Source organism: Anguilla anguilla, chromosome 8 (genome assembly GCF_013347855.1).
Source record: "Anguilla anguilla isolate fAngAng1 chromosome 8, fAngAng1.pri, whole genome shotgun sequence".
NCBI classification, from domain to species: Eukaryota; Metazoa; Chordata; class Actinopteri; order Anguilliformes; family Anguillidae; genus Anguilla; species Anguilla anguilla.
The window spans coordinates 56,079,907-56,144,162 of record NC_049208.1 but is presented as its reverse complement, the minus strand read 5'-3'; the positions used below and the strand labels follow the sequence as shown (position 1 = coordinate 56,144,162).

General features: G+C 42.2%; 3 protein-coding genes and 2 long non-coding RNA genes across 18 annotated transcripts in view; 4 read left to right on the top strand and 1 right to left on the bottom strand.

Moving 5' to 3' along the window:
- The first annotated feature begins 3,718 nt into the window (after window positions 1-3,718).
- LOC118233142 lies at window positions 3,719-5,607 on the top strand. The gene is made up of 2 exons (XR_004766456.1): window positions 3,719-4,040; window positions 5,062-5,607. It is a non-coding gene; the product is annotated as an uncharacterized LOC118233142 (long non-coding RNA).
- A 15,673-nt stretch (window positions 5,608-21,280) lies between these two features.
- On the top strand, window positions 21,281-27,210 carry LOC118232906. Of its 5 annotated transcripts, XR_004766427.1 has the most exons (7): window positions 21,281-21,790; window positions 22,588-22,635; window positions 23,595-23,710; window positions 24,063-25,215; window positions 25,349-25,440; window positions 26,479-26,712; window positions 27,015-27,210. It is a non-coding gene; the product is annotated as an uncharacterized LOC118232906 (long non-coding RNA). The 5 variants fall into 5 exon arrangements; XR_004766425.1 differs by having other exon boundaries at window positions 24,063-25,430; XR_004766426.1 differs by having other exon boundaries at window positions 24,063-25,440; window positions 26,489-26,712.
- A 239-nt stretch (window positions 27,211-27,449) lies between these two features.
- On the top strand, window positions 27,450-33,554 carry LOC118232904 (otogelin-like protein). 7 transcript variants are annotated; one of them, XM_035428146.1, is made up of 7 exons: window positions 27,943-28,336; window positions 28,476-28,555; window positions 29,225-29,267; window positions 30,719-30,767; window positions 31,186-31,264; window positions 31,659-31,751; window positions 32,012-33,554. In XM_035428146.1, exons 1-7 carry the CDS (start codon window positions 28,284-28,286, stop codon window positions 32,059-32,061), a joined length of 447 nt encoding a protein of 148 aa, XP_035284037.1. In that variant the 5' UTR covers window positions 27,943-28,283; the 3' UTR covers window positions 32,062-33,554. The 7 variants fall into 7 exon arrangements, 3 of the variants coding, with proteins under 3 accessions (XP_035284037.1, XP_035284036.1, XP_035284035.1); XM_035428145.1 differs by having other exon boundaries at window positions 30,719-30,802; XM_035428144.1 differs by having other exon boundaries at window positions 30,719-30,820.
- Window positions 33,555-41,555: 8,001 nt separating this feature from the next.
- On the top strand, window positions 41,556-50,836 carry LOC118234643. The gene is made up of 5 exons (XM_035431329.1): window positions 41,556-41,711; window positions 43,832-46,551; window positions 47,283-47,428; window positions 49,481-49,599; window positions 50,394-50,836. The coding sequence occupies exons 1-5, from the start codon at window positions 41,593-41,595 to the stop codon at window positions 50,521-50,523; spliced, it is 3,234 nt and encodes a 1,077-aa protein (XP_035287220.1). The 5' UTR covers window positions 41,556-41,592; the 3' UTR covers window positions 50,524-50,836.
- A 5,591-nt stretch (window positions 50,837-56,427) lies between these two features.
- The window catches only part of asns (asparagine synthetase), a 17,928-nt gene continuing 10,099 nt past the window's right edge, over window positions 56,428-64,256 (bottom strand). For all 4 annotated transcript variants that reach the window (XM_035430147.1, XM_035430146.1, XM_035430145.1 and 1 more), the window contains 3 exons: window positions 64,129-64,210; window positions 62,283-62,438; window positions 56,428-59,440 (listed from right to left, as the gene is read on the bottom strand). In XM_035430147.1, coding sequence (XP_035286038.1) covers window positions 59,231-59,440; window positions 62,283-62,438; window positions 64,129-64,210 — 448 coding nt within the window. In that variant the 3' untranslated portion in view covers window positions 56,428-59,230. The remainder of the gene's footprint in view (window positions 59,441-62,282; window positions 62,439-64,128; window positions 64,211-64,256) is intronic.

The following is a 64,256-nucleotide window of genomic DNA, read 5'->3' as shown; positions in this document are numbered from 1 at the left end:
CTAACCCTAACCCTAACCCTAACCCTAACCCTAACCCTAACCCTAACCCTAACCCTAACCCTAACCCTAACCCTAACCCTAACCCTAACCCTAACCCTAACCCTAACCCTAACCCTAACCCTAACCCTAACCCTAACCCTAACCCTAACCCTAACCCTAACCCTAACCCTAACCCTAACCCTAACCCTAACCCTAACCCTAACCCTAACCCTAACCCTAACCCTAACCCTAACCCTAACCCTAACCCTAACCCTAACCCTAACCCTAACCCTAACCCTAACCCTAACCCTAACCCTAACCCTAACCCTAACCCTAACCCTAACCCTAACCCTAACCCTAACCCTAACCCTAACCCTAACCCTAACCCTAACCCTAACCCTAACCCTAACCCTAACCCTAACCCTAACCCTAACCCTAACCCTAACCCTAACCCTAACCCTAACCCTAACCCTAACCCTAACCCTAACCCTAAACCCTAACCCTAACCCTAACCCTAACCCTAACCCTAACCCTAACCCTAACCCTAACCCTAACCCTAACCCTAACCCTAACCCTAACCCTAACCCTAACCCTAACCCTGAACCCCTAACCCTAACCCTAACCCGAACCCTACCCTAACCCTAACCCTAACCCTAACCCTAACCCTAACCCTAACCCTAACCCTAACCCTAACCCTAACCCTAACCCTAACCCTAACCCTAACCCTAACCCTAACCCTAACCCTAACCCTAACCCTAACCCTAACCCTAACCCTAACCCTAACCCTAACCCTAACCCTAACCCTAACCCTAACCCTAACCCTAACCCTAACCCTAACCCTAACCCTAACCCTAACCCTAACCCTAACCCTAACCCTAACCCTAACCCTAACCCTAACCCTAACCCTAACCCTAACCCTAACCCTAACCCTAACCCTAACCCTAACCCTAACCCTAACCCTAACCCTAACCCTAACCCTAACCCTAACCCTAACCCTAACCCTAACCCTAACCCTAACCCTAACCCTAACCCTAACCCTAACCCTAACCCTAACCCTAACCCTAACCCTAACCCTAACCCTAACCCTAACCCTAACCCTAACCCTAACCCTAACCCTAACCCTAACCCTAACCCTAACCCTAACCCTAACCCTAACCCTAACCCTAACCCTAACCCTAACCCTAACCCTAACCCTAACCCTACCCTAACCCTAACCCTACCCTAACCCTAACCCTAACCCTAACCCTAACCCTAACCCTAACCCTAACCCTAACCCTAACCCTAACCCTAACCCTAACCCTAACCCTAACCCTAACCCTAACCCTAACCCTAACCCTAACCCTAACCCTAACCCTAACCCTAACCCTAACCCTACCCTAACCCTAACCCTAACCCTAACCCTAACCCTAACCCTAACCCTAACCCTAACCCTAACCCTAACCCTAACCCTAACCCTAACCCTAACCCTAACCCTAACCCTAACCCTAACCCTAACCCTAACCCTAACCCTAACCCTAACCCTAACCCTAACCCTAACCCTAACCCTAACCCTAACCCTAACCCTAACCCTAACCCTAACCCTAACCCTAACCCTAACCCTAACCCTAACCCTAACCCTAACCCTAACCCTAACCCTAACCCTAACCCTAACCCTAACCCTAACCCTAACCCTAACCCTAACCCTAACCCTAACCCTAACCCTAACCCTAACCCTAACCCTAACCCTAACCCTAATCCTAACCCTAACCCTAACCCTAACCCTAACCCTAACCCTAACCCTAACCCTAACCCTAACCCTAACCCTAACCCTAACCCTAACCCTAACCCTAACCCTAACCCTAACCCTAACCCTAACCCTAACCCTAACCCTAACCCTAGCTCCAACCCTAACCCTAACCCTAACCCTAGCTCCAACCCTAACCCTAACCCTAACCCTAACCCTAACCCTAACCCTAACCCTAACCCTAACCCGAACCCTAACCCTAACCCTAGCTCCAACCCTAACCCTAACCCTAACCCTAACCCTAACCCGGACCTTAACCCTAACCCGGACCCTAACCCTAACCCTAACCCGACCCTAACCCTAACCCTAACCCTAACCCTAACCATAACCCTAACCCTAACCCTAACCCTAACCCTAACCCTAACCCTAACCCTAGCTCCAACCCTAACCCTAACCCTAACCCTAACCCTAGCTCCAACCCTAACCCTAACCCTAACCCTAACCCTAACCCTAACCCTAACCCGAACCCTAACCCTAACCCTAACCCTAGCTCCAACCCTAACCCTAACCCTAACCCTAACCCTAGCTCCAACCCTAACCCTAACCCTAACCCTAACCCAGCATACCTGCAGTTCATAAAACATTCCACATGGTGGCAGCAGAGGACCACTTACAAATGCATTGTTCCCATGCGATGACCGTTTGGCCGTGTAGAGTGTAATAAACCAGCATACCTGCAGTTCATAAAACATTCCACATGGTGGCAGCAGAGGACCACTTACAAATGCATTGTTCCCATGCGATGACCGTTTGGCCGTGTAGAGTGTAATAAACCAGCATACCTGCAGTTCATAAAACATTCCACAGGGTGGCAGCAGACGACCACTTATAAATTAATTGTTCCCATGTGATGACCGTTTGGCTGTGTAGAGTGTGATAAGCCAGCGTACCTGCAGTTCATAAAACATTCCACAGGGTGGCAGCAGACGACCACTTATAAATTAATCGTTCCCATATGAAGAACGTACGGCCATATAGAGCACGGCATGAAATGACACGTCTTTTCTATTGTAAGGAATCCATATTAACACAGCGATCGTCAGCCAAATGGCTGATATAACTATATCGATGGATCGCTACAACTTGTTCCCATTTGTATTGAAAGATAGAAATCTACATTAACAACGTGCTCCACAAACGTTCGACATAGGCTATAGCTAGCGTCGCAGCTAAGCGAAGTGCAATATTTGTAGTTAGCATAGCCGCACAGTCACAAATAATATTGTGGCGATCCTGACAAAGACTAAGCAAGCTAGCTAGCTAGCTAGCTAGCTGGGCTGCAAAGCAATGTGGGGGGGGGGTTGCATGAAATGTATATTATTGTTGTAAATAGCCAGCGTCGCAGCTAAGCGAAGTGCAATATTTGGGGTTAACATAGCCTCACAGTCATAAATAATATTGTGGCGATCCTGACAAAGACTAAGCAAGCTAGCTAGCTAGCTGGGCTGCAAAGCAATGTGGGGGGGGGGGGGGGGGTTTGCATGAAATGTATATTATTGTTGTAAATAGCCAGCGTCGTAACTAAGCGAAGTGCAATATTTGTAGTTGGGTCATTCTACAGAAACGGTGGCATTCCTGTGTCTCACCTTTAGAGCAAGCAAAATACTTTATATTTATCAAAAATATATATTACATGTGATCATTAAGTCCATTTAGACTGTTCTTATAATAGTAAAACATATTTGAGTCATGTAATGAGCAATTCTTGTTTTTTAATCATTTATATAAAATAGCAAGTGCAAGTGTAACCCAGGGTTCCAAGACACATACTGAATAGATAGTGAAACAAAGAAAAATAGTAAATAACTAGTAGCAAGTAAATAAGTAAATTATAATTCAAAATGGAGACAAAAGAAAAAGACTTTTAATAAGGAAAAATACACTTTCTTTATGTGCAGAAAGATAAGTTGATAGAAGGATTAGACAACCAATGCGGATAATGATACTTGTTGTACATTTGTTGATTGGTCATGTCAGATGACAAGCCCGCCCTAACTTCCTCTGGTCAAGATGGCTTGAGCGACAGCAGACATGCGAAAATTTCTCTGAACAGATTAAGCTAATTCGAAGTGAATTACAAGTGAATTTAGGATACAATTGCAGATATTTTATTGAGGAGTGACAGTCACTTGAAAAGAAACAGATTTATAAAGAAATAACGAAGATTTGCAACGTTCTTCTATCGCCCTGTGTGACGACCGCGTGAAAGAAAATTTTCTGCATTCGCCATTAAGATCGTTGAAAACCGAACTTTGTACAACTTTGAACATATTCCTTGGTGAGTCCGCATTCTAAGACTATCTATCTTATTTCACTGCCGTAGTATCAGTTAGCTTGGGTGTCTTCAGAAACGAAAATGTTAAACGTAGTCGTAATAAAAAAAGATCCGAAAATGAAGGTTGCTAAGTAGCTAGCTTCATGTGATTTAAAGCTCTGGTAGTAGCAGCTAGCTAACTTGGCTAGCTATAGCAACTCGCGGCTAAACCGGCAAATGTGTATAATTGATGTGTGGGGTGTAGGCCGGGCTAACAGCAGGGCTGTTTCCTGCTTTGTGACTGTGGTGGTAGACGAACCAGGCAGTTCGCCACATAGCAAGCTGAAAATATATTGAAGCGGGGACAATGTGATGTAACGTTAGCTAGAAGAAGGGCATTTGAAAATTTTCCGGTTGTGTTCTGAAAGTGTATCTCCTGTGTAATCGCATATCGCAGCCACATCGGCGTACTGTTTGTTAAATGTTATTTAAAACCAGGGGTCCTCAATCTTTTCCAGAAAGGGCCGGTGTGCGTGCAGGCTTTCATTCCAACCAAGCAGTAACACACCTGATTCCACTAATCAACCACAAGAATCTCTGCTAAGAATTTTGATTAGTGGAATCAGGTGTGTAACCGCTTGGTTGGAATGAAAGCCTGCATCCACACTGGCCCTTTCTGGATAAGATTGAGGACCCCTGTTTAAAACGAATGTGTGTTGTGGTACCTTTTATTAGAAAGCTAACGTAACTAGCTAGCTAGCTAGTGCTGCGAGGAAACGTCAGTGGGTGAGTTTGGAAGCACTGCAAGATATGAGTAGTGAATTGAGTGAGCTAATGGTGGCTAATTCTACTTCCAGTTAATCAGAATCTAGATATGCTGACAGAATGAGAACAGATTGACAATTGATATAAGCTTTATCCAAGTTTATTTCACAGAGTAAATGGAAGGTTACAAGTGTTATACAATTTAGATGTTCACAGTGTATACTATGTCTTAATCTGAATGTACAGACTACTGATGAGTCTTTTGGCTTTGTGTTGCAAGGCCGGGTTTTTTTGTTGTTGGATTTGAACTGCTGTGCTGGATCCTGGATTCGTCCGCCCTGCTTGCCTTCCCTGGAGAGCTACAGCGGCGCGCGGACTGGCGAGCCACCCATGTGATCGACCTGAAATCTTAAAGAGAAGGAAAGAGTTCAGTTGTGCTTTCTAAGATGGTGGTAGGACAAGAGTTTGAATTCTACAAACTGGAACTCAGCAACAAGTGGTCCAACAACCACACGGACTAAACTGATTTGCACAGATAGTGTTTTAGAAAAGTGTTTTGGTGTTATAGTGTGATAAGTTTCCTTTGCATAGGTACTTTCAGTAGTACTACATAAGGGTCTTGGTTTCAAAATAAAAGTCCTAAAATCTAATTAGTGACAAATCATACTAGAACCAAATAACTAATAATAGGGATTAACTGAAACACATCAAAAAATTACTAAAAGTATGGTTAAGGTATAAAGATAGGAAAAATAGTCAAATTAGTGGAACCAGAGAAAATATAAATACAGACACAAAGTAAAAGGGCTTGGGACCAACTTGTATTTTTTTCCTTTCCCCATTTTGTAGATATGTGTACTGTTGTTGTTTAATGCTTTCTACTTTGTAATAAAAACAAAGGGTACAGAGAACCAAAAAGGGAAAATTTTAATTTAAAAGAAAAAAAATCATTCTCTTACCTTTGAAATATAGATCCTGCTTTCGTGTGCTTCATTCTTGATGTGCAAACCGCCTCTCTCTCGCGAGTCGAATCTGTTGTCTTCTGATCTGGTCCATACTTACCTGATTTTATCCATTCTAGTAACGGTGTTAATATTGAAGCACTTGTTACAGAGGAGAACCCCCTTACACAAGAAATTTGCTTGTCACTCAGACCATGTATCGAAGTTTAGTGCCATATTTTGAGTTAAAATTTTTTATTTTTCTCCAATTTAAATGTTATAAAGTAAACACAAATGTCACATTCATGGAATGGAGAACTTAAAAAGCTGAAATACAAATGAAATATTATAAATAATATAACGGTAATAGTGGTCACCCCATATCATGTCATTGGTGTTGCTGCCTCACAAAACTTTTATTTTGAAAAAAATGAAATGACTTTTATAAGTAATTTTTGGTTCAAGAGGTCATTGGAAGAAGTGTGATCAACATATGCACATGGTGAGTCTGCTGTCTCTCTTCATTTGTTATAAATTTAATGATTTATGTGTTAATTCTACATGAGGCTTTTAAATATGTCATTGGTGTTAGTCATTTCATAGGAAGGGGAATTAGAAATAGATAATAGAAATGGATTAAATTATATATTTGAATGATTTTAATATGATTGAAGACATGTGGTTTGAGGTACTGCGGTGTCCATTTTGTAAAAAACCATTTGTTTGACAAATTGTCATTGGTGTTACCGTCATTGGTGTTACTACTCCTGGTAACACCAATGACAATCAGTAACACCAATGACATTCTTGTGTAAATGAGCTTTTATAAAAGCTTCAACATAAGTATTTAAAGCAAAATAGCACATTGTTTCTTTTTCATAACTTCCTATTATTATTATTTTTGTCAGGTATGGCGAAATTGAGTGCAGCTGAGAAGCAGAGGTTTTATAGACAGCGCAGGGATGCTGACCCTACACGTAGAGCAGAGTATTTAGTGAAAAGGCAACAGGGTTATGCTAATGATATAGCAACAGGAAAAAGACAGAACATAAATGATCTCAGTGAAAGGGCAAAGAGAGGTCAGCGCAAGGCATGGCGAGTCAACCAGGTGTTGGAAAACATGGGAGCCACAGTTTACCCTTCTGAGGTGTCTCACATTGTAGTGGGCCAGTTACAGATAACATTGATTGTTTACCACCACACTCATTTAAATTAACCTTCTAATCACACCCTTTGTGCTACATCCTCTACCCCCTTGCCCAGTCAAATTGTCTCACTTTGATATGCAGTACCATTGTGTGATATCCTCTACCCCCTACTTCAGTCCAACTCCCCCACACCTTGTTTCTTCCCCCCCAATGTCTGATTACCTCCCCCCCCCCCCCTTTCCCTGTGATGTGTTTAAGATAACCATTTGGCCCTTTGTTTCCTTGAAGGAACAGGGTATAAGTATTCACTGTCTCCGTCATTTGTCGGTTCTGTGTTTATCTGTACTTGGGTAACAGACCCACTAGTTCCTTTGCTACATTAAACAACCTATTTTGAAACGAAGACGTGCCTGCATTTATTTTTCTACTTACAAAAGTACGACGGAACAAATCGAACTCTTAAAAATTCCACATTATTGGCGAGCCAGCCCAAATCTGTCGTTCTTGTTGCGTTTTTCAAAAAAAAAAAAAACTGGGGAGGCTTACATTCGCGTGTGACACTGGCCTACAGAAGAGACTTTCTTTTTTATGTTGACGCCGAATTCAAGGAAGGAGAAGGGCTGTTTTGGAAGCCATTTGCCAACGCTGAAGGAAAAACGGACTTGAAGGCACGGAACGGACCACGTACATTTGTGAGTATGAAATATTTATGTATGTAATATTGTAGAGGAATAGTTACGAAAATTGTGTAATGTTTTAAAATACAAGTGGCCAGAATTGATTGTACATGTGTACAGTGTTCTAGGTAGGGGCTTGTATAAAGTTACACAGACCTTGGACAATTTCAAGTACCAAAAGTTTGTTTGTCCATTGTACAGGAGTTTAGGAATGGCAGTGAATGGGTGGAAATCGTGGGCCGCTAGGTGGTTGGCCAAACATTGTAAGGAGGATTCTTATAACGTACCACAGGAAGTGGATGTTGTTGAATATCTTCAGACTGCTTGTGAAGAGCGCAATGAAAATGAGAAAAATGAGAAAACAAGACAGGCTAACTGTGTGATGGCTATGGCCCAAACAATTAAGTTTTTGACCGATACAGTTGTAGAGGTTCCTACATTGCGAGGTGAAGTTGAAAGTTTGAATAAAGCACTGGCGGTAAATTCAAGGAAGTTGGAAGCATCTGTTGCAGAACGTATATTACATGCCACAACACACTTAGAATTTAGAAAAGAAATTTGCCAGTTGAGGGAGAAATTGAGTACCACAACTGCAGAATTGGTTAAAACGCAGGGACAGTTACGCGATGCTCAGGTGGCATATAAAGAGTTATGGAATGTGTCTGGGGAGAATAAGGATAATGCGATTGTACAGAAGTTCAGGTCGCTGAAAGAAAAAATGGCAAAGCAAAAACTTGCAAATACCATAATGAAACGGCGAGTGGCAGTGATTTTAAGGACATTAGAGGAGCAGAGTGAGTCAGTATACAGTTCTGATGATGACGAATGGGAAGTCAGGCAGACAAACTGCCAAACAGCTCCTTTGTTAGATGTGGATGATGAAAGAAGTGATAATGAAATTTTAGATGAGGAGCCGGGGTTTCATAGGTCTACTGGGGGGACAGAATGTAATGCATCTATGACCAATTCACTTCTTTCTAATTGCCGAAGGCTGGTTTCTAGAAGTTCTACATCACAAAAAGCAACTAAATCAGTCGGGACAAAAAACACTAAAATCGCACCAATAATAACACGCAGAGTTCGTACAAGCGCAACACAAAATCCTGTCAATGGGGCTATCACATATGAATATGCAGATCAACAGGTGGATCGCAATCTTACACTTTCAGAGTTGATTACACTGCAACAACAACTTCCCACGTGGGACAGAGTTAGTGACCCGACCGCAGTTGTTGAAAAGGTGCAAACGCTGCAGCGAATACACTCGCTAACTGACAAGGACTGTTGTAAATTAGTGCAATCTGTGCTCCCTACATCGGTTACTATTCCGTTAGAATTAATTCAGGGTCAGGGAAACCCTGTTGTTTTCCCCAGTCATGACGCGAGGTTAAGGATAATGAGCGAGGCTGTGGGTTATCGCGTTATAGCTGACATGAATAAAATTCTTGAGTTTGTACCTAAGAAAGGGCAGCATCCCACTGATTTTCTTAGAACATTTGTGATTGTGTACAATCGAAACATAGGTGGAGGGAACAGAGCACTACTAACAGGTGACGATCCAATGTTTTGGAGTTTGGTAATCAATAAATATAAAGATCTTGTCTCGCCTACTTGCCAACATTTATTGTTACAGTTGAATAGAGAACTGGGTGCACAGCCAGTCAGACAGCACATAGGCAGGGATATCCAAGACTGTTTAACTGTGTGGAATGAGTCGCAACTCAGTTCACTGAGCCCTAAACAGAGCTCTAGAAAAAGGGTTGCTGTGCTAGCATCTAATAAGGGCCAGGCCAAATTTCATTGTTTTAACTGTGGGAAGCCAGGTCACATTCAGAATGAGTGTAGAAGCCCCCGTGTGTGTGCCAATTGCAAGCGTGTTGGCCATTCCAAGCGACACTGCTGGTCAAAAGGAGGAGGGATGGAAGGAAAAGGGCCAAAACAGCTGCGTGCACAGCAGCCTCAGACAGAACAGCCCCAGATTGAAGGCACTCTTACATACACAGACCTATTGTCTATGATTAAGGCACATTCTGAGCAGAGCAGCCAGAAAGGCTCTGAGAATCCCTTTCACAGTCCAACCCCACATACAGTGACTTTCTAAATCAGGTGATGCTTAAAATTTTTTTAAAAGGGGGAGGCTGGGAAGCAAACTGGGAAGGTCCATACGAAGTTATGGACAAACTTGGTGAAACCAATTTGAAATTGGCAATAAAAAAGCGGGGTAGGCCAATACAGTATTTCTGGTATCATGGGGACCAATGCAAATTATATAACAAAGCTGAACTTGATACCAATGTCAATGTTTAAATGATTAAAACTGCATAAGAATATACACTCACACTTGGTCTTTCTCTCCCCTACAGAATTAATCGAGATCAGGACGAGGCTCCTGGTATTCAGGAACAGGTTGGAGGTCAGCACTAAGTGGGACATTCCGGTCATATTCATAAACAACACCCAATGTGTCAGGGACAATACACGCAGTTGACGTTGGATTCACCTAATGGACATCAGACAGGTGGAAAGATGGTGAAGCGTTCACAACAGAAGACACATGGAAAGTATCAAGTGAATCTTCATTTAGAACACATGATTGAGGGTGGAAGACAGCTTCCAAGAATATAAGAATTCATTGTGACAGTAAAAACACGTAATTGGACACATTATTAACGCAATAACTAGTTGGGATGAGGGACAGGATAACCTGGGGAGATGGGCCGTGGAGCATGAATGTACATATTACCCTGGTCTAACAATGATACATCTAAATTTATACGGTTAAAAATAAATAAATAAATAAAATAAATAATAATAATAATAATACATATATGTTGAGGATAGACAATGCCAACCTCTAAAGGAATGGGAAGACTCAAGCAGTTGGACTGAAGCAAATGTCCTCCACTGCACCCTATTCCTAGAGAAGGCATCATTCTTGGACCAGAAGAAAAGAAAAAAAAAGAGTTTTATAATATGATGTAAATACGGTATTCATGCATGCTGTTTATGATTGAGCTAACATCATTGTCATGTTTGATCAGTATTGTTTAAGGTTTGAACTGGTAAGGGAATGGCTGAATCAAACAATCTTACAGATTACCACATTCATACATGTTATGCATGAAAGTCATGCAATAAATTGTATCTATTAACTCTAATAAACTGTCCCCAGAGAGGAATGTGCACCCTTTAGAGGAAGTGGAGAGGGTGGTGGACCAGTGTCACTGGTGTATTCTGAGTCACCCCACAGGACTTCCATATGGTAATATAAGGTGTTAATCACCCCCCTGGTTTCTGGTTTACACCAGCATACACTGTTCAGATGGGGAACATTCATTTACCTACTACTGATGCCAGTGAGTCCAACAGCTTGGCCACGTGGGATGATGCCTACCTGGTTCCTTAGTCAAATGTGTTTGCAGGTATTCATGCTCAGGTGAAGAAAGCTCTAATGGAGAGTGATTCAACACTACTCAAAACAAAAATGGAGGTGAGCTTGGCCCAGGCAGAGGCCACGGTCCTGAAGCGACAAGGATGCTCTGATGAGAACACATTTTTGGAACCGGATATTCCTGGCTATTGTAGGTCTAATAGTAATTCGTATCCTCAATGGTCAAACACAGTGTTATTGCTGGCGCAAACAAAAAAAAACAGTTGGAGAAAGTCATTGATAGAAATGAAACTGTGGGATGGCTCAGAAATAACCCCTGAATAATTTGTGTGCTTTTGTTTTAATTTTTATGTTTTATTTTTGCTTCATATTCTTTTCTATACATATACCTTTGATTATAGAAGACTTTCTTATAAAAAATAAAAAAAAGTAGGGAATGTTGGAAAACATGGGAGCCACAGTTCTACCCTTCTGAGGTGTCTCACATTGTAGTGGGACAGCTGCAGATAGGATTGATTGTTTACCACCACACTCATTTAAATTGACCTTTTATCACACCCTTTGTGCTACATCCTCTCCCTTTGGTATGCAGTATCCTCTACCCCCTACTTCAGTCCAACTTCCCCACACCTTGTCTCTTCCCCCCCCCCCCCCAATGTCTGATTACCTCGCCCCCCCCTTCCCCATTCACACCCTTTGTGCTACATCCTCTCCCTTTGGTATGCAGTATCCTCTACCCCCTACTTCAGTCCAACTTCCCCACACCTTGTTTCTTCCCCCCCCCCAATGTCTGATTACCTCGCCCCCCCCCCCCCCCCCCCTTCCCCATGATGTGTTTAAAGATAACCATTTGGCCCTTTGTTTCCTTGAAGGAACAGGGTATAAGTATTCACTGTCTCCGTCATTTGTCGGTTCTGTGTTTATCTGTACTTGGGTAACAGACCCACTAGTTCCTTCGCTACATTAAACAACCTATTTTGAAACGAAGACGTGCCTGCATTTATTTTTCTACTTACAAAAGTACGGCGGAATAAATTGAACTCTTAAAAATTCCACACCAGGCAAGACACAGGCAACACATGAGAGCAGGAGAGACAGTCTTGACCCCCCCATCATCTCCAGGGAGTTAACCCAGCATCTCAAGGTAGAACTGAAGATATTGGGTCTCATTCACTATTATTGTAAAGTGGTTTGCATGTGCAGGTCATTTTCAATTAGCATAATACACGCTCCAGAAAAGCCCATATAAGGGCTTCTTGCTTAACCAAGATTCAAAATCAAAAGATAAACCAAAATAAACAATTGAATATCTTTGCATATACACCGTTAGTGAATGAAACCCATTATGTATATAGGAAATTACAAGCGTATTCAAACAAATCTGGAATTCAGATATCAGGACTAAAATATGTCACAGTACAAGGATTTATTTAAGCATAGTATGCATACTACACAGTGTAGCTTTGAATAAAAAAAAATAAGCTGCAAGCTGCAATAATGTGGCCAAGCAGCTTATTATCATTATTATTATTATTATTATTATTATTATTATTATTATAATAAAGCTACACTGTGTAGTTTGGGGATTAACTGCCATGATTATGAACTTTGTATATCTATATTAAAGATATTGCTTTAGTAAATACAGTGCTCCCTGACTACATTACATTACATTACAGGCATTTGGCAGACGCTCTTATCCAGAGCGACGTACAACAAAGTGTATGACCATAACCAGGAACAAGTATGACGAAACCCCTAGAGAGAAGTACCGGTCCAAGTACAGGGAACAACCGCATAGTTCAACTTGGACCCTGATGGTTAAATTGATTAACACTAACAACGAGAACGGCAACAACGCAATCTATGGAAAAATAAAAATAAATAAAAATACAAGTAGTCGTTAAGACGGGCGCATCAACTAAGTCACCTATGAAACAGCTGCCTAGTTACAACCCTAAGTATAGTCATTTACAGGGGGGAAGGGAGGGATGGGGAGAGGTGCAGCCTGAAGAGGTGGGTCTTCAGTCGTCGTTTGAAATGGGTCACAGTCTCAGCTGTTCTGACCTCCACAGGGAGGTCATTCCACCATCGTGGGGCCAGAACAGACAGGAGACATGTTCTGGAAGTGCAGGTGCGAAGAGGGGGAGGTGCTAGGCGTCCTGAGGTAGCAGAACGGAGGGATCTGGCTGGCATGTAGGGTTTGAATATCTTCTATAGGTATGCTGGGGCTGATCCCTTGACTGCCTGGTATGCTAGGACCAATGTTTTCAATTTGATGCCAGCTATAACAGGCAGCCAGTGGAGGGTAGTGAGCAGGGGAGTTACGTGGGAGTGTCTGGGGAGGTTGAAGGCCAGACAAGCCGCAGCATTCTGAATGAGCTGCAGGGGTCTGGTGGCAGATGCCGGTAGTCCAGCCAGAAGAGAGTTGCAGTAGTCCAGGCGGGATAGAACCATTGCTTGGACCAGGAGCTGGGTTGAGTAGGTGGTGAGAAAGGGGCGGATTCTGCGGATGTTGTATAGGAAAAATCTGCATGCCCGGGTTACTGCTGCAATGTTCTTGGAGAGGGACAGCCTGTTGTCCATCATCACTCCGAGATTCTTGGCGCAGGGTGATGATGTCACTACGGTGTCCCCTAAGGAAATGGAAAAGTCGAGGAGGGGAGAGGTTGGAGCAGGAATAAAGATTAGCTCCGTCTTTCCCGGGTTGAGCTTCAGGTGGTGATTGTCCATCCAGCTCTGTATGTCCCTCAGGCAAGCGGAGATGCAGGCAGGGACCTGTGTGTCCCATGAGGAGAAGGAGAGAAAGAGTTGCGTGTCGTCGGCATAGGAATGATAGGACAAGCATGGGCAGATATTACAGGGCCAAGGGATCTGGTGTACATGGAGAAGAGAAGGGGACCAAGGACTGAGCCCTGGGGAACTCCGGTGGTGAGGGGACGGGGTGGTGATACCTTACCCGCCCAGGCAACCTGGAAGGAGCGGTCAGAGAGGTAGGACTCAATCCAGTCAAGGACTGTGCCGCGGATCCCTGTTGCTGCCAGGGAGGACAGGAGGGTAGAGTGGTCCACAGTGTCAAATGCAGCGGAGAGGTCTAGAAGAATCAGGACAGAAGAGAGCGAGGCTGCTCGTGCAGCATGGAGTGACTCACTGACCGAGAGGAGTGCAGTCTCGGTCGAGTGGCCAGGCCTGAAGCCAGACTGCTGGGGATCAAGCAGGTTGTTCTCAGAGAAGAAAGCAGAGAGCTGGTTAGATGCAGCACGTTCAAGTGTTTTGGATAGGAAAGGGAGGAGAGATACCGGCCGGTAGTTCTGAATGACTGAAGGATCTAGTGTGGGTTTCTTCAGCAGCGGGGTGATGTGGGCCTTCTTGAAGGATGAGGGGAAACATCCAGAAGATAGGGATGAGTTCACAAGGGAGGCCACAAAAGGGAGGATGTCTGGTGTGATTGCTTGAAGGAGAGATGAGGGGATAGGGTCGAGGGCGCAGGTGGTAGGGCGGTGGGTGAGCAGAAGCTGGGAGACTTCAGCGTCTGAGAGGAGAGAAAATGTGGAGAAACGGGGCGGAGGACGCAGAGGGGGTGAGGGGGCAGAGGACGCAGAGGGGGCAAAGGAGCTGCGGATGTCTGCAATCTTTTCCTCAAAGAATGCTGCAAAGTCATCTGCAGTGAAGGAAGACTGGGGTGGAGGAGGTGGCACGCTGAGGAGAGAAGAGAAAATAGACTTCTCTTCTTTTGTCACTGCCGCTAAGGCAAAATTCTACCAAACCAAAATTCATAACTCCATTTCTAACCCTCGTCAACTCTTCTCTGTCAGGAGAGACTGATAGGCTCAGAGGTCAGATGGGTCCCTGGATTTGTCCCACTTCCTCTCAGCAGCACGGAGGCTGGCCCTGGAGGTGCGTAGGATGTCAGACATCCATGGACTGGGAGGGGATGAACGTGCTGGCCTAGGGACGAAGGGGCATAGGGAGTCGAGTGTTGAGGAGAGAGATGACGTCAGGGTGGAGGATGCAGAGTTAGTGGGGAGCTTGGAAAATGATTGAAGAGGGGGGAGGGAAGCAGTCACTGGGAGCAAGAGAAGAGGCTGATAGGGAGCGGAGGTTACGGCGGACAGTGACAGTGGGGATGGGAGGGGGAGAGGGAGGGTGTGGGGAGAGGGGGAGGGAGAAGGAGATGAAATGATGGTCAGACGTATGCAGGGGGGTAACCGTAAGATTGGAGCTGGAGCAGGTCCTCAGGAAGATCAGGTCTAGGAGGTTGCCTGCCTTGTGGGTTGGAGGAGAGTGTTGTAGGGAGAGGTCAAAGGAGTGAAGTAGTGCTAGGAAGGCAGCAGACTGGGAGGCTTCTAGGTGGATGACTATACCAAGTCATTGGTGTTATAATGTGTCACTGGTGTTACTGCATGTTTGTTTGCTGATTTGATATTAAAGGGGCCGTTTTTGACTTCATAATAATTTTGTGTTTGTTGATTGTTGCTTTATTTATGAGTTGGCATTTTAAGGATAGTATCAGTCAATTTTCAGACTGTCCTTCGGTTATTGTTGATATTATAGCAAAAACCTGATGGCGTAAATGAAAACATGTCACACAATACAACTTTACACATACCTGATTGAAATAAATAAATAAATAATAAAACATTTTTCTTTAAATTATTATCAACCTACTATGTCTTTGAGTATATGTGCAGATTGAATAGAGAAATACTATTCTGATAAGCTTTTAATGTTGTTTTTCGTATGAGTAATACCAATGACAAAAAGATGGCACAAGCATTCTTTGAGTGAATGTATAAAAATAATTAAAATACATTAAGCTTTCATTTTTGTGGATTGTTAAAGGCAAGAGGTTAATTAATATTGTACAATAAGTTTTGATTAAGTAAAGTTAAATGCATTTCAAGACATGTTGCAATTCCAAATGCCACCGTTTCTGTAGAATGACCCAGTTAGCATAGCCTCACAGTCACAAATAATATTGTGGCGATCCTGACAAAGACTAAGCTAGCTAGCTAGCTAGCTAGCGGGGCTGCAAAGCAATGTGGGGGGGGGGTTTGCATGAAATGTATATTATTGTTGTAAATAGCCAAACTGTTTGCATGTAGGCCTACATAGCACTGCTTAACTGTAAATAGCCTGTGGGATTTTGTACAGTAGTCTTGTGAATAATCATGTTCAAACGCACTTATGTATACCCTTATGTATAAACTGCTAAACAGCACACATTCATCAGGCAATACACATTCACACAACGACAGTCATAATCCACAACCGTTTCTTACGGGGACACATTTCTCACTTCCATAATAAAACTCTTTGCAAAAACACATGATATCTCATAAAAAACACGTTCTCAACATTCAAAAATGCCAAGTTACTCAAAACTACTGATATCACAATGACACCATGTTACAGTACTACAAACAATATAGGCTACCTTGCCTCACACAAATGACATAACATGTATTTCAAAGTATTTACATTTTTTCCTAGTCAATTGGCCCTGTGTTTTGTAATCTTACCGTTTCACAATGTCATGCAAACTTTGTAAACCCTAACCCAGCGCACCTGCAGTTCATGAAACATTCCACAGGGTGGCAGCAGAGGACCACTTACAAATGCATTGTTCCCATGCGATGACCGTTTGGCCGTCTAGAGTGCAATAAGCCAGTTTACCTGCAGTTCATAAAACATTCCACAGGGTGGCAGCAGACGACCACTTATAAATTTATCGTTCCCATATGAAGAACGTACGGCCATGTAGAGCATGGCATGAAATGACACGTCTTTTCTATTGTAAGGAATCCATATTAACACAGCGATCGTCAGCCAAATGGCTGATATAACTACATCGATGGATCGCTACAACTTGTTCCCACTTGCATTGAAAGATAGAAATCTACATTAACAACGTGCTCCACAAACGTTCCACATAGCCATAGCTAGCGTCGCAGCTAAGCGAAGTGCAATATTTGTAGTTAGCATAGCCTCACAGTCACAAATAATATTGTGGCGATCCTGACAAAGACTAAGCAAGCTAGCTAGCTAGCTAGCTAGCGGGGCTGCAAAGCAATGTGGGGGGGGTTGCATGAAATGTATATTATTGTTGTAAATAGCCAAACTGTTTGCATGTAGGCCTACAGAGCGCTGCTTAACTGTAAATAGCCTGTGGGATTTTGTACAGTAGTCTTGTGAATAATCATGTTCAAACGCACTTATGTATACCCAACTTTAGCATGAATGAGTGTCTCTGTTAGCTTGCTGGCTAGCACCGAAGCACCAAGCCGTTACCCTCAGTTCACCTGCTATTCTGTTGCAGTGAGTCACGTTGTTACAAAACACAGGGCCAAGTGACTTGAAAGAATTCAGCAAATATTGGGTAGCATTGCTTTCAAATACATCTTATGTATACAAACAGTGGCTGTCACAAAGCGTCTAAACGCAACAGAAACGCAGCTGAAATATGTTGTACTCACGGATTTGCCGGCCATCCAACGAGCCTTGATAGAGAAAACAATCAGCAAGCCCGTAGAATTAAAGCTTCCTAGGTCGCAATTTCTGTAGCCTGTTGTCCTGCTCCGTTGTCTGTTATTTCCTGGAGATGCACTTTCAGTCTTCCTAAGGTTTATAAGCCATTTTCATAGGCTTATCTGCAGGTGGGAATCCTCTTCGCTGTTTTGCTAAGCTACAACCGGAAAACTTGATTGTGGAGAATAGGAGTAGACGCATATGTCCCAGCAGGCTTTGCATATGAGGAAATAACAACAGTGTGAGAGAAATTAGGACGAAATGATCAAATTGCCTAGTTGAAACAATATGTTTTCAGCAGGATGGGCATGTAGGTGAAGGTTGACATGATCACGGAGCATAGTGCCAAGTTAATGGAGTAGGCCTAATCTAACCATGAGCGAGCTTTTAATCCTTATCGAGCGGTATATATAACAGTCGCTATAAGACTGTAATTGGTATGTTCGCCCGAGCCGTGGATAGTTAAGCTTAACTTCCCTTAACTTTTACCGTTCGTTCTCAACGGTAGTTCTTAACACTACGGATGTAATATATTTTCGGCCGCACGTATTTTTTCGCGGCGCTGTTCCGTCCCGGATGCAGGAAGACCATTTTCGTCTCTGCCCTTAACTTTCCCCATTCATTCTCTGAATGAATTAATGACAGCGTATAGACAAATAAATTCGAATATTAAATAAGGCGTTTTGCGGTTATTTTGTGGTACCTACGCTTCGGTAAGTCTTAATAATTTTATTACGAACAGGTTCCTGTTTTATATTGATGTCATCGAGGTATTCTGTCATAATTTCAGCTTTAAGACCAGTAGTTTCATTTTTCCTATTTGATTTCATTATTGGTTTTCACGTCCCGTTTGTTGGCTTGTCCGTACATAATAACACTTTCATGTGAGAATACTGCAGGTAAATGGGACATGTGTATACGTGCACGTTTGTGTCTCAATACATCAGCTATTATTACCGTGGCCCTGCAATCATATTAGGGTTTAATTTACAATATGTTTAATTTCCCCCTCGCTATATTATTGCTGGTATCGTCATCATTAATGGTATTGCCCCCTTTACATGTGCCTCGTGTAACACGTCACGGTCTGGACATACATTTAAAAAAAAATTATTATTACTTATTACACTATTGCTGTCAAGGCAATAAGTAATGCCATCTCTAATTGTTCATTGTCAGTACTGTCATGCAGCCATCTTAACAAACTCTTTCCTATCTATATGTTTCTATACTTACCATTATTATTATTATTATTATTATTATTAGTCAGTTTAACTATTCAATATAGAACAGGACACAGTACAAATATTGCTGCCTCCACCTTCAAACAATACAGAATTTGTGTAATGCAATTCATATTAACTACCCCTCCCACCCTATCCCCTGGATTGACAACGCACAAAAAAGGGAGATCAGTGGAAAATCATTATAATAACAATAATAATTTTCATGTTGAGAATTTGATAATACTGGGTGATAGAGCTACACAAGGCTGTGTATCAAAATGGCAAAACATAAGGTCAAGGGCATAAAGAACCTACCATTTATACAGCATCATGATGTACAGTTCCCATGAAAATATAAACCCTCCCCAAATTTTACTGTCCAGGTCTCTGTTTTAGAGTTAATGTTATTTCATTATAGCAAGAATTCTTTGGTCATCAACTGTATAGGTCCACCTTGGCCTACCAGGCCCTTTATGATTACTGAGCTCACCAGTGCTCTCGTTCTTAATGATGTTCCAAGCAGTTGACTTTGGTAAGCTTAAGGTTTGGCCTATGTCTCTGACTGTTTTTATATATATATGCCAGTCTCATAATGGCTTCCTTCCATTGGCATCCCTTATAATTGTACTGAAGAAGCAATTGAACACACCTGACTAATCAGAAACGCATGTGAATCCATTTGTCCTGAACATTATGGCACCCTGAAAATATGTACGTACATCCCCAATTCTAAAAAAGTTGAGACGGTAAATGAAATGCAAATAAAACAGAAAGCAGTAATTTTTAAACTTTGACTTGAAAAATATTGCCCAAATTTAATAAGCATTATTAAAAGAAATGGTGATGTTACATAGTGGTAAACACTCGACTGTCCCAACTTTTTTGGAGCGTGTTGCAGTCAACAGATTTGAAATTAGTGTATATTTTCAAAAAACTATTAAATTCACAAGGTAAAACGTCAAATAATGTGCTGTTGTAGTGTTTTAAATATAGTACAGGGTAAATAAAATGTACAATATTTAACATTATCACACCTTTTTGTTTTTATTAGCATTTTCCATACTGTCTCTGCTTTTTTGGAATTGGGGTTGTATGTACGCATAGAGAGTGCTGTCATTTCTACAGGGTGAAATCAAAATGTATTAAAATAACCTTTCATAAGAGCTGAGAGCTGATAGCTGCACTTTAACCACATGTGAATTGTTTGATTACAAATCTAAAATTATGAAGTACAGAATCATGTAAAGAAAATACAGCTTTGTCCCTAACATTATGGAGCTCACTGTATATAAAAATATAATTTCTGCTTCAGAAGTGGCCCATGAAGTACTTGGCAAAAGCAGACCAATGCCAGTGCTTCTCTTAACACCCAAGCTCCGAGGAGCTTCAGGAGACCCAGCAGCCGCGGCAACATGCGACTGCAGGGAGTCCGACTGCATGTGTGCACCTTGTTGTCACCTTGCAGCCTTGGTAAATCCACCTGCTCCAGTCCCAGCCCCAATCACATTTCATGCTTGTGCATATCAACCCTGCTAATACTGTTACGAACGAAAATATAAATATAGCTTTACATTTATACTTGGCTGTTGTTGTGTTTATTAAGAATTGTATCATGTAATGTTGTAATCCTATTTGTACTGTTGCAATAATTGATCTGATGTAATTACTTTGATAACTTTATATGTATTGATTCGGCAGAAAAGATTTCCTGATCCTCTCCATAATAAAATGGAGGTGGAGAACAAATATCATGTTAATATCAAACCTAAAAAAAGAAGAAGCGTTATCTGAGACACTTCTGTGAAGAACAAATCAATTATGAACGATTATTTATTTGCCCACGGGCGGATTCGAACCGTAGTTTCCGTGGGACGGCGTTACACCTATACACGGCTGGCCGGCGCGGAGAGATGTTGTGTTTTTCTCATGTTCAGCACTAGTAGCTATACTTTTGGGTGAAACTTGATTTTAAATGTAATGTTTTAATGGGGAGTTGCACAACGTACAGATAGATAGAAAACAGGGCGAGGTGACATAAATGTAGAAACGTGGCGTTTGCCGATAAGGTTTTGTACGGTAGCCAAGCGAAGAAATGTAGTTAGTAGAAATGGCAGAGTGGTGAACTGCTAACTTTTTAATAAAAGGAATACGTTTGCCGTCATGAAATGCATATGGGTGGCCGTCAGTCAGTTTTGCTAAAGCAAATATAAGCGTAAGAAAACCTTAGTGTAAAAGAGGAAATTATCTGCGAGTGCGAGGCGGGATTCAATCCTTCAACCGGAGGTTCACCAGACTGTCACTTTCTTAGTGCAGCACCATGACATAGCTATGCAATGCGTCAAATATCATTAGCAAACCTGTCCGTGGTATTAAAGAACAACACAGGCCGGCCGGTAAGCGCACAAGAGCTCACGTTCAATCCACATTCCTTTGCGATATTGTAGCCGGTTAATAAGTCAACGCAATAAACATATCGTCTCGCGTTCGCTGGGACGTATGGCAAACACCTCATAGATACACAATAAACACGGATCTAGACTATGTCTATTATGGATCTATTTCAAAAAACGACCCTACCTTATCTACCGTACCTGAGCAAGATGGCTGGGGGGGACTACCCCAGCTGGTTCTGAGCGAGGGGCAGGAATACACTCAAAGTGTATTCCTGCCTCTAACTCACAACCGTGGCCGATTTAGTATGCATGTTTTTGGGATTGGGGAAACCTAGGTGGACACGGGGAGAACATGCAAACTCCGCACAGAGCCGAGATTCGATATCACGACCTTCGTACTGTGAGGCGACAGCGCTACCCACTGAGCCACCGTGCCACCGATTACAATGCTTGCTTGGTAAACTATCAAGGATCATCAACGATGACGTGCCCTTAGCCTCATAGCTCCAGGCTAGCTCCCGTAATTAGTACTGCTCGGTTCTTCCCGGTTTAGCAATGGCGACCTTCTACACCCGCTGTCAATAGGAGCTCCCAAAGATAAACATCACTCGCCTTCATAGGATTTTCACAACGACTAAACACTCAACCGGCAAATTGGAGAAAGGCTATTCATTACATGCCATGTGTATTTTTGCAACTACCAAGGTAAGAAAACAACTCTTAACTGACTCACTAGCTAATTAACCTCAAATACTAGCCTCCGTTCTACATGGTCGCTAACATTAACTATCTGTCTAACGTTGGGTAATGCTGTGTGCTTCATCTGCTCTTCATTCTCTACCTACAACATTGTAACATGCTTTCTTAACCGCCGTTATATATCAGCCTTAGCTGTCCTTCAAGTTTTTGCTTAACTACCTAGTCAAAATTCCCTTCCGATATTGCTTGTGTCGACAGTGCTGCCACGGAAACCACGATAGATTTAGCCAGTCTAGCCACATCTATTCAAAATGTAAACGAGTAAGGCGTTCTTCACGGTCGGGAAAAATTTTATGACCGCCTTAGTCTTGTTGTTAGCCACTCTTATGCATAGCACTTACTAGGTAGCTACCTAACGTTATTTTCTACGCCAAAATTATCATGGATGTGTAAGATGTGTTCACCTAAGTAATACAGACATAACCCTAACGAGACTTTTCATTGCATCTCTTATTTTATTTATTCGGTGTCCAATAAAGACACACTGTCAAGGAGGTCGGCGTGAGAGCCTGACAGTCTGTGTACTTTCCAGTAATGCACGCATTCACAAGGAGTCTGTTGCACACAGCTACAATTTCACTCAATCAACATGTCATATGCACCATTTTACCAGTTATTGCTTTATAAAATGTCTTGATAATCAGAATGATTGTTAACAGCCTGATTGTTGACAGGATGCAGGAGAGATGTGACCCCTGAGATCGCAATTTCCACTCTCTCTCTCTCTCTCTCTCTCTCTGCAGCAATCCGCCAGGCCGTCTCCAGATCTCTTGTGGCACGCTACCAGAAATGTGAGCCGCCCTCATATTTACTCATTTTTTTTGTCATCTGTCTGTGTTTTTCATGTTCGCTTATGCGCGTGAGAGCTTCAAAGAGAATATTGCTATTGCTCGGCCTTTAAAATACTTCAATATTTTCATGCTGAAGGTTTACACAACAGGCATGGAATGTTGTCTGATACCTCCCTGGTTTGACAGTCAGGAGCTGGGCTTCCCTGGTTACAGAGTCAGGAGATGGGACTGGAAATAATTGAGGATATAGAAAAATAGCAACATTTTAAAAGAGTCCTGTAGCTTTAAGAAAGGGAGGCTCCCTACATAATGTGTTAGGAGGACTTGTTTTGCATCCCTAATTAGTTTTATTGGCTGTAACAGGTAGTAATGTCTTCAGATTATTCTGGAAAATAGTTAGCCTTCAACCGGAGGTTTACCAGTCTGTCACTTTGTTAGTGCAGCACCATGACATAGCAATGCGTGAAATATCCCAAACCTGTCCATGGTATTAAAGAAGAACACAGGCCAGTAAGCACAGAAGAGTTCCCGTTGAATCCATATGGCTTTGCAATATTGTAGCCGGTTAATAACTGAACGTGCAGACGGTACGTCATGATGCAGTGTACACGTTCGGTGTGTAGATATGGTGCAAAAGCAATAATTGACAAGTAGTAGACAATTATTAGTGAGGGTAAAAGCAGATTAAAGAAACGTGCCCCTAGCTGGGCTTGAACCTACGAGTGCATGTTCCCAAGATTTACTCCCTAGGCCTCAGGCAGATTAGCTGTTTAAACTGGAAATATTTCAGAGTAAAAAGGTATGGGTATTTTGCATGTGTATGCCAGGGAAGTCTATTATCAGGTATATATGTATGCTGTAATTGATTGCCCAGTTTAACATGCCCATGCAAGCCATCACCATAGCTGAAGATACTAGTTGAGAACAGTCCAGTGATCGCACTGTTTGTCTATTATCAGATAAACCAGCTCGACTGAGAATCCTGCTCTGTGGTGCTTTTACAAAACACAACGCAAGATCACGCCTGTTACACCACTGACTGGTGGACTGAGTCATTGCACTTGAGATGATGGAAGTAAGTGATTGCACCTGAGATGATGGAAGTAAGTGATTGCACCTGTGGGGGGGTCTGTCTTAGAGGAACAGAGGAGTGAAAGGAGCAGAGCGGGCGTTTAGAGCCTGGAGAGCTTAGCTTGGTCAGTGTTACGGGGCGGAAGCCCAGCCGAGCTAGTTGTATTTCTGCACTCGTTAATGGAGGGCGCTTGCCGTTTGCGTGCCGTTTAGGGCCGCCGACAGCGAAGATAGCTAGCGGGTTGTAGGGCAAGGCAAGGTTCCTATGCGAGGCACAGCTGAGGTAGGGGTAGTGGGAATTTAGGAGCGCTTCTATCCGCTCTCCAGCCTGTTTACAAGGCTCTCCTGTTGCGAAGGGAGACACCTCACTGCACTGGACCAGCGGACGCCCCCACAGGAGACTCTGACTGAAGCCGGACCGGCACCCAAACTCGGACCCCGGGGAGCATCTCAAACACCGGGAAAGTTAAGTGGTTTTAAAGACGTACTCAATTCAAGTGTTTGTATTTGTCTATCGCGTGAGGTTTATGTTAAATGTTACTGATTTACTGATTTTAAAAGAGCAGCTGAGAGCCATAGTGCCGGGGTAGGGAAAGCAGCTGAGTCAGCTAGCCAGATACTAAAATTGCCACTGCACTGAGAACACATGTAAGTTTGCTGTGGAAAGTAATTTTGCTTGCGGTGAAATACCGTGTGTTTTGCCTGGAAGTGTTATAATTCCACTGTAAGTTGCAGTGCTAAGTTGCACTGCACTAAGGGGGTGTAAGTAGTCTCACTTGGAGCAGCGCTATATTAGAAATATTTGGAATTACTTAGTTAGAAAATGCAATTGCTTTCAGCTGTGCAGGACCTGCAGAAGTTCTCCTAGAGCAGGCTAAGTATCTGTTTTTTGCAAATAGTGTAGCTAGATTAGACTGTTACCTGTACTTCTACCTGTTTTGTAGTTTGCCCAGCATTAGTTTTGCTGTTTGTGTAGTATTTTTAGTTATTTGTTCTAACTGTATTAGGCAGGTCTTGTATGGAGCTAGTTAGCTTCACATGGCTTGTAAGTAATTGCTCAGTCATCAGCTGCTATTCATTTGGTAATTGCCAGCGCTTGTAGTCTCGCTCCCTCCCAGTTAGTCTTAGTGCATCTGTATCCTTCTGCCACCACCCTTCCTCTCACTACTCCCTGTCCTCACTGCTGTGTCTCAACCCCATCCCAACCTGTTCTCTCCCCTACAGAACGCACTTCCGCAGGCAAGGCCCCCCATGGCAACGGAACCTCTCCAACATTTGCTATCCCTCGCTGACCCCCTGTGACAACAGTCGCAGGAGGGCTATGGAACTGCCAGTCTGCTACGCGGAAGGCTGACTTCATTTCGGCCTACGCGTCCCTCCTCTCTTTACATTTCCTTGCCCTCACTGAGACCTGGATCACACCAGGCGACACTGCAACCCCTGCAGCCCTCTCCTCCTCCTTCTCCTTCTCTCACGCCCCCCGCCCGTCTGGCTGTGGTGGGGGCACAGGTTTGCTCATCTCTCCCTCTTGGAAATTCTCTTCTCCCCCTCTCTCACCTCTCCATCTCTACCTTTGAATACCACTCTGTCTCAATCACCTATCCTGTTAACTTGTATATTGTGGTTATCTATCGCCCTTCAGGGCCCCTGGGAAGCTTCCTCCATGAGCTCCACACCCTGCTCAGCTCCTTCCCAGAGGATGGCACCCCACTGATCCTGTTGTAGTCTGTATTGGTATCTGTTTGCTGTTAGTGTTTCTTTCGTGTTTCTGTGGGTTTATTGTTTTTCACATCCTCCGTCTCAGTGTTTTCCTCCTCCCGGTCACTTGTCTCGCCAGTGCCGTCTCTGTGTCTGTGTTCCCTGAGCTGCTTCACTCCCCTGCGTTTGCGTGATTTCACTATTCGGGTGGGTCCGGGTTTTCCTGGTTTCCCCCCTTCTTTCCAGTATCGTTTTACTTCCTACTTATATCTAGTTTTACTCATTTCTACTAATCCTTACTAACTTATAGATTGTAAAGTACTAACCTCATTAATATACTAACGTGAATATTACTAATGGACTAACAAACACTAGTTTTGGGTTTTTCATAGTTTAGATCGCTATACTAATACATTAACCATTCTCCCCTTTTCCATGCTGCGCTGTAGCTCCACCCCTTTTCTTTCTAGCCTGCCCTAACGCTGAGTTCTGCAATTACCTGCACGTGTCTCTTGCTCTAACTGCACCTCTCTCTCTGCTTGTGTTTTACTTGCTAAATCCAGGCCGTCTTATCATTGTCTGTGATTCCAGTCCGCATTTTCAGTCCCCTGTCATTTGATTCATTATCCTAATGTTCTTCACCTAGATGTTGTTTGTTACTCTGCCCTCACTCACGTAACCCCTCCTTGATTGTTACCTTCCCCAGTGTATAAATGTCAGTCTTTTTCACCAGCTCCCTGTCAGAAGGTTGATCATATTCACTGTGCCGATGTTTTGTAAACCTTTGTTTATTGAGATTCCTGAGACGCCCTTTCCGTACCACTTCCAGTTTGCCTGCCCCTTTTGTTTGATTGCTTTCTGGTTTGACCTTCGCTTTGTTTTCACTTCTTGCCTGTTCCTTTGTACCTTCACCTATCTGATCTCCTGGTTTTTCATTTTTTGCCTGTTTACCACTATTCTTTTGGAAACTCCATTTTGTACCGTCCTATCTCTGATTACCTGGCTTTGAACTTTGGACTGAATAAAGACAACGTTTTTTGGATTTCCCTGGTCTGCGTTTGGGTCCTTACACAGAACATAACAGATCCTCCTGGGAGACTTCCACATCCACCTTGATGCCTCCCACTCCGCAGCCTTCCTGCCCCTACTCTACTCATTCCATCTCTCCCTGATGCACTCCCCACCAACACACAAAGCTGGCAACCTCCTAGACTGGGTCATCCTGAGGAATTGCTCCTCCGATCCCACGGTGACCCCTCTGCATCAGTCCGACCACCACTTCGTTTCCTTCTCGACATAGCTCAGGAGGTAAGACCGATTGTCTGGCGGTCGGAGGGTTGCCGGTTCAAACCCCGCCCTGGGCGTGTCCAAGTGTCCTTGAGCAAGACACCTAACCCCTAACTGCTCTGGCGAATGAGGGGCATCAACTGTAAAGCGCTTTGGATAAAAGCGCTATATAAATGCAGTCCATTTACCATTTACCATTCTCCTGCCCTCAATGTGGGCCTCCCTGGTTGACAGTCAGGAGGTGGGCTTTCCTGGTTACAGAGTCAGGAGATGGGGCTACCTGGTTACAGCTGGTTTGCTGACTTGCTGTGGTCTGTTTTCAGATGTACTTGAAACCTCAAGAGGGAGATCGAAGACATCCTGATCCGGTACCGCGGGACCTTGTTGGTGGGCGACTCCCGCCGCTGCCGGTCCGACCAGTTTGCTGGACCCGGAGCCCGCCCTCGCTACTAGATGTCTTACTGCTAAAAATGCTGTCTTCACTTTTATATACAATAAAAAAGAAAATGACCTAAATCAGCTTCAGGCTCACTGTGTGTACTGGTCTTTTACTCTGCTTGCTTTTTCTTTTCCAACCAGCCTTTTACTAAAGGTAGACTTAACATTCCTGATTTACTTTTCTGTTAGTTTGCTATTTTTCTCTATGATGGCACCTGACGTGTCAGAGATATGGGTCGATCCTCAGAGCGCACGTTACTTCGGCAGAAAAAAAATTATTTCATCGTGCTTCGCCCTGCTGTAATCGATGGTTCTGTCTTTATGAACCTGCAAAGTGTTTCTCTGCTTGTTTCAGTGGTAATGTGGGGATTGATGTTCAATTAAGAATGCACTGATTGCTTGCTACTGATTTTGCAGACCAGTGCTTTTCCAACTCTGTACTATCCCGTTTGGCACCTTGTTTGCAAAGCACAATTGCGATACCGGATTTCTATCGAGCCGTTCGCTTTTATGTGAATATCTGGCTTTTTCCTTCATGGCGTCTACAGCAGTTTCTTGTCAGGGTAAGTAATCCCTCAGATCAACAAAGCGCAATTAAGAAAAATTAACAGTCCTTTAAAATTCTACTGCGGTTGTGCTTGTAACCAAACCAGCGTGTGTCGGTTGCCAGGGCGCGGTTAGAACACCCCAGTTGTATGTTACGCTTGTCGACTGGGGGGGCAGTCTTCTGCAAGTTATTCGGGCTAAGTGCTGCTGTTTCGCGCAGTTGATAAGCACCTGGATGTCTTTAAGCAAATGGTCCTTTCCGACGCTTTTGTTCTGGGTCAATGCTTGATGCTAATCCAAGCCTGGTCAAGCTTTGAAAATAGACAGGATACCGCTTTATCGCCCTTTAACAAAATTGCTCTTTTAAATTTTATTTCATATAGTGTCAGTTATCTGTTTACCAGGAATGCTCAGCCACTTTGCTTTATTTACTGCCCACGCGCCTGTCGGTGTTTGTGGACAGAAAGCCCGGTCGGAATTCCTAATTCTCTTTTGATGTGTATAAATGACAAGCGCTCTTAACTGTCGTGACATCCTAAGGTAAAGTTAACTTCGGAGTGCGGGAGCTTGCGAAGAAGGCAGATTCCGACAGGCGCGCTGTTGCACAGATGTTACTTGTAACTAATCCACCTACTTTCGCAGGTAGAATTGCAAAGCGCAGGTAATGCATTAAATATTTCTTAGGCTCGTCCGCCTGAATTTCGGCTGTGCTCCACTACAAAATGCAATTCTGACATTCTAACGCACGAGTATAGTCAAATGCCTTCATGATTTTACGCCTGTTTTCCGTTTGGACGCAGCCCTGAAATGAACATAAAACGGAAATTGAAAGCGCTGCTTCCTTGGATGGTTTTATTCTGCCAGTTTATTCTTTTTCAAGGTAGGTTCTCGACCTTCTCGATCACGTCTGACAGAAATGTCAACGGCAAACAACTGCAGCTCTGAATATTCGGCTACATTAGCTACAGTAATACAAAAATGTCATTGGCAGATTTACCTGAAATTAGGTAGTCTGCGGTTACCCTGAAATAGGAACTTTAAGTTTGTACTTTATATGAAAGTTACTAAACTTCATATAAGCACGCCAGTCGATGTGTAGAATTTATAGTTTACTTCTATTACGTGTTGGTTTCGTTTTTTTTAATTTATTTATTTTTTCAATGTAAAATGTACGTGAAATGAGGTACGCGCGGGCCCTGTTGGACTCGAAATTTAAGCGCTGACTGAGCATTTTGTTCTGTAACCTAAATTACTTAATATAAGTGAACAGTTATGACAAACAAGCTGAAAGTTAAATTGCCACTGTCTCAAGTTAACATTTTAAGTCATCTTTTAAGACAATGGAGGCATGTCAACGTTTAAATGTTTAAGAGTTCATAACTCATTGATGCTTCTTATGTCATAATTTCAGCAATCTTAAATTAGCCAATGGCCTAATTGTTTTAGTATTGGTCCTGTTGTGTTTTATATATATATATATATATATATATATAAATATATAATTTTGCTTCATGCTTAATGTCAGTGACATGTTTGTCTGTCAATTTAGGTTTAAATTGCCAATCGCCAATCCCACAACATAAATTGCAGAGGTAAGTTTCACAGAAAATGTACAATTAGTGATTCAAGTCTGTGAAATGTTTTGATGATGTATGAATATTATTAGCAGATTTTCTGATAGTGTTTGATCGAAACACAGAATTCTGCTTTGATCTTAAAGTATTGTAATTATGTGAAAACGTGTATACGGTATAATTACCTGTACCCAGATATGCATTTTAATGCATACATATGGTGCTGTGAAATATTCTCATTTATTTATACTCATCCCGGGGAAATGATAATATAATGAATGATTTCAAGTTGTCATGGTCCTGTTTTCCTGTCTGTGTTTCTCTTGTTGGGCCGCCAGATGGCGGCACTTCTGTTTTGTGTCCTGCTCCCCCCCTGTTAATTGTATGATTGTTTTCAATTGTCTTGTTATCCCCTCCTTCTGGTTTGATTGTTTTTTGAGTTCACCTGTGTCTTGTTACCCCCTGTCTATTTAAGTTCTTTGTCCCCTTGACTCGGGTGCTGGTTCCTTGTGTTTGTTGCCGATGTATGTTCGGCCCATTTATACCTGCCTGCGTTTTTTTACCTGTTTGTGTTTGTTGCCGATGTATGTTCGGCCCATTTATACCTGCCTGCGTTTTTTTACCTGTTTGTGTTTGTTGCCGATGTATGTTCAGACCATTTATACCTGCATGCGTTTTTTTACCTGTTTGTGTTTGTTTCCGATGTTTCAGACCCTTTGTACCTGCCTGTGTTTTTTTTTACCTGTTTGTGTTTTGTTCCTGACCTGTATTTGTTTGACCTACCTGTTTGTTTGAATTACCCTTGTGCTCTGCCTGCCTGCGTTCTGCCCTGACTGTGTTCTGCCCTGCCTGTATTTTGTGAGTCCCTCTTGTTTTCTGCTTTGTTTAGATATTTTTTCGAGTTTGTGTTTTTGCCCATCGTGGCCTTTTCTGTTCCCTGTTTGTTTGCTTTTTGTCAGTAAAGTCTTTTGTTCCCCTCCCATTTTGGATTTGTGTTTTCTTTTCTCTCTGCGTTTGGGTTCCCCCCTACCCGTGCCGTTACACAAGTAGGCAAGTTTAATTAAATTCTTGGAGATTAAAACTGTTAGAATGCTCATCTGAAGTGCACGTGTAACTACCTGATCTTTGCAAATAGCAACGTTCTATGGGCTGTAAGCCTGCTGTTATGATTTGTTTTTATGGTTGTTTCTATTTTAATTACCTCTGTTTTTAATTTGTGTTTTATTAACATTGTTTTTGCCACTCTGTTTTTAAAATGTTTTTAAAATATGTTTTTATTACATCTACTTTCCCCCCATTCTTATTGGGATATTGAATCATGCTACAGTTTGTCTTATCCTTACAGCTCAGGACTTGCTGAGATGGAAGAAACCTGGTTTTTGAACGTGTATAAATGTGTTACTGAAGGTGTGTTGGGTAGGGGGTGCGATGCCTGTCTCAGTGACCCAGCGTTCCTTCTCTCCCTGCAGGAGGAGGTTTAATGTGCTTCGACAGAAACCGGATCTCTTCAGAGGAGAGGTATACCTAAGAGAAAAGTGCATGGGGGTGGCAAGGTGCGCCCGAATACGAAGGTGTGCCTGATTCTCACAAATACATCCTTGTCTGTAACACAAACGGCACAGTAACAGAAACTATCTTTTACCTATATCTACAGATGAAACGACACTTCTGTTCACCGATGACATGGCTTTAATTAAGATTCATAATGATGATGAGAAACCTTGCACATTTTTTTCAGAAGTTAGGAAGTTGTGTGAGTTTGAATGGTGGACTGTGGTATTAAAACAAGCAGCGGTTCCCTTGTGTTTGGGAGGAGTGAGAGTGCATGCCTGTCTGCGGTCTTGTGACCTGGCTGAGGAGGTCACGGAAATGAACGTGAACAACTTCCAGATCTGGAGAAACTTGGGGTTGTTTTCTAAAACTCCTTTTCCTATAGACGTTTACTCCCCTGGTGTCCGAATCTGCCCTTCCGAGAAGCGTCTTTCACAACTACACCGCCCGGGACGTGTCTGCAGGTAAACGCTGTCCCCTCGGCTCTAACCCCTGCCCGGGGTTTGGGAGTTGCGCTCATTATGTAGAGATTACAGGTTCAGACCCCGGGTCAGGCGCTGCCGTTGTCCTGCCAAAGCTGTTTGACCTGAGTTGCGTCAGTAAATATCTGGCTGTGTAAATAGAGTGATTGTAAAGGTACGGGGTAAATGAGATTTCCTGTGTATACTTTTTCACTGAATTGTATCAAAATTGGTTATTAGTACTATTATTATTACAGTAATGTTGTCCTGATGATTATTGATATTATTGTTTCTCTTATTGGATAGATCAGGTTTAGCCATAGAATTCTGTTAATTAGTTTGCTGTATCTGTCCTTGCCTCTGATTGGTGGATAAGAGTGCTTGTCTCCCTCTGCAGAGAACTGTGACTGCCTTAATGGCGGCTGGTGCAGGGAGGGGGGAGACTGTGACTGCTCCCAGTTTCAGGGCATGGGAGAGCGCTGTCAGATCAGTGAGTACCTCGTCCTGTCGCGATCACCCTGTACCCCTCTTCGGTTTTGTCGTTGTTCCCCTGTACCCCTCTTCGGTTCCGTCGCGTTTGCCCTGTACCCTTCTTTGGTTCCATCGCGATCCCCTGTACCCTTCTGTTTCGTCACAATCGCCGTGTACCCCTCTTCACTTCCGTTGCAATTGCCCTCTGCCCTGTATTCAAGATAATAAATGACTGCTGTATCTTGAGTGTGCATTATTTACATGTGAAACCTATGGCAGGATTGTATATTTATTCCATATTGTGGCATCATGAGAGGGCGTGTCATTGATGGGAGGTACGTCCCCTCAAAATGGCTGCAACGCACTACAAAACAGATGGCTGCCGCACAAGAAGACTACAACAACCGGGTCGCCGCCGACTAAAGCCGGCTGCGGCTAATCGACTTGGTGGCGGGTTTATTTAACGAGGCCTTCTCTGAAGGGAGGGGGTTAGACGTGAAGTGATTGTGTGCTTGTCTAAGTGAAGCTTTGTAAACTATTACTTTGGTGGTTGTGAAACGTTCTGTTACCTTTTTTAAGACTGCATTGTTAAAACTTTTTGGTTGATTATTAAAAAGCCCACCACATTTCGGAAAACTGCATGGACCTGCTTTTGTTTGAGCGCCCCCACACGCTGATGAAGATTCCCAGCCTCTCATGATGCCACTATTTAACCACAAATATTCAGTGACTAGCATTTTCATTGTTATATCATTGTTATATTTAGGCTATTGTTAGCTTTATCTTGTTGCTTTGATGGTATATGAATTTTAGGTAGTGAAAAAATATTTTTTTCACTCCCAGATAGATGCTATTGTCCAGTGTGTCATGCCTGGGGAGTATTGTTGCAGATGAGACTGCAGGGAGGAGGTGCTTATGAAATGGACAATTGTGGCACTTAGAAACTCCGTATTTTGCATCAGTGTCTTGTATTGTATCCTAAAGGCTGAAATCCTGAATTATGGGGTTTTCACTCATTGTTTGGTTGCAGGAGCACTAAATGTCTGAGGTAAGCAATCTCTGGATGTGATAGTGTTCAAATCTGTTCGATTTAGTTTATACATCACTGGTGATGGGCCCATTTGAGTGGCTGAGTGTGTGTTCATTGGCCACCACTGAGGCTTAAGGATGTGATCTGAAACCCAGCTGTGAGCTGCCTGAGGCGCCTGCAATCCCAGAGATGGCATTAGTCTTTCCCCCAGGATACCAGGGTACTGCATATGCATATGGCTGTCCGTGAGTGACTTTTACTGCATTGAAGATTCTGATATTTTGATAAGTGCAAAAGCAATAGACAATTATTAGTTAGCAATTTAAGTGTAAGAAAATGGTAGTTTAAAATACGAAAAGATCTGCACCTGAGGGCGAGGCGGGATTTGACTGTCCAACCTTGCACTTTGCAGTCATTTATTAAGAAGACAGGTCAGTAAGCACAGCTGAGCTCCGGTTGTATCCATATGGCCTGGCGATATTGTAGGAGGTTAACTGAACGTGTAGATGGTATGTCATAATGCAGTGTATACGTTCAGTGAACGGCGGGTAGATGTGGTGCAAAAGCAAGAGTTGAGAAATAAAAGACAATTATTAGTGAGCAAATGAGCATGTATAAGAAATTCCGTTCGGGGGGGGCTTGAACTTGCAACTCAACAATCCGCAGACTGGTTTTGGCGAAGAATTGGCTGGTGTAGGTAAAATGACCAATGGAGAGACATATTCTTTGTGGGCTAGGAGGTAGGAAAAAGGAGACGTGGACATGTGAAGTTGTTAATGAATTATGTCTGTTGAAATGGGGTCAGAATGTACCGAAATTAATGTTTTTAAAGGCTGAGAGTCTGGTTTTTGCGGTTATTTCTGTGGGGAACCCTGAAAAGTGCCAAACTCTCAGTGCTGTATAGATATGGGGCATGCCGCCCCGCCAAGGCATAACTTGGCGGGATGGCATACCTTCCATCCCAATGTACCTGAGTCACTAAAAGGGGCAATTATTAAGCCATCATTGAAGAAACCAAATCTAGAACCTGACAAAATGGGAAAACTATAGACCTATTTCAAACCTTCCATTTTATCGAAATTATTGGAAAAAACTGTTGCTAAGCAACTTAGTGCACACCTTGGCTCTAATGGTATCCATGAAATCATCCAATCAGGGTTTAGACCCTACCACAGCACAGAAACCGCACTTATCAAGGTTACTAATGATCTGCGATTGTCAGCCGACCATTACTCTTTGTTGGTTCTTGTACTCCTCGAACTGAGTGCAGCTTTTGATACAACAGATAATGAAATTCTACTGGACAGATCCCAGGCCTGTGTTGGACTTCATGGACAGGCACTCACATGGTTTAGATCATACTTATGTGACAGGAAACAGTTTGTTAAATTAAAAGAAGAGTGCAGCTACTCAACAATGAAATACGGTATTCCACAAGGATCAGTGCTAGGACCAGTACTTTTCTCACTATATATGCTACGACTTGGCAATATTATCCGGACACATGGCATAGAGTTCCACTGCTGTGCGGACGATGCACAGATTTATATTTCAATGAAACCTGGTGAAGCACTGCCGCTTTCACGGCCTGTATTGTAGATATCAAGGTTTGGATGCTTTCTAATTTTCTGCTCCTGAACTTGGATAAGACCGAAATATTAGTTTTAGGTCCCAAAATATTAAGGGAGAAAATGTCTACTCTTACCCTATACTGTGATGGTTGTTTGGCTGAACCAGACATGGTTGTTAAAGACCTTGGTGATTACCACTGATCCTGATTTAACCTTTGACATGCATATAAAAACCATATCCAGAATTGCTTTCTTTCAGTTATGCAACATAGCTAAAATTAGGCATTTCCTGTCAGTGGGGGATGCAGAGAAATTGATCCATGCTTTTGTTACGTCTAGGCTAGATTACTGTAATGCCATGCTATCTGGCTGCCCTAATAACTTGTTAAAGAGTCTTCAGCTTGTGCAGAATGCAGCTGTTCTTCACCAGAACTAAGAAGTGTGAACACTAGTGTCGCTTCACTGGCTACCCATTAAGCATAGGATAGAATTCAAGGTTTTGCTCCTGACCTTTAAAGCTCTGCACGGACGTGCACCAGTGTACATAACCAACCTGCTCCTACCTTATAAGCCCACAAGGTCACTTCATTCTCAAGATGCAGGCTACTTGGTAGGCCCAAGAATTTCTAAAAACCTTAAAGCTGACAGAGCTTTCTCCTACAGAGCCCCACTACTGTGTAAAAGCTTCCAAATTTATAAGGGAGTCGGACACAGTCTCAATATTTAAATCTAGAAAACGCACATTTATGCTCAGGCTTATCAGTTATAGTCTGGAGACCGGGTGGGAGAAGCCTGTAGTCATAGAGCATTGTAGGGTGGTATCCTTTCCTTACTGTCACCTGTCAATCAGCTGTTTCCCCATGTTACATGGGCCGGCTCTTTAATAGGCGGGTATGGTTGTCCCCCCTCATGACAGCATGGGCTCTCCATCCCTGTCCTAGTAGCTATGCAGCCACAGACTATTCCTATTGTCCCTTATGTCATGGGTGGAGGGTGTAGTTGCTGATGAGTCTGCAGGGAGGGGGTGCTTGTTAAAAGAACGGCCAGAGCGAAAATGGTGCCGCTGCGAAACTCCATATTCAGCATAGTTGGTGTGTATCGTCTACTAATGACGATACAAAGCATTTCTGTTTTCAAATCGTACTTTGGTTGCAGGAGCAATGAATGTCTGAGTTGAACAATCCAGGCACGCCGGCGTGCCGACCACTAGGGGGTGTGCGCTAAGTGGTTAAAACCCTAGGTTAGCCTCCACCCTAATTAAAAAATGAAACCCTAACCCTAACCCTCATTAAATACATAAAACCCTAGGTCAGCCTCAACCCAAAAAAAAAAAAATGAAACCCTAGGTCAACCCTAATTAAATAATTAATACACAACATCAGCCTCAACCCTAATAAAAAATAAAACCCTCAGTCAGCCCCAACCCTAATTAACAAATAAAACCCTCAGTCAGCCCCAACCCTAATTAAAAATCTTGGCTTTTCTGTGTGGGGTTTGCATGTTCTCCCCGTATCCGTGTGGGTTTCCTCCGGGTACTCCGGTTTCCTCCCACAGTCCAAAGACATGCAGGTAGGCTTATTGGTCACTCTAAATTGCCCATAGGTGTGTGTGTGTGTGTGTGTGTGTGAGTGAATGGTGTCTGTGCCCTGTGATACATTGGCGGCCTGTCCAGGGTGTATTCCTGCCTCTCGCCCAATGCATGCTGGGATAGGCTTCAGCAACCCCTGTGACCCTGCCCAGGATAAGTAGGTATAGATAATGGATGGATGTTGGGAGGAAATATTTAGCCTCTTAAGCATCATTTTATCAGAAGGTAAATAATCACTCAAAACAAAAACAAAATTAAGACAAATTAACAGTGTATTAAAATCCTGAAATTGCAATTGTATTTGGAATCAAAACCACATTACATAGGGGCCCCCAGGACCTAATTTGAAAACAATTAATATAAAGTAGAAAAGGCTGCTCATGTGTAATGTATGCAATTTTAGCACAAAGTGCAATTGGTCACAAAACAGATGTGCCATTGCACCTGTGCACAGAGTTCTCCAGTACAGGTGGGGTTGTCAATCCCCCCTACTTCTGCACCCAGAAAAATTCCTGGAGATTTTTGAAGATTTTGTTTAAAAATGTGCTACTAAGATAACACCCGGAGTAATTACAATTCCTTGTCAAGCTGTCGGGTCAACTGTCATTTTCTATTGGGTTCTTGTTCATTTTCTGCTGACCCAACTGGATGCTGCGACGCAGATAACGATGAGCTAACATGAACTTTGTGCACCTGGTTATTTTTTTCAGTGTTTGTAATGTGGAGGTCAGGGACAGATACTATAAAACCATGTTGATTTTGAATAAGCAGAAGCAGTTTGCTTGCGATGATAAGCTTAGGATGGGTGTTACACTATCCAAGATCAAAAAACTCTGTTTTATAATTTACGCAACAGCTGTGGAAAATTCCAGCTTGCAGAAAAAAGAAATGAGCAGGTCCTAATTTTGAACTTTAAAAGGGAGACAGAAAACATAGGTGTGCCCAGCGGCTGGGCATGGTATTCGGAAGAGAGGCCACAGAGAAATGTTCCCTATAAATAAAGTAATGGGGAGAAAACATTTCTTCATACGTTTTCAATGGAGATATATTTGCCTGTTCGGTTACCGTATTGTAGCGAGAGGAAAAAAAAACTAAATTCGATTGTTTGTGGCATTGTTGGACAAAAATGTGCAGTATCCCTAAGAGATGCTCGGGACCTAGATGCACCATGTTTGCTGTTACATGACAAGCATTCTGATTGGCTGTCTTTCTCAAATGGATTTTTGTCCAATGACTTCTGACCCTAACATCCTAAATGGTAAATGGACTGCATTTATATAGCGCTTTTAACCAAAGCGCTTTACAATTGATGCCTCTCATTCGCCAGAGCAGTTAGGGGTTAGGTGTCTTGCTCAAGGACACTTCAACACGCCCAGAGCGGGGTTTGAACCGGCAACCCTCCGACTGCCAGACAATCGGTCTTACCTCCTGAGCTATGTCGCCTGTCTGTTGTTTGGTCGGAAAATCATCAATAACAACATATAGCCCAACGTATATTTTTGAAGAGCTTAAGAAGACTGGCTGGATTGATATAGTCATTACTAAGGCCCAAAATGTTTTTAATATACAGTTGTCTTTAACAATATCATTGGACCGCTTTAAAATATTTTTTCTTGAGCAACATTTAAGTCAAAGTTTAGATAATATTCCCACCATTTTTCCCTAATACCATCATTTTCAGGGTGACGTACGTTTACAATTTTTTATGGTCATAATTATGGAACAGTTCGCAGTCATTTCAGTTGTTTTTTTATTAAGACATTAATACATGAATATTGATCATGTAAAGACACGATATGGGGACATAGTCATTTGCACAACATGATTTGAGAGCTTCTCAGTTCACACCAGAGGACACAGAGCCTCTCATCCCCCAGATGAATGCAGCAACAAAATATTTTTATAGTTTATATTTAATACAGCTGTCTGAAGGTTTTTTTCTTTTTCTTTTTTTTAATCAAATGCTTTTATTTTGTCTCTGGTGTAGTGTACTCTGTGTGAGGCTTAAGGCTGCTTAAGGGCTAAGGGCTAAGGGCTAAGGGCTGTGTATTCATGCAGTTAATTTGCATGTCATTAATTTTAACTCAGGTCTCGAACTCTCACCAGGGACTTGGACCAGCAACTTCAACCAGCTGAAATTCCAACACCCAACAGCTAGGCTACCCAAAATTAGTTCTATGTTTTATCCAAGTTGTTTCCAGTCCTTTTCTTGTTAAGGCCATGGTCCCAATTACTGTGAATTTCATCAAGTCGAGACTTGTCTTAGTAAACCGCTAAAACCAATATTTTATCAAGCTTTCTGGTTAGATGGTAAATGTCCAAGATTTTTTGTTTCTAGTTCAGTAACCTCATCTTTCAAAATCAAGTTTCACAACTTGCGGGGGAGTTGGTCGTTGCACTAAAGACTTCTCAGAATTGTTTTTCCTGTTTAACCCCTTCACTCAGATGGAAAATCTTGTCCATTAAGGAGGTGTTCTGTTCAAGGCTTTATAACAACAGATGTGAGCATCACAGAGACTTGGAAAATGGCTTAAATGAAGCAAGACACTTGTACTATTTGCAATACTAACTTTAATTTAGTAAGATTATGTATGTATATATATATGTGTGTGTATATATATATATATATATGTGTGTATATATATATTTATTATATATGTGTGTGTATATATATATATATGTTATATAAAATGTTATTATAAAAAATTATAATAAAAATATGTTCATTTTTGGTGACGCATATGACCACGTCACATGGCCAGCTGCAGGCAGAAAAGAGCTGGCAGCTGTGCTGGAAATTTCAGCTGTATCCACCGGCGGTGAGAAGAGTCAAGAGACTAACGCACAACATTCACTTTAAGCTTTTAATGTTTGCAAACAAATGCATACATGAGAACACTCTTACCCAGTGTCCTGAGTTGCAGCTCAGGGACTTCCCGTCTTATAGGGGTTTGGGTCTTGTAAAACAGATAATTCATGCTAGGCGGTTTGAAGCTGATAGGCAGAAAGGCTATCTGAGGTGTTGCAGCTGTGTGTACATCAAGGATACATTTTTGTGTTTGGGGGCTCCAACCTTGGTACAACCTGAGGAAGGACAAACAGACACATTCTCAGGCACGCGATGCTCTGCACGTGTTCCTCCCCCCTCAACCAGCAATTTTCATCAATATATACACAAGCATCATTTTTCTATCACACGGCCCATTTAAAACAGGTTTAAATTGCTTGACAACTTAAACTACGGCTGTGCCATTCAAATTTATTGTTCATTAAATTCAAAATAATGTAATATTGTAAAAAGTTCTAACAGTGCCATGAAAAACTATTTGCCCACTTCCTGATTTCCTCCATTGTTGCATATTTGTAAAAACTGAATGGTTTCAGATCTTTAGACAAAATGAAATAATAGACAAAGGCAACCTGAGTAAACACAAAACACATTTTTAAAATTATTAATTTATTGCATGAAAAAAGATTTCAAACATCCATATCGCCCTAGTGAAAAAGTAACTGCCCCCTTAGTTACTCAATCAACCTAATTTAACTGATAATTAGATTGAGCAGTTTGAACAGAACCAGGCCTCACTGCAACCAGCCCTGCTGAGTCTAAACCTCACTCATATTGAGCCTTACCATCAGAGTGAAATAGTCACCACAAAGTTCTGCAAGCATAGTTTGCACAGGGAAGCAGTTTTATTTGCTTTTACATGAACGTTAAACAAGCATGACTCTAAAAATAAACGATATACACCATCAATCAATTGATAAATTCTCCCAAAAGACTGGGTTACACGGTGGTTAGGGTGCTGGGCTGTAGAGGTTAGGATGCTGGGCTGTAGTCTAGTGGTTAGGGTGCTGGGCTGTAGTCTAGTGGTTTGGATGCTGGGCTGTAGTCTAGTGGTTAGGGTGCTGGGCTGTAGAGGTTAGGATGCTGGGCTGTAGTCTAGTGGTTAGGGTGCAGGGCTGTAGAGGTTAGGGTGCTGGGCTGTAGCCTGGTGGTTAGGGTGCTGGGCTGTAGTCTAGTGGTTAGGGTGCTGGGCTGTAGAGGTTAGGGTGCTGGGCTGTAGTCTAGTGGTTTGGATGCTGGGCTGTAGTCTAGTGGTTTGGATGCTGGGCTGTAGTCTAGTGGTTAGGGTGCTGGGCTGTAGAGGTTAGGATGCTGGGCTGTAGTCTAGTGGTTAGGGTGCAGGGCTGTAGAGGTTAGGGTGCTGGGCTGTAGCCTGGTGGTTAGGGTGCTGGGCTGTAGTCTAGTGGTTAGGGTGCTGGGCTGTAGAGGTTAGGGTGCTGGGCTGTAGAGGTTAGGATGCTGGGCTGTAGTCTAGTGGTTAGGATGCTGGGCTGTAGTTTAGTGGTCAGGGTGCTGGGCTGTGGTCTAGAGGTTAGAATGCTGGGTTGTAGTGGTCAGGGTGCTGGGCTGTAGTCTAGTGGTCAGGGTGCTGGGCTGTAGTCTAGTCATTCAGGTGTTGGGTTGTAGTGGTCAGGGTGCTGGGCTGTAGTCTAGTCATTCAGGTGTTGGGTTGTAGTGGTCAGGGTGCTGGGCTGTAGTCTAGTCATTCAGGTGTTGGGTTGTAGTGGTCAGGGTGCTGGGCTGTAGTCTAGTGGTCAGGGTGCTGGGCTGTAGTCTAGTCATTCAGGTGTTGGGTTGTAATGGTCAGGGTGCTGGGCTGTAGTCTAGTCATTCAGGTGTTGGGTTGTAGTGGTCAGGGTGCTGGGCTGTAGTCTAGTGGTTAGGGTGCTGGGCTGTAGTCTAGTCATTCAGGTGTTGGGTTGTAGTGGTTAGGATGCTGAGCTGTAGTCTAGTGGTCAGGGTGCTGGGCTGTAGTCCAGTCATTCAGGTGTTGGGTTGTAGTGGTTAGGGTGCTGAGCTGTAGTCTAGTGGTCAGGGTGCTGGGCTGTAGTCCAGTCATTCAGGTGTTGGGTTGTAGTGGTCAGGGTGCTGGGCTATAGTCTTGTGGTTAGGGAGCTGGATTGGTTGCCAAAAGGTTGATTGGTGGGCCCTTGATTAAGGTCTTTAAAGCTACATTGGAGATTCACCCCTGCTTAATGCAACATGTCAGTCACTTTGGGTAAAAGCTGATGATATATAACTTTGTTAAGTACTGTAAATGTCCTGTCCTGTGTTCTTCGTGTCTGAGGAGAGCTGTGTTGATGGACTGACATTTGCAGGTTCTTTCTCTCTCTCCCTCTGACTTCCCCTGTCATTCTCTCTCTCCCTCTGACTTCCCCTGTCATTCTCTCTCTCCCTCTGACTTCCCCTGTCATTCTCTCTCTCCCTCTGACTTCCCCTGTCATTCTCTCTCTCCCTCTGACTTCCCCTGTCATTCTCTCTCTCCCTCTGACTTCCCCTGTCATTCTCTCTCTCCCTCTGACTTCCCCTGTCATTCCCTCTCTCCCACTGACTTCCCCTGTCATTCTCTCTCTCCCTCTGACTTCCCCTGTCATTCTCTCTCTCCCTCTGACTTCCCCTGTCATTCCCTCTCTCCCACTGACTTCCCCTGTCATTCTCTCTCTCTCTCTGACTTCCCCTGTCATTCCCTCTCTCCCACTGACTTCCCCTGTCATTCTCTCTCTCTCTCTGACTTCGCCTGTCATTCTCTCTCTTCCTATCTCCCTGTTGTGGACAGCTCTGTAGTTGGTGCCCTGAAAGTTCTTCCAATCTGATTAAGTGTGCATGTGTGGCAGCGTTCCCATTGAACCAGCAGCCTTAATAATGGTCCCACACTGTGTACATACCACCTATAAATTCAGCACACACCACACATTACTATTAGAGTTTCTGCTGAGATCAAGGTAAGCTTTCAGTTGTGTTATTCATGTGACTTCCATTGTCTTACTTCCATTTGATGATTTTTAAATGTAAAGATTAATTATATTTCTAGAAAAATGGTACATGTGGTAACAAATACATTATCTTTTTTGACAAAAATGTACATACATAGTTCTCAAATCTTTATTTAAATCAGATAAAAATGTCCATGTAAATGTATGTAAAATATGTATAAAATCCTCCCATGTATATGTAAAAATGTTTATGGAAAGTGCTTTTAGAATATGTATAAAAGACTACCGTGCTAAAACTGTGCTTTTTAGCAGCACAAGAAGAGTCATATAAAGTAGTGGTTTCCAAACTCAGTCCAGTGGGATGCCTGTGTATGCTGGTTTTAGTTCCAACAGCAATTACAATTCCTGGATTTCAAGAAGTTAATTAATAAGTTATTTGTCATTTTTTGAGGAATTGTTTAGCCTCTTTTTTTTATTTAGCCACATTTTGTCAGAAGTAGCTATGCATGTCATAAAGAATAAACATCCTATATACATATTGCATGATATTGCAAACAATTATATAAAGAGAGGTACAATTTTTAACTGATCAAAATCATTGTGAATCAACAGGCTCCTAATTGGTGAAATGTGGACACATGGCCACTAAAACTATCCAGTTGGTAGATAACAAGTATTCAGGGCTTTTAAATAAGTAATAATTACACTGAACAAAAAGATAAATGCAACACTTATCAATTTCAAAGATTTTATTGAGTTCAAAGGTAATAACCAACAACCATGTTGACTTTGAATAAGCAGAAGCAGTTTGCTGCGATGATAAGCTTAGGATGGGTGCTACACTATCCAAGATCAAAAAACTATCTGTTTTATACTTTACGCAACAGCTGTGGAAAATTCCAGCTTGCAGAAAAAAGATATGAGCAGGTCCTAATTTTGAACTTTAAAAGGGAGACAGAAAACATAGGTGTGCCCAGGGGCTGGTCATGGGTTTCGGATTCAGCTATCTTTCTCGAACAAATTTTTGTTGCTGACCAATGACTTCTGTGGAAATATCCAGTCTGTTGTTTGGTTGGAAAATCACTTAAGAAGACTGGCTGGTTTGATATAGTTATTACCAAGGCCAAAATTGTCTTTAATAATATCTTTAGACTGCTTTAACATATTTTTTCTTGTGAAAAATTTAAGTCAAAGTTTAGATAATATTGACCTTTTTTTCTAATACTATCATTTTTCATGGTCATAATCGTGGAACAGGTTGCTGTCATTTCAGTTGTTTTTTAATAAGACATTAATAGATGAATATTGATCATGTAAAGACACAATATGGGGACATAGTAATTTGCACTACATGATTTGAGAGCTTCTCAGTTTCACACCAGAGGACACAGATTGCCACTCACTCCCAAAATGATGCAACAACAAAATATTTTTATAGTTTAAATTTTAGACAGCTATCTGAAGTTTTTTTTTTTAATCAAGTGCTTTTATTTAGTCTCTGGTGTAGTGTACTCTGTGTGAGTCTTAAGGCTGTTACACGCTAAGGGCTAAGGGCTATGGGCTATGGGCTAAGGGCTATGGGCTATGGGCTATGGGCTAAGGGCTATGGGCTATGGGCTATGGGCTAAGGGCTATGGGCTATGGGCTATGGGCTAAGGGCTAAGGGCTATGGGCTATGGGCTATGGGCTATGGGCTATGTATTCATGCAGTTAATTTGCATGTCATTCATTTGAACTCAGGTCTCAAACTCTCACCAGGGGCTTGGACCAGCAACTTCAACCAGCTGAAATTCCAACACCCAAAATTAGTTTAATTTTATCCAAGTTGTTTCCAGTCCTTTTCTTGTTAAGGCCATGGTCCCAATTACTGTGAATTTCATCAAGTCCATACTAATCTTAATAAACCACTGTAATCAATATGACATAGAGCTTTCTTGTTCGATGGTAAATGTCCCAGTTTTTTTGTCAGGATTGTTTCTAGTTCAGTAATTTAATCTTTCAAAATCATGAGAGTCAAAGCTCTCCTTAAATGCTTCAATAAGAGAGTCAGTACCATTTCACTAGCAGTGTACTGTGTTTGCTTTAGCTTGGCTCTGATGTTGTTCATGTGGATTGTTGTTGTCATACAGGGAACCAATGATGGAGTCCAAAAAAGTCTTCTTCTTAGTGCTCTATCTCCTCTTGTACAGCAGCTTCTCAACTGCCGATCTCAATCCAGATCTTGTAAAGCAAGTGGAAAAGGGGATAGACACCAGTGTCAAACTATTGGAAAGCCTTGATGCACTGGCAAAGTTAACCGAAAAAGTGGAAGAAGGAGCAAAGACCATCCAAAAAGTCTTGCAAGTCCTTGATAAGCTGGCAAAGATTGCATCAGCTCTTAGTTTTGTTGGAGCATTGGTGAGTTTTATCTTTGCTTTTATCCCCCAGCAAGATCCAACTTTGGAGTTCATGAAAGTCCAGTTTTCAGAGGTCAACAGGAAACTGGACTCCCTTGCACTCCAAATAAACTCTCTGGCAGAAAAAATGGAATGGACAGCGTATGCCAGTATCTATTCAAGGGATGAGAACAACATCAAGAACTCCTGGACCAAACTGAGAGAGTTCATAGACAGTGCTGCTAAGGCAGAAACGGAAAAGGAGAAGACCAGATTAGCTGAAAGATTCACCACTTTCTATGAGAACACTGGAACAGAGAACAGCGTTTATAACTTTCACAGTTACCTGACTGAGAACAACCCAGCCAGCCTGAATAAGAACCTCTTAGTACTTGTCACTGAAAAGTCTGAAGGGAATTTTAAGACCCTTGTGCAATTTACTGCATATTTTACTTCTCTGATGGTCACTGGATTGCAGCTGAATCTTCATTATTATGCATTAAAGGGTTATGATGGTAAGCTTAAAGCAGAAGAGGCAGTCAAACAGCTATCCAACGTCCGGGCAAAGATACAGGATGTATTGATTGAGTGTACAGACAGCTTTGGGGTGTGGGCAGAGAAAGATGTGCAGAAAATTGGGACTGAGACATTACCAGACAATACGCATCTTGCCTTCAGCATCAAGGAGCACTTGGACAACAAGTTCAACTGGTATGAGTGGACAATCATTGTTCATGATAAAAAAGATGAAGAGAGGACCTATGGAAACTCAATTAATGTCATAGCTCAAAACAAAGTAGTAATACACCTCCTACACAGGGAGAAAGGGTTCAGTGTAAATGAGGGCATTAAAACTCAAATAGAACAGGAGTGGAATAGCAAAGGGCAGCTCTGTAAGGAAAAAATATCCCAGTGGCCTCTTATTTTTCAGAGCACACCTATGAAACATGTAGAATACATACATGAACCGTCAGATTATGCTCAAACAATCGATAACGGGCATCTGCAACTAAAATGTCCAAACGCAGTTATACCTTCACAAACAGGTGTGATATACACAGACTATAAAACCTTTACAGTATATTTAAAGAGTCAGAAACTTGTTGAATATCCTCCTTGTTCTAATGTGAACTGTAACAAAGGTGAGTGCAGACAAATCAAAGACACATCAACCGGAATCTGTAAGTGCGAGAAAATGTTCTACGGTCCAACCTGTCAGGGAAGCGTTCAGGATGACATTGACTATGCAATCATGGAAACTAAGATCATTGGTATCTCTTACCAGCCTGTGCCAGATCTGACAACAATTTATTATGATCTTAAGGAAATGGAAAAATACATGGAAGACGTGGTGAACACCCTACGACAAGACATCCAGTGGACGCAAATATTTGTTAAATACATTGACGTGATTGAGAAATTCAGATATTTGGAAAAATGTCACGCTTTTCTAAAGAATGAAACGATGGCTCAGGATCAGTTTGTCTCTGAGGTTAAAGCCCTTTTTACTGAAAGCAACACATTCCTTTACATGCTGCACAAGTTTGATCTAATGATGCAAGGGACAGGCTTTGGAGACAAATCCAACATCTTGGACATTCTTCGCAAATCACTACTCACAGATGACCAGAGTCAAACAACAGCATGTTCTAAATCCTACAGCGAGAGAGTCGATTATTTTGTTCGGGTGATGTTTGCCATGGAGATGGAAGCCGTCTTGGGGTGGGAGAAATATCGGCTGGTCAAACTGGAACTAGGAGACCCAGTGACTCCAAAAGAAATGGGCTTTGGCCCTTTCATTTCAAGTACTACTTCACTAGAATCTCAACTGAAGAGTGACATGGACCCCATACCTATATTTAAAGAGTATACCGCTAAGCAATGGAGCCTGTTCAACAGGAACGGCTGTGGCTCACTCAAGGCAGAGCTCCTGTCCAACACTTACTGTGAGAAGCCCTATCACAGCACAGACCAGCAGGAGGTCCCACTGACCTGCCAAAATGAGTACCGGCCCTTTCCAGAGACAGAAAAGTGCTCTAAAGGAAAATGGAGTGCCCTGCCTGTGTGTTACACTCATCCTGAGAGGGGAAGTGCCACGTGCAAGTCTGAGAATGGAGTTACAGTCTGTACAGCCTCCTGTTCTACTGGTTGGGCCTTTGCTGATGGGAAGACTAGTGACACCTACCAATGTAACAAGCAGCCCTGTCCATCATTCACACCCAGAGCTTGTAACAGATGCACCAGTGATGGTGCATGTGGATACAGTGAAGTCTGCCGCAATGGTGAATGTGTGGATGGATGCAGTGTGTATAGCTGTGGGGTGAACGCACAATGTTCTACCAGAAACCACGTCCAGAGCTGCAGCTGTGTGAGTCCATGGATTCCGTGGAAAAACGAGGAACCTCACAGAGAAGGCTGCCGCTACAAGGAGCTTCAGTGGATGGGTCGCTCTTTCTCGGATCCCATTCCAGAAAGTAAGTATCACATTTTACATAAAATGATTCCTCTGATGTTTGTATCGTAAGTGACGTGCATATTACACTAAGCAGGGGGGTCAGTCTCCCCTGGAGCAATGTGGGGTTGAGGGCCTTCAGCAGCCACTCCAGCAGCCCCAGGATTTAAACTGGCAACACTTTGATGACCAGTCCAGCACCCTACCTTTTAGCATCACACCAATCAATTGCTGATGCCTTGAATAGTTAATTTGTTGAGTGTTACTGGATGTAAGGTTACTAATGGACTGGATGGCACATTCAGTACTCAGAATGTTTATCAGGTATTGAAATAGAGGATAAAGAAGTAGTGGATGAATTACTTAAACTAAAGACAAATAAGGCAGCAGACCCTGATGGCATATACCCAAGAGTACCCAAAGACTTAGGTATCATCATCTTTAAACCACTGGTAGGTATTTTTAGACAGTACTTAGAAACTGGAGAAATACCTGAGGACTGGAAGCAAGGTAATATAATACCAATAAATAAGAAGGTACCAAACAGATCCAAGAAACTTCAGGCCTGTCAGTTTAACTTGCATCACATGCAAAATACTGCAATCTATCTATAGAACTGAGATCTCTCCATGTTTGCAGCTAAATGATGTCAATGTAAATAACAGAACTGCGATCTCCTCCGTGTTTGCAGATAAATGATGATAATGTAAATAACAGAACTGCGATCTTCCCATGTTTTCTGACCTTTGACAGATGCTGTGAAATCTCAGACTGGTTATCATATTTGTCGAGCGCACGGCCCAGATGGTGGATGGCATGGAGGATGGATCTGGATCCATGGCGTCAACACCTGCAATTATGAGTATGACTGGCATGAGAAAACGGCTGACAGTTTTCAGGTAAGAGTGTATATGTGCATGCCTGTGTGTATGCTTGCATGTAGGCATAGCTGCATGTGGTAAGTTGCTGGGTGTTGGTTCATTGTAGATTTGTAGTTGGGAACTTACAAGATTTTTTTGTGGTTTATTATGCAACATTCAGATTCTGTTATGAGATGTGTGTGAGGTACCATTCAACAGGGCACTCCATGCTGAAGGCTCAGTGGGAACTCAATCACTCCATTACATTACAGGCATTTGGCAGACGCTCTTGTCCAGAGTGACGTACAACAAAGTGTCTAACCATAACCAGGAACAAGTATGACAAAAACCCTAGAGAGAAGTACCGGTCCAAGTGCAGGGAACAACCGCATAGTTCAATTTGGACCCTGAAGGTTAAACTGTTTAACACTAACACAAACGAGAACAGCAACAACGCAGTCTATGCAAAAATACAAGCAGTAGTTAAGACAGGTGCATTAACTAAGTCACCAACAAAACAGCTACCTAGTTACAACCCTAAGCTTACAGTAATTTACAGGGAGGTAGGGAGGGATGGGGAGAGGTGCAGCCTGAAGAGGTGAGTCTTCAGTCGTCGCTTGAAGTGGGTCAGTGTCTCAGCTGTTCTGACCTCCACGGGGAGGTCATTCCACCATCGTGGGGCCAGAACAGACAGGAGACGTGTTCGGGAAGCGCAGGTGCGAAGAGGGGGAGGCCAGGCGTCCTGAGGTAGCAGAACGGAGGGATCTGGCTGGCATGTAGGGTTTGAATGTCTTGTGGTGGTATGCTGGGGCTGATCCCTTGACTGCCTGGTATGCTAGGTCCAATAGGTCCAAGGTTACAGGCTAATGTCGTGCTTTCAAGTGTGTATCGACACTATCTTGGGCTTTTGTGTTTAAACAAAACCTAAGTAAGCATCATATACTACTTTCTCCGGATTACTCACCAAAGTAAATTGTAAATCGAACGACGCGAACAACTAAAGAAAATACGGTAGAAGCGCATCATGGCTTCCATTCCCTGCATAGTTTGTTGCATGGTTAGTCTTAGCTCTGCTTCCAATTTTACAGGTAATGGTACTTGTTCTAAGGGTCACCTTAATTTATAATTGGCACAGAAAATAGCAGAGTTAGAGACGCACATCCGGACTTTATATCAGATTCATGAGAGTGAGACTTTCTTAGACTCCCTTTTACCCGAGCCGGATGTTAGTTTAGATGCGAGTGTTTCTCCTCCGCCAGTGTCCTCGCTGCAGGACGATTTTATCATGGTACCAAAGAAACATAGTTGCCGGCCCAGGGCCGCCGAGCACCACCCAACTAGCGTTTCCAACCGATATTCCCCACTCAGTAACACACCTACTCAGAAAGCCCTGATCATAGGGGATAGTATTTTGACTGTATGTAGTGACTGTATGAGGGTTGTTTCTGCAGGTGCTGGTGTCATCACTGTGACTGCATGAGGGTTGTTTGCACAGGTGCTGATGTCCTCATTGTGTGACGGTATGAGGGTTGTTTATGCAGGTGCTGGTGTCAGCACTGTGTGACTGTATGAGGGTTGTTTGTGCAGGTGTTGATGTCATCACTGTGACTGCATGAGGGTTGTTTGCCCAGGCGCTGATGTCATCACTGTGTGACTGTATGAGGGTTGTTTGCACAGGCGCTGAAGTCAGCACTATGTGACTGTATGAGGGTTGTTTGCACAGGCGCTGATGTCATCACTGTGTGACTGTATGAGGGTTGTTTGCGCAGGCGCTGATGTCATCACTGTGTGACTGTATGAGGGTTGTTTGCATAGGTGCTGATGTCATCACTGTGTGACTGTATGAGGGTTGTTTACGCAGGCGCTGATGTCATCACTGTGTGACTGTATGAGGGTTGTTTGTGCAGGCGCTGATGTCATCACTGTGTGACTGTATGAGGGTTGTTTGCACAGGCGCTGATGTCATCACTGTGTGACTGTATGAGGGTTGTTTGCGAAGGCGCTGATGTCATCACTGTGTGACCGTATGAGGGTTGTTTGCACAGGCGCTGATGTCATCACTGTGTGATTGTATGAGGGTTGTTTGTGCAGGTGCTGGTGGACCCCTGTGGTGGCAGTGGAGTGCACTGGTTGAGTGGCGGGATATATGCTGACTCTGTTGAGATTGGCCAGGCTGTTTCATGGCCCTGGATTACATACGTGGTGTGCAGGTGAGTCTTCATTCAGCTTCACTGCCTCTCAGCCTCTGTCATATTCAGCTAACATAGTAGAGCATAACACAGTACCTTTCACACACTGTGATAGAGCTTATGAAGGAACACACAGCATGCTTGTGGGGATGTCAAAACCAAATTTGCATTCAAAATGCCACTTTGACTCAATCTGCTGGGCTAGATTAGCCACAATCATAACCTTAATAATAACCGTAACCCAACCCTATCCTCATCCTCACACCAACCCTCAAATACCTAATTCCAACCCTAAACAAACCATAACCCTAAACCTAGCCCCAAAATCCCTGATCCTAACCTTGACCCTATTCTGAAGCTTTAAATATAATACTAAGTCTAAACATTTTTCTTAACCCAAAATGACAATTTCCTCTGGTGGGATTCAGATTCTTTTCACCTTATGGGGACGTTTAGTCCTCACAAAGGTAGTAATACCTGTTCATGCACACAGACCCTGACGCACACACTCATGCACACACACACACACATACAGTTGAAGCCAAAAGTTTACATACACCTAGGCTAAAGACATTCAAACTCAATTTTTTACAACTCCACACATTTCATGTTACCATACATTTCCTGTGTTAAGTCAATTAGGGTATCTACTTTATTTCCATAATAGGTCATTTCAAATAATAGCTAAGAGACAGATTTATTTTAGCTTTTGTGTACGATATCAGATTTCCAGTGGGTCAAAAGTTTACATACACTTTGTTAGTATTTGGTGGCATTGACTTTTGATTGCTTAACAATTTTTTTCTTTCTTCTAGTCGTCAGAGCAATGGTGTTCCAGGGAAACTCTTTAACACTAGGAGTGGACTAAAGTGTCACTATGGCTATGAAGGCAAGGGTGACCGTGATGACAATTTCTACTCCCTTGTGAAAAAAGGATGCGTTTAGACTCACTGAATTCTTATGGAGAAAATGCAAACACATTTTGGGCCATATATACGAAGTATTTGTGATGCTTTTATAGACGCTAATAAATATTGTTTTTCCATATATACTAAGATACAGGGGATTTGCGCTGGCAAAACGGGAAAGTTTGCACGTGTGGGTTAATGCATATGAAATATCAAATATGATGTGTATTAAGGATCAGTGTGGTCTGATAAATTCACTGCTTGCTCCTTTTAGTATCTCCTGCAGAAATATTAATACTGTCCTTATATCCACTGTATTCTCACCATTACTAATAAACTCTTTGAGCATCCCCTGTGTCAGTATGTTGTCCAATTACCCTAATGGTTTGCACATATGAGATGTTTTCACACTTGAGTGACTCAACCGAAATATGAAAATTTTCCTGAGATTAAAGTTTTCCGCTTCCGGATCATTCACCCATTTCATGTGAAATTGGTTTAAGCTTTTGAAATCAAATGATTAATTTCCACACGCAGGGGTCCGTTCCAGAAAGCTGGCTCATGAAATCTTAAAGTTAAAGTCTGATTTGAGTGTGCTAGATGTGACACATCTGGATTTTTCAGTTCCACAACAGCAGATTCCCGATTAGGCGATTAAGATCGATCAAGCTTGGATAGGGTAAGCCCAAAACGTGCATTCACAGTCAATTTTAAAAGCCATTTCCAATCACGAATGGATAAATTGATTCAACATTGGTTTCCCAGTCTGCAAAACACTGCATATTTTTTTTATACTTCTTTTACACGTCCATTGAACAGACGCTTTGCTTCAATCACATGTTCCGGCAAACTGTTCTAAGAATTAATAATTTAATAGAAATATTTCCTCGTATTTCTTCAGAATTTTATTTATTTCTTGGTTAATTTCAGCCTGTGACCCTGTGTTCTATTAACAGAACTCCTAAAGAATCTTCCATAACTCAATTTACTGATGCCTGTAAGTAGCAGTGAACCTCTATTTAATCACCCCTAATTCTCCTCTTTCCTTGGCTGAATAAATTAAATTCTGTAAATCTGTCCTCCTAACTTTGGAATTCCATGCAACTAGCCAGTTTATTTACCCTTCTTTGCAGTTTCTCCAGAGCATCTATATCTGGTATAATATATACCAGCGTCCTGTTGGCCTTTTCACAGCTACAGTACACGTTTAGACCCTGATAGACTTTGGTCTGCTATCACTCCTTAGTATGTTTTCACTATTCCCATGAAATAGTTCTGTCTTATATACTTTTTTCCACACATGCATAACTTTGAATTTGGCTATATTGAATGTCATCTGCCATGTTTCAGCCCACTTTTGGGTTCTGTGCAGATCTTCTTGAATTATCTTGGTTGATTGCAGAGTATTGTCAGACTACTTTACTACTGATCACAGAAGCAAGATGATTTATATAAATGAGGAAGGATAAAGGCTCCAATACTGACCCCTGTGGGACTCCACTTGGTACTAGACCATGTTCCTCCTACCATGATATTTAGGGTTCGCCCGTGTGCACCCATTCTGCTATGACTGTGATTTCCACTAATTTAAATTTTATTGTAAGACTCTCATGTGGAACTTTGTCAAAATCTTTTTGTAAATCCAAATACACTATGTCATAGCCCTGATTCAGGTCGTCGAATAATGTAGCCTTCGCAAAAAGGTCTATGGGGTTCCTTAGACATGACCTCCTCTTGCGAAACCCATACTGACAATCGCTTAAAAAAATATATTAATAGGAATAATTCATTTCTATCTCTAATGATAGATTCAAGTATTTTACATGCAATGCTAGTTAAACTGACAGGCCTGTAATTTCCAGGGACAGTACGGTCACCTGTCTTACATACTGGTATTATACTGGCATGTTTACAACCCTCTGGTATTACACCAGTATTAAGGGACTGATTACTGATATTTTCTACGAGTTCCAGATGTATTCTTAGGTATATCCCATCAGGGCCTGCCAACTTAATTTTTTGCAGTTGTTTCCTAATTTTGCAGCACATCCTCATTTATATAAATTTTATCTATGGCTGTTTCTATGCCTAGTTTGTTTGCTAAAGTCCGCACTAGGGTTCAGCTAATTGTTACACTAAATAATTTTAATTTAGTCCAGTTGTTTTCACATTGCAACGATTCAAGCGCACCAATTTGTAAATAAAGCAATATGTGCGTACATGTGAGTATTCAATAATTGGTCAGAAATATGGTGGTGATTCCAGTTTTCATAACCCCTCATTTCTTTTCTCAAGTCTTGTCCCTTTCAGGATATGTCAGGTTGTGGCCTGGATATAAAGTGAATTAGTTGGTGGGCCCTATTACTTGAGAAAAAAAATTTTTGCTAAAATGAAAATGCATTCACTTGACTGTATCGCCTAAGCCACAAGTGTCAGTTCAGGTGTAGCACCTTATATTACAAGAATAGTTTGTATGAAGTGTCAATATCATAGTCATGTCAATAGAACATAACATTGTTTAATAATGGGTAAAAATAGAACTGAAATGGTAAAATAAAACTATTTTATTTTATTTTGATGATACAGCAACCAATTCAAACAATAATTATGTTTAACAATAATGTATCATAAAATAAAACTAAATTGGCATGATATAAAACTATATTATAAAAATTACATTTTTTTATGAATAACTACTCAAGTATTAATTTTTTTGGCAGTTGGCAGTCTTAAAAAGTGAGAGTGATACAAAATCTCAATGTACCAAACACAGTTTGAGAATAAATGCAGGCTTTGTATTGCCTGTAAAACAATGTTTATATATTCCAATAACTGTAATAGTAAATAGCGATAGAATATATAAGTAGCAAGTAACATTTGTATTTTATTGCACAAGCAGTAAAGACACATAACCAATTAGAATAGTTGTATGCACCTCAGATTCATATAGTCCTCAAATGGGTCCATTGCATGGAAACATTGCATGGAAACTGCATGTGATTTCAGCAGCTATTACTCGTGGTGACGAAACCGTAACATAGCGAAAGGTAGGCATGGTTTTCAAACACAGCCCTGGCTTTAATGTCGGTGGATTCAATATATTTGAGAGTCATATGTCTCCTGTGCATAACAAAAAAGGAAATGATCCTACATTCAGAAATTAGAGAGTTATTCAACGCGTTTAATGAGAGTGGTTTTTTGACGCAATGTGCCTCCCTTAGCTTGAAAAGGTTAAGGTTTAATTAATACACTATGTGGCCGAAAGTATGTGGACACCTGACATCCAACATCTTAGCCAGTATTATGGGCGTTAATATGGAGTTAGTCTACCCTTTGCTGCTATAACAACCTCCACTCTCCTGGGAAGGCTTTATATTAGATGTTAGAGCATTACTGCTGGGATCTGCTTCCATTCAGCCAGAAGAGAATTAATGAGGCCGGGCACTGATTGGACGAATTAGGCTTGGCTCACTGTTGGCTTTCCAAATGATCCCAAAGGTGCTTGATGGAGTTGAGGTCAGGGCTCTGTGCCGGGCCAGTCAAGTTCTTCCACAACATTCTTGACAAAACCGTTTCTGCATTGGGTCCCCCCAATACATACTACTGCACATACACTTTACCCACTGTCTGCTATATTGCAAATTCCCTAATTGCAGTTTCTACCCTCTTCCCCACGTTGCCGGCGGGGCTCTTGCCCCAAACCTCTAGAGTGCTTTGAGAGTCGTCTGGTATCCCCAACCTCTGTGGTCCAGCCCCTATTTCATCATTGCCTCCTCCCTGCCCACATCTGTCGCCCCCTGCTGTTCCCCATCACCGCCACCCGGCCCCACCCATCATCTGAGCCACATCACAAATCTTATAAAACTGACTGACATGCTGGTCACCAGTCGGCACCCTGAGCCGACCAGAGGAGGATGGGTTTCCCCCTTGAGCCTGGTTCCTTCCAAGGTTTCTTCCCATCTGCCACAGGGAGTTTTTCCTTGCCACTGTTGCCTTAGGCTTGCTCCTGTTTAGGAGGTTTAGGCCAGGGTTGTCTGTAAAGCGTATTGTGACAACTGCTGTAAAATACGCTATACAAATTAAATTTGATTGATTGATTGATTGATGTTGACAATGTGGTCATTCAAACTTTGTGTCACATCAAAGTGTCAAATAACAATAATAATAAAATTGCCTCAAACGAGACATTTAAATGAATGTATAAAACTACTGGTGAAGACCTACAGAAAGCATATATGCTTGTACATTTTGTAAAAAGAACGTGACAACCATGTATAAGTGCTTGTATATTTGCAACTTAAAATAAATACTGGTTGTAAAATAAATACTGTACATACATACAGACACACATAAATAGAATACTTCATTATTCCCATGAACATTAAGAACATTGCTTATTTGCAATGCTAGCTTGCGGGACTAATGCGGCTAGCCATCCTACTCGCAGTTCCTGCCTAGCAGGGTTGGTGAAGTGTCTTCATGGCTATCTCCCAGAACACAGATAGTCACTAGCAAATGGAAGTGCCTTTATTTGGATCCAACACACAAACGTTTGTTTGATTGTTTTTTTCATAACTATTATCATTAGCGTTAAGAACACCTCCGATTGAGAACCTATTGCTTGCAACCTAGCTAGCGGGGCTAATGCCCACTCGCAGTTCCCGGTTAGCACTGGGTCTTCATGATTATGTCTTGGCATGCTGACAAAGCTAGAAAGATAGTTTTACCTAGCGACTAGAATAGAAAGCCTGGTTATTTTGGTACAGAATACTTTTGATCTACTTTATTATTTTATTATTATTATTATTATTATTATTATTTCTTTTGGTGTTTTCACCCATATAGTGCAAAACAAAACATCCCGCGGCCAAAAAAACCCCTGAAAATAGTTTCCTTGTCATGTGCAAAAAACATCTGCATCACACAGCCAGTGGATGCAATACCATGTACAGGAAACATCTGCATCATACAGCCAGTGGATGCAATACCATGTACAGGAAACATCTGCATCACACAGCCAGTGGATGCAATACCGTGTACAGGAAACATCTGCATCATACAGCCAGTGGATGCAATACCGTGTACAGGAAACATCTGCATCATACAGCCAGTGGATGCAATACCTTGCCCCTCCTATCTCTGCATCATGCAGCCAGTGGATGCAATACCTTGCCCCTCCTATCTCTGCATCATGCAGCCAGTGGATGCAATACCTTGCTCCTCCTATCTCTGCATCATACAGCCAGTGGATGCAATACCCTGCCCCTCCTATCTCTGCATCATACAGCCAGAGGATGCAATACCTTGCCCCTCCTATCTCTGCATCATGCAGCCAGTGGATGCAATACCTTGCCCCTCCTATCTCTGCATCATACAGCCAGAGGATGCAATACCTTGCCCCTCCTATCTCTGCATCATGCAGCCAGTGGATGCAATACCTTGCTCCTCCTATCTCTGCATCATACAGCCAGTGGATGCAATACCCTGCCCCTCCTATCTCTGCATCATACAGCCAGTGGATGCAATACCTTGCCCCTCCTATCTCTGCATCATACAGCCAGTGGATGCAATACCTTGCCCCTCCTATCTCTGCATCATGCAGCCAGTGGATGCAATACCTTGCTCCTCCTATCTCTGCGTTAAACCAACGGTTACAGAGTATATATGGTCCCTACGGGACTATGGGGCATTAACCCTGTTAGAGATTAATTAACACTGGACATTTTACCAGGCACTGGAAAACAGTGAATTGTGTGTGTGTGTGTGTGTGTATGTGTGTACGCATGTGAAAGTGTGTGTATGCACGTATGAGTGTGTGTATGTGTGTGCATGTGTGAGAGTATGAGCATGTGTGCGCATGTGTGTGTGCATGTGTGAGAGTGTGTGAGCATGTGTGAGAGTGTATGTAGCCTTGCATCCACTGTAACAGATTGAAACCAGGTGCATTTTAATATTCAATTTTATTTCAAATCGGCACACAGCAATATGGGAGAAAAAGAGGAAAAGCATGTTACCGGGGCAACAGGTTCAATTCTACTCCCATAGGACAGTCTTGCCCAATGAATTTCTAGCTCTTTATCCAACAGGCACCAGTCTGTGTGCGCCCCATCCCAAATGGACCCCTCCTCCACATACACACCCAATTCAGACTCAACTATATTACAGAAGAACAATGTATTTCTGTTCACCACACACACGCGTGCGCACACACACACCTGCGATTAGTTCCAGTGTGACACACATACTTGTGAGTGTGCATGTGTGAATCAAGGAGAAAAAAGAAGCCTGTCTGTGAACCAGTCAAGGTGTTTTGTTTTTGTTTTAATTGACTGCAGCTCAGGAAGAGAGCATGGGCAGTGCGAAACTCTCGTTTGTCTCTGCAGAGCTCACTGTACACACACTGCTCCAGAGCGCTCTTTCAATATTTACAGCATCTGTAACGCAATTTACCACGTAAAAATACTGAATTCAAACTATTATTTTAAGCATGATATCTCAGAGCATGGATCTCAAACTCAGGTTCTGGGGGTTGTGCTGAATTATGGATTTTACAGCACGTAATTTAAGTCACTGATTGGCACGATTCTGAATAACTTGCTTCCAGGTCCAAAATTTTCTGCTGAACCAGCAAAGCCTGCTAATACTGCCCCCCTTTGAGATTCCAGTCTTAACAATCCCATAAGAAGGGTACAAATTATTACAGCAGTCCTTTAAAATCCATTCATGGTTTATACACTTTAACCTCTTCAGCAAAAAAACCCAAAAAAAAAACAATGACATTGAAAAAAAACCCATTACAACACCTAAAGTGCTATCTTTTTAAAACAGCAGAGAATGACATCACATCACACAGTCGGTTGTCTACACAGATCTGCCAATGAGCTTTCAGCATCTTAAAAAGGGATGCTAAATGTGTGCAAGCTTCTGCGGAGCATTTTATATCAGGCCTACGCTCTGGGAACTGTTGGAGACAGAACATCGCATACTGAAATGATAAGACGACACAATTATGAAAGAATGCAGTTAATATGAACGTGTGTTAACGCTGAAAGATACACTCGTCTGCTGCAGCATTATGGGCATTATGGGGCATTATGGGGCATTATGGGGCATTACGGGGCATTATGGGCATTATGGGGCTAGTGGTACTCAGAGACTTAATCAGACACAGTAATTAGAGAATTATGGGCATTATGGAGCTAGTGGTACTCAGAGACTTAATCAGACACAGTAATTAGAGAATTATGGGCATTATGGGGCTAGTGGTACTCAGAGAGTTAATCAGACACAGTAATTAGAGAATTATGGGCATTATGGAGCTAGTGGTACTCGGAGACTTAATCAGACACAGTAATTAGAGAATTATGGACATTATGAGGCTAGTGGTACTCAGAGAGTTAATCAGACACAGTAATTAGAGAATTATAGGCATTATGGGGCTAGTGGTACTCAGACTTAATCAGACAGTAATTAGAGAATTATGGGCATTATGGGGCTAGTGGTACTCAGAGACTTAATCAGACACAGTAATTAGAGAATTATGGGCATTATGGAGCTAGTGGTACTCAGAGACTTAATCAGACACAGTAATTAGAGAATTATGGACATTATGAGGCTAGTGGTACTCAGAGAGTTAATCAGACACAGTAATTAGAGAATTATTGGCATTATGGGGCTAGTGGTACTCAGACTTAATCAGACAGTAATTAGAGAATTATGGGCATTATGGGGCTAGTGGTACTCAGAGAGTTAATCAGACACAGTAATTAGAGAATTATTGGCATTATGGGGCTAGTGGTACTCAGACTTAATCAGACAGTAATTAGAGAATTATGGGCATTATGGGGTTAGTGGTACTCAGACTTAATCAGACAGTAATTACAGAATTATGGGCATTATGGGGCTAGTGGTACTCAAGAGACTTAATCAGACACAGTAATTAGAGAATTATGGGCATTATGGAGCTAGTGGTACTCAGAGACTTAATCAGACACAGTAATTAGAGAATTATGGACATTATGAGGCTAGTGGTACTCAGAGTTAATCAGACACAGTAATTAGAGAATTATAGGCATTATGGGGCTAGTGGTACTCAGACTTAATCAGACAGTAATTAGAGAATTATGGGCATTATGGGGTTAGTGGTACTCAGACTTAATCAGACAGTAATTAGAGAATTATGGGCATTATGGGGCTAGTGGTACTCAGAGACTTAATCAGACACAGTAATTAGAGAATCATGGGCATTATGGGGCTAGTAGTAATCAGAGCGCTAATTTAGTCAGGAAAATGGAGAGCACTGTTGGGCTGAACGGCCTTTTGGTTATTATGTTATGTTAGAGTAACAGTTTAGAGAAAAAGTGTGTGTGTGCGTGTCTAAAAATGTCTAACTGGCATTTGTGACCCAATACATCAGACTGTGGCTCTGTACACACTCACCAACCACACAGGCATTTTGGTTATTAAAAGGTTAGAACAAACACATATTCAAAATTCCCTCTCTGATTCTCACTCAAATTAAAATAAAACAGGCTTCTGTCGCCCTCTCTCTCTCCTCTGAATGTGCTTCAGAATTGCTCACAGTGATCTCTCAATGCCCATGAGTTTTAAAACCCATCCAGAGTTGCGCTTTTTTTGTCGGCTTGTTAGTTAGCGAGTGCGTACGTGACAGGGTGGAGCTGGTTTGGAAGCGGGCGGGGTTATGGGCAGAAGGCGGAGCTGTAACCACGGCGACGCGTCGTCAGTCACTTGTCCTTGTCGGGTTTGTAGATGGAGAGAGTTCGGGCCGAGGGGTCGGAGGCTTTGATCCAGCGGGGCATCCAGTAATGGGACAGCCAGACGGCCCGCCCCGGGTAGTACTTCTCAAACACCTGGCGGTAATGGTACCCCTCTTTGGTCTTAGGAGGGAAGTGGGGGAACACTTTGGCTGCCATCTCCAACTGGGACTCATTGACCTGCAGCAGGACAGAAAGAGAGAGAGAGAAAGAGAGAGAGAGGGAGAGAAGGGCAGAGTGAGGGAGAGAAGGACAGGGAGGGAGGGAGAGAGAGAGAAATATATAAGTATATATTTCTTTATATACTTATATAAAGAAATATCACCAAACAATCTCAATTTGGAACAGAGCGAAATCAAAGAAAAACTAAAAACCCTAGAATCAACAATCAAAAACAATCAGAGCCCACTTGACTACCAAATCTCAACGAAAGAATTAGAAGACCAAATTAAAAAACTTAAGCCTAGAAAAGCTTGTGGCCATGACAGCATCAGGACAGTGATGCTTAAACACAGCACCTCTGAGCTGCAGCAGGCCCTGCTCAAACTGTTCAATCTAGTTCTCCAAGCTGGCTGCTTCCCTGAGAACTGGAGCTGGGGGCTTATTTCCCCAATACACAAGAGTGGAGACAAATTAGACCCCAACAACTATCAAGGCATTTGTGTAAGCAGCAATCTGGGGAAGGTTCTCAGCAGTATTAACGCCTCAATACTGGCCTTTCTTACCGAACACAATGTCTTGAGTAAAGGACAAATTGCCTTTCAACCAAACCACCGAACTACTGATAATATTTACACCCTACACACCCTAATCAATCAACATGTACACCAACAAAAGAAAATAAATTTTTTTTTTTGGATTTTAAAAAGGCATTTGATTCAATTTGGCAAGAGGGTTTATATTATAAGATTCTCCAAAGTGGTGTAGGGGGTAAAGTATATAACATAATTAAATCAATGTATGCAAATAATAAATGCGGAGTAAAAATTGGCAAAAAAGGACTGATCTCGTCACTCAAATGCGAGGTGTTTGGCAGGGATGTAACTTGTCCCCTACTCTATTTAATATCTATATAAATGAGTTAGCAGTGTTATTGGATCTACAGCCCCTGGCCTAACACTAAACAAGACCGAAGTTAAATTCCTCCTCTACGCAGATGACCTGGTGCTGCTGTCACCCAGTGAATAGGGGCTACAGCAGCATCTGGACCTGCTAGAGCAGTACTGCCAGAACTGGGCCCTGGCAGTAAACCTTAAAAAATCAAAAATAATGATCTTCCAAAAAAAGGCAAGATCTCAGGAAAGCAGAAACATGTTCGTTCTAGGAAACACCACCCTAGAGCACTTCCTGTTCTATGATTACCTGGGGCTGAAAATTAGTGCCTCAGGAAACTTTGGTCTGGCAGTGAATTCACTGAAAGAAAAGGCCTGCAGAGCCTTCTATGCAATCAGAAAAAAAATTCTTCCAGATTGATATTCCATTTAGATTTTTGTCAAAAATATTTGACAGTGTAACCCTGCCAATTGCTTTGTATGGAAGTGAAGTATGGGGTCCACTCAGTCAGCATAACTACATTAGATGGGAGAAGCATCCAATTGAAGCCCTACATGCAGAATTCTGCAGAACAATCCTAAACACCAAAGAAAAACACCAAACAATGCATGCAGGGCTGAATTAGGACGATTTCCATTGGTTATAAACATTCAAAAAAGGGCTCTCAAATTCTGCATGCATCTGAAATCAAGCCCCAAAACAACGCTGCAGTTTCATGCACTTCAAACCCAAGAGCTGAATCCTGAAAAGAGTCCACTAAATCAGCTGGTACTGAGACTAACTAATCATCTCACACCTAACAATAACATATCTCAGACCATCACTGCTTCACAAACACAAATCAGAATAAACCAAACTGTTAAACAAAATAAAACCATTTATCTGGAACATTGGAACAGCCAAACCAAAACACAAAACAAGCTTAATTGCTACCTGGCCCTAAAACGAGAATACAAATTAGCTGAATATCTTGTGACTGTCCGAGATATGAGTACAGACTCCGTGACCACAATCTAGCCATTGAAAAAGGTAGGCATTAAAAATCCTGGCTACCAAAAGAACAGAGAATATGTGGTCACTGTACGACAGATGAGGTTGAAACGGAGGTGCACTTCCTTCTAAAATGCCAAAAATATGACGATATTAGGGAAAAATATTTTAAGAAATTTAAAAAACATATCCCCAACTTCCTCAATCTTGAAGAGAGCAACAAACTTCCAATAGTCTTGGGGGAGGGACCAACAGCACATATTGCAGCAAAATATGTGTCTGAATGCCATATAATGAGAGACAGTGAGTGACAAAACAAACATCATCATACAATACTACAGTTTACAGACACACACACAGGCTCACACATGCTTAGAATCAACATGTTGGCTGTTATTATTATTATGTTATTAGCATGTTAATTATAATTAATATTTAATTATAACTGTTTATGTATATGCATGTGTATATCTGTATATATATATGTGTGTGTGTGTGTGTGTATGTTTGTATGTGTGTATATATATGTATGTATATGCTATATATATGTATATGCTATATATATATATATATATATATATATATATATATATATATATATATATATATATATATATATATATCACGTGTACTATATATACAATCATATTATCCTGTTATAATTCTTTGTTTTACATGTTCCTTGCCATGCTTTGGCAATACAAATGAAAATTTTGTCATGCCAATAAAGCACTTTGAATTTGAGAGGGAGGGAGAGAGAGAGAGAGACAGAAGGGCAGAGTGAGGGAGAGAAGGACAGAGGGAGGGAGATAGAAAGACAGAGGGTGAAAGAGGAGAGAGGGAGGGAGGGAGAGAGAGAATGACAGAGGGATATAAAAGTATGGTGAAAAAGCAACTTATAGTCCAATTTATAGAGCATACACGTGTAAGAGTAAGTATACGTGTGTGTGTGTGTGTGTATGTGTATGTGTGCGTGTACCTCAGCCTCTACATGATCCTGCAGGTAGGAGAACCAGGACTTCTTGGTGGAGGAGAGTCCATCACTGAAAGCCTCCTTGCGTCTCCACAGGATGTCGTCTGGGATCAGGTTCAGCCCCTTAAATGACTCTCGCAGGAGGTGCTTCTCTACTCCATCCTGATTGGACCCAAGACATGTCAATCACACACCAGGAAGGAACACTACTGCACCCAACAGACACTTTCCCATGCAAAACACACTCAACACACCTGAGTTCCAGTGCCAACAGGCAGTCAGGTAAAAACCAAATAAAGTAATTGCATATGAGAGGAACAGCTCACAACATCCACAGCTCAGTGGAGCCATAACAACGAACTCAACATGGATATCACTTACAACACAATATAGATATCAAGATACCTTGATGAACACGTGCTGTGGGGAGCAGGGCTCTAACTGAGGACCTGGGGGACTGGCGGGTATGATAAGCACATTGATCACAGCTCTCTGTGTGATATTGCATGCCCTAACGGCAAATAAACTTCCCTCCTACTAAACCCCATGTATTGTAATATAATTCATGAATCAGTGTTGATATTCACAACTCAGTGAGTTAATAACTCAGTGCAGATATCATTTGAAAGTATGGATGTCAAGAAGTGAGTGTCGATATCATTTAAAACTCAGTGTGGATATTACTCCCAACTCACTGAGCATATCACTAATGACTGTGTAGATGTGGGAAATGGATATCAAGAATTCAGTGTGGACATGATTCATAACAGTCTGGATATCACACATAACTCAGAGTAAATGATCATTTGTAACTGTGGACATAAGAATTTGGTGTGGATATCATTCATGTCTCAGTGTACATATCAGTCATAACTCTGTATGGCTATTGTTCATGCTTCAGTGTGAATATTATTCAAAAGTGAATGAGTATATTATACCTAACTCAGTGTGGATTTCAGTAATGACTGAGTGTAGATATTATTTGAAACTGTGGATGTCAATAGTTCTACGTGGATGTTCAAAATTCAGTCGGGGTATCATTCATTATTATTTGTGTGTCGACATCAATCTTTCCTGGTGTGTGGATATCATACATCACAACTGGTGTGCGGATATAATTCACCATTACTGGGGTGTGGATATCATTAATCAATACTGGTGTGTGGATATCATTCATCAATACTGGTGTGTGGATATAATTCATCAATACTGGTGTGTGGATATCATTCATCAATACTGGTGTGTGGATATAATTCACCATTACTGGTGTGTGGATATCATTCATCATTACTGGTGTGTGGATACGATTACTGGTGTGTGGATATCATTCATCAATACTGGTGGGTGGATACGATTACTGGTGTGTGGATATCATTCATCAATACTGGTGGGTGGATACGATTACTGGTGTGTGGATATCATTCATCATTGCTGGTGTGTGGATATCATTCATCATTACTGGTGTGCGGATATCACTGATCATTGCTGGTATGTAGATATCATTCATCAATACTGGTGGGTGGATATCATTCATCATTGCTGGTGTGTGGATATCATTCATCATTGCTGGTGTGTGGATACGATTACTGGTGTGTGGATATCATTCATCATTACTGGTGTGTGGATATCATTCATCATTACTGGTGTGTGGATACGATTACTGGTGTGTGGATATCATTCATCATTACTGGTGTGTGGATACGATTACTGGTGTGTGGATATCATTCATCATTACTGGTGTGTGGATACGATTACTGGTGTGTGGATATCATTCATCATTACTGGTGTGTGGATATCATTCATCATTACTGGTGTGTGGATATCATTCATCATTGCTGGTGGTGGGGCTCACCTTGGGCACTCTCATCTCTTCAGGTAAGGACAGGAAATATGCACATAATCTGTGATCCAGGAAAGGAACTCTCAGCTCTAAGCTAGAGAGAGGGAGAAACATGCAGAATGTTCAGACAGACACATGCT

Excerpts from the sequence above, each read along its gene's own strand:
- LOC118232904 (XM_035428144.1), top strand. The coding sequence starts at position 28,284 with ATGTTACTTGTAACTAATCCACCTACTTTCGCAGGTAGAATTGCAAAG. Across the intron at positions 28,556-29,224 it reads CCAGTTTATTCTTTTTCAAG|GTTTAAATTGCCAATCGCCA; the intron begins GTAGGTTCTCGA and ends CTGTCAATTTAG. Across the intron at positions 30,821-31,185 it reads AGGTGCGCCCGAATACGAAG|ACGTTTACTCCCCTGGTGTC; the intron begins GTGTGCCTGATT and ends CTTTTCCTATAG.
- LOC118234643 (XM_035431329.1), top strand. The coding sequence starts at position 41,593 with ATGTGTGGCAGCGTTCCCATTGAACCAGCAGCCTTAATAATGGTCCCA. Across the intron at positions 41,712-43,831 it reads GAGTTTCTGCTGAGATCAAG|GGAACCAATGATGGAGTCCA; the intron begins GTAAGCTTTCAG and ends GTTGTCATACAG. Across the intron at positions 47,429-49,480 it reads AAACGGCTGACAGTTTTCAG|GTGCTGGTGGACCCCTGTGG; the intron begins GTAAGAGTGTAT and ends TTGTTTGTGCAG.